At 47.3% G+C, this 71751-nt stretch overlaps 1 protein-coding gene across 1 annotated transcript; it reads right to left on the bottom strand.

The window, feature by feature from the left end:
* Nucleotides 1-34369: 34369 nt before the first annotated feature.
* Nucleotides 34370-45630, bottom strand: TFAP2C (transcription factor AP-2 gamma). Its single transcript, XM_003419909.4, has 7 exons — nt 45452-45630; nt 43431-43916; nt 43255-43306; nt 41865-42081; nt 41191-41309; nt 39063-39207; nt 34370-37891 (listed from the first exon to the last, which is right to left on the bottom strand). The coding sequence occupies exons 1-7, from the start codon at nt 45497-45499 to the stop codon at nt 37606-37608; spliced, it is 1353 nt and encodes a 450-aa protein (XP_003419957.1). The 5' UTR covers nt 45500-45630; the 3' UTR covers nt 34370-37605.
* Nucleotides 45631-71751: the final 26121 nt, after the last annotated feature.

Genomic DNA, 71751 nt, shown 5'->3' with positions numbered 1-71751 from the left:
CACGTGTTCGCACATGCCTGTATGTACTTACAAGAAGCCCTGGTGGCACAGTGGTTAAGAGCTCAGCTGCTAACTAAAAGGTCGGTGGTCTGAATCCACCAGCCGCTCCGCAGGACAAAGACGTAGCAGTCTGCTCCAGGAAAGATGACAGCCTTGGAAACCCTACGGGGCAGTCCTACTCTGCCCTATAGGGTTGCTGAGTCAGAATCGACTCGATGGCAACAAGTTTGCTTTGGTTATATGTACTTATGGGGAGTGCTTGTATGTGCAAATGTGCATGAAACGAAACATGTACTTGTGTGTGCATGTTCACACGTGTGTGCAACTATGGGGGCAGGGCTGCCTGTCAATAAGCCCTCGGAGGACACTCAAGGCCTGACAAGGGTTCCAACTCACCTGGACCCTTCCCTGCTGAGCCACCTGCTGCCACGCCCACCGCATCTGTGGAGGTGATGACGCCATTTCCCTTTCCAAGCTTTTGCCTCTCCAATCTTTCCGTCTCCACTGGGCTTCCCAACATGCCTAAGGTAGGCGGAGGCAGCATGGGGGCCATTATCCCCATCTGTGAGGTAAAGAAATGAAGGCAAGGAGAGTGTAATTGAGGGCCCCACAAGGATTCCACCGGCTATTGGTCCCGGTTGACCAGACCATTGTCTCCCGACTCCTGGCCCAAGATCTTTCCACCAGAAAGGAAGTTCTCAGATGTGTTCGGATCATGAAGCCACTGGTTCACCACCCCCTTCACTCCACAGACATTCCTAGGTGCTGCTGGAGCCAGGACAGGGCCAGGGCTTCACTCCAACGCCGCAAATCCTCCCAACAGCCTATTTGCTCCATTTTGTGCAACGGCAGCTCAGAGAGGGTAGAGGGTGCTCAGGGCCCCACAGCTGCTGCTATGGACCCTGTGGCCTGCCACCCAGGTCTGCCTCCATCCTCCCAGCTGCCGAGAGGGGTGATGCTGACACAGGGCAGATTACCCAGTAAACAAAGTAAGCACAGGCTTATTTGTGCTTATTAATCTGTAGAAACCCATGTGAAATCGGGAGAGATAGATGTCAGCCATACCCAGAAGCAGGACCTTTCATGTACTGAAAAAATGTGAAATCTGGTAAGCAAGGTAAACGCCCTGCTTACCTTGCCTATTGGATAATCCGCCCCTGCACTCACAGCTGATTTAGTCCTGGAGCGGCCCTTGGCTACAGAGAGCTGCCTCAGTGAGGCTCTGGCCCTTGCCTGGGGGCAACTTGCATCCAACAGGTGGGTACAGGGGACCAAGGCACTCCCTGGCCTTGACTTGGGACATATCTGAGGGCCCACCAGTTTAGAGTGCCCATGGGTAGTAGGCTGAGGCCTCACTGCGCCTGCACTGCCACCCAGTGTCCCCTCTGCCCAGCTCTGTTGCCGGCCCTCCTACCCTCCCAGGTCTGGGTCCTGCACAGAAACCTCACGCTCACTGTTTGCTGAGGACCCGCCGAGAGGTGACCAGTGCAGGGCTGACCCCGAGGCTGGTCGCCCCAAAGTCCAGGGCTTTCTTCCCCTTGCCATGAGTTGTCCACCTGGGACCTGACCTACAACCTCTGCAGGCGAGTGGATGCCCCCACCTCCACCAAAGTTGGGGACAGCCTACCTCTGGGAGGAGTGTTTGTCTTGGAATGTGGAGAAGCCTCAAATTCTGCCAAAAGAGCTCTTTGTTTTCCTGTCATCTTGGTTCACCGCCCCTTTCGAACCCATCAGGCCTCCTCCTCCCCCAGGGCCCCTTCCCCTGCACCCACTCTCAAGCTCTCCATGCCGCAGTCCAGGGGGTCCCCCCACAGGGCCCTCACACTGCTGCTCCCCACCTGCAGCGCCCTTCAAGTCCTTCTACACAGGTGGCTCCTCCTTCACCCTAACAGTTTCCCTGGGGAGCTTCCTGACCTTCCCCCGTGACCAGGCCAGGCCCCCTTGTGCTCCTGCAGCCCTGATCCCTCCTTGCCAACACCTCTATCCAGGCCACCTGCAGTGCTTGTCTCAGCCAAGGCAGGGCCGTGCCCCCTCTGTCCACTGCTGGACAGTTGTGCCTAGCACAGCACACACTGTTGTTGGGGGCTGTCAAGTCGATTCCAACTCATAGCGACCCCAAGTAACGGAGTAGAACTGCCCCATAGGGTTTTCTAGGCTGTACTCTTTACAGAAAGGAGCCCTGATGGTGCAGTGGTTAAGCACTCGGCTATTAGGCCAACGGTGGGCAAGTCCAACCCACCAGCTGCTCCACAGAAGAATAACCACTTCCAAAATGTAACAAAAATGAAAACCCTTGCATCCTCTCTCCCAAAGGTGAAACACTAGAGCACCAGCTTACTACCTGATGCTGGAAGTGTAAGCGGCTGGGGCAGCTCTTCAGACAGAGTCTCCCTCACAGCTTTGTTTACCTCAGCGGTTCTCAGCACGGACTGTGCTTTAGAAAGATCTGAGGCACCTTTTTAAATTTTTAAAAATATTTTCTTTATTTTTGGTGGCAATATATACAACCACACATGTGCCATTCACAATTTCTACAAGAACAGCTCGGTGACATCGCTGACATACTTCACATGGTGTCACCGTTCTCATTATCTCTGCCCAATTGTGTCATCGCCATTAATTTAGGCTCTCTGCCCTTCAAGTTCTCATCTGCGCTTCAGGTTAACTGTTGTCTGATTAATCTCATATAAACCAACCAAAACCAAACCCGTTGCCATCAAGTCGGTTCCGACTCATATTGACCCTACAGGACAGAGTAGAACTGTCCCCTAGGGTTTCCAAAGAGTGGCAGGTGGATTCGAACTGCCTACCTTTTGGTTAGTAGCCAAGCTCTTAGCCGCTGGACCACCAGGGCTCCTAAACTCATATAGATAACTCTTCAAAGGAGTGTTATGCTCAAAGCAAACATTCTTTATTAATTGGGTTAAACTGTTGTTTAGTTTAACAGTGGCTCCTTGGGATAGCTTCCAGATCAAGGTTTAAAGGTTATTTGCAGGCGTTAGACCTGGAGGTTCCCCCAGGCTCCATCGATTCAGTAAATCTGGCTTCCAAGTAAGTTCGAAGTCCTGTTCTACGTTTTTGCTACTTTTGATCAGGCTCCATCTGTAGAGTTCTTGGTCAAAACGTTCAATAATCCTAGCCAATCACCATGCATTTCTTCTGGTCTCACGGTCACGGAGGTAGTAGTGAGCCTGACCCAAGCCATGGTGTTTTCAATTGCCTCATACGCATGAGAAAGCTGGACAACGAATAAGGAAGATGAAAGAAGAATTGATGCCTTTGAATTATGATGTTGGTGAAGAACATTGAATATACCATGAACTGCCAGGAGAATAAACAAATTCATCTTGGAAGAACTACAGCCTGAATGCTCATTAGAAGCAAGGATGGCGAGACTTTGTCTCACATACTTGGAGGTGTTATCAGGAAGGACCATTTCCCGGAGAAGGACATCATGCTTGGTAAAATAGAGGGCCAGTGAAAAAGAGGAAGACACTCAATGAGATGGATTGACACAGTGGCTGCAAAGATGGACTCTAGCATAGCAACAATTGTGAGGATGGTGCAGGACCCGGCAGTCTTTCATTCCATTATATAGGGTCACTATAAGTTGGAACCAACTTGATGGCACCCAAGAACAACAGTATCTAAAATCCCAGGGCTCAGGCTGCCCCCCAGGGTGATGATATCAAAATCACTTAGGGGAAGACACACAGGTGTTGGGATTTCATTAAATCCCCTAGGTCAGGGGGCAGCAAACTTTTTCTGTAAAGGACCAGGTACTAAATAGCTTAGGCTTGGTGAGCCATCTAGTCTCTGACGCAGCTACTGAACTCTGCTGCTGTAGAGGGAAAACAGCCATAGACAATTTGTAAATGAATGAGTGCGGCTGTGTGCCAATAAAACTTTATTTACAAAAACAGGCTGCAGCTGGATTTGGCCCATGGGCTGTGGCGTGCCAACCCCTGCCTCAGATGATTCTCATGTACAGCCAAACTTGAACTACTGTTGTAAGGCAAGCTAAAAATGGACAAATACTGGTACCATTTGCCGCTACTAAATTTGTGAGTCAGAATTTCTCCCTTGTTTTCATCATCAGAACAAATTCAGAAATTAATGTGACGCTAACCTTGATTGGGAGCCCCAGTGTGGTTCACTTGGCTGCTAATCAAAAGGCTGGAGGTTTGAGTCTATTCAGAGGCACCTTAGAAGAAAGGCCTGGCAATTTATTTCTGAAAAATCAGACATGGAAAACCCTATGGAGCACAGTTCTACTCCGACACACGCAGGGTCACTATGAGTCAGAAATGACTTGAGGGCAACTTTTTTTTTTTTTTCACATATAGGCAGTCCCCAGGTTACGAATGAGATCCGTTCCTAATTTTGTCTTTGAGTTTGTAGGTTAGTCAGAACAGGTATGTACAGTGCTTATTTAGTGTCAGTTAATCAAATATTTGTCTTAGTGTATAGTATATATTTTACCTCTCTATGCACGTAAAACTCTTAAACACTTCCAAACCACGCAATGATTTCATGAGCGTCACAAAGTAGTGTGTGCTTTCATTATTACAAACCATTGTACTTAACTCAAATTTTTGATATAATAGGCTTTATGGCAGTCCGTTCTTAAGTATGAGTTGTCCGTAAGACCACTGCCCCACCCAGAGCTGTTGGATGTGGGAAGCAGATTAAGATACAAAGGAACACGGACCGTGGGTGGCTCCACAAAGCCAAGAAGAGAGGGCACTAGCGAGGAGCAGAACCGAGCATGGACCCGTGGCACCCACATCAGAAGCAGAGCCAACTGGCTCCGTCCACTGCCAGCCGAGAGGGCAGTCGGACCCAAGCCAGACTTGCATGGAGCCTCTTGGACAGGCCTCTGGCTCCCTGGGGCACAAGGAGGCTGCAGCTGCCAGGGTCGTTTGGCAAAGACCCTGGGTCACTTGGCAGAGGGGAGGGCCCTTCCTCCAAGCTGCTCTGGGTCAGCAGGATGAGGGCCCACGGGTCCTTTGAGAAGGAAACACTTTCAGACCAGCACTAGTATCCTGGGGTCCTTTGGATTGATAGAGGATTAGCTCAGAAGCCAGAGACGGGAAGGATGAGGGGCTCCATTTGAACCAAAAACTGGGGGCCAGCGGGAGGTGGGACGAAGATCTTGGGGGGACAAATATCAGAGAAAAGGAACTCTGAGGAGGAGGGGCAATGCATAGCACAGAGGAGATCAGAGACCAGTCCCCGCAGTTACTGACCCACTCCTGCTGGCTCCCCTCAACTCCCCGTCCCCGACTTCTGATCTAGCCTTCTATCTGTCCAAGGAGCCCCCTGCTAGGCTGCTTTGAGCTGCTGCATTCTCTCAGGACCCATGGGTTCACCTGGGAGGCTGCCCTCAAATGTTGGGAAACTTGGCTGCTTGTCTGCTTGTGAAGGTGGGGCTCTAAGCGCTGATTGGAAGGAAGCTCTGGGCTGGGCTTATCTCTTCATGGGCCTCACTGTAGGGCCCAAGGGACCAAGGGACCAAGGGGCCAAGTCATTCAACTGGGGGATGGAGCCAATGTTGACGCCTCTAGGGTTTTTCTCTTGGGCCTGTTATTTCTAGCGTTGCCAAATTTCGCCAATAAAAAACCTGCAATTTTTTTTTAATTAAAGCAGTTGATTTGTTTTTCCTTAGATATCGCATTAAGTTTTTCCAGATTGAAAGTAACATGGATATGAACCCTAAGTTGAAAACCTATGAGGCACAAGAGGAATTCACATTTGATCAAAGTCTGTCCTTATTCAGATTTCTAACCCAAGGTGTTTTGGTTTAGGCATCATCACAGAAAATGATTCAGTTGAAAAGATACAACTGTCTTACTCTTTGGAGTCCCTGGGTGGTACAAGTGATTAAAGCACTCAGCTGCTAACCAAAAGGTTGGAAGTTCGAGTCCACCCAGAGGTGCCTTGGAAGAAAGGCCTGGTGATCTACTTGTGAAAAACTAGCCACTGAAAACTCTGTGGAGCACAGTTGTACTCTGACACATACGGGGTCGCCATGAGTTGGGATCAACTCAGTGGCAACTGTCTTTGTTTTGTTTTGTTTTGTTCTTTTCCTTGCTCCTTGGATGGCCAAAGTGAGCCCCCTCCGAGCTTTTAAAAAAGCAAGACTTTTGGGGAACTCAGCCAGCCTGACAACCAACTCTGCTTTAGAATAAAACTAAAGTGGAATGTGATGTAAATAATGGAATTGACAGAGAGGCTTCGTGATCTCAAGGGTAATCTAAGGGACCAAACTGCAAAATGAGGGCAACAATAGCTTCTACCTGATACGACTGCAGTGAGGATTCAATGAGATAATTGTGGAAGGTGCTTAGCATTGTGCCTGGAACGGAGCAAGACCTCAATATAGGTCAGCTATGATAATAACCACTTATCTAAGTATTTTTGTTTGTTTTAAAGAACAGAAATTTATTGTCTTACAGTTCTGGAGGCTGGAAGTCCAAATTCAGGGCCATGCTGTCTTTGTCTGCTCTAGGGGAGGGTGTTCTTTGTCTCTTTCAGTTCCTGGTAGCCCTGGGCGTTTCGTGGTGTCCGTCAGGTTTTTAGATACATAGTCACATGGTGTCTGCCTTCCCTGTGTGTAACTCTGTCTTCCTGTCTGTTGGCACCTTCTTCTTTCTTCTTCTTCGTCTTTTTATTAAATATTTTATTGCATTTTTAGTGAAAGTTTACATAGAAAATTAGGTTCTCGTTTAACAATTTCTATACATTTTGTTCAGTGACGTTGGTTACATTCTTCACAATATATCAGCATCCTCCTTATTTCCATTTAGGCTGTTCTGTTTCCCTTCATCTAGCTTCCCTGTCCCCCCAGCCCCTTGCCTTCTCATCTTTGGTCTAGGGTAAATGCAAACCATTTGGTTTCATCTAGATGATTATTTTGAGGAGCACCATGCTCATGGGTGGTACTATTTATTGTATGAGCCAATCTGTCATTTGGCTCAAAGGTGACCTCTGGGAGTAGTTTGTGTTCAAAGTTGAAAGAGTATATCTCAGGATGAGAGTCTCAGGGGTTCATTTAGTCTCTACTGGTCCAGAAAGTCTGGCTTTTTTTTTTTTTTTGGAATTTGAGTTTGGTTCTACATTTTTCTCTCATTCTGTCTGGAATCATCTACTGAGTCACTGGTCAGATCGGTTGGTAGTGGTAGCCGGGCAATATCTAGTTCTTCTGGTCTCAAGGTAGGTGATGTTGAAAAACCTGCAATACTTGACTGTCCACATCTCAGCCCCGTTCTCACCTCTTTCCAGTCCCCACAAATGTCTATCGTTTCTGAATTCCCACTGTAACGGGATCACTATTTTCTACACCTGGTCAATCACCAAGTCAGCCAATCCTACCTCCCAAAGAGGAGTAGTTTATGAGAGTGTCCACATCTCCCCATTCCATGCTCATTACCCTCACCCGGCCCCTATCACCTCTTTCCCAAATGACTGCAAGAGCCCCTTGACTGGTTTTCCTTCTCCAATCTTGTTCTCCTACAATCCATTCTACAAAGGCAGCTATGGCAGTGTTCTGGAAACACAAATCTGATCGTCCGATCATTTGCTTAAAACCCTTTCCCTAGCTACCCACTGCCTACAGGAAAAAGAGCCAACCCCATAATGACCTTCTCCGGTGTCGTTGCTCACCAACTCTCCCAGCCGTCTACCTTCAGAAAACATAGGCTTGTTTATAATTCCCCTACCTCCCACCAACACACACACAATTTCTTGCCCATGACACTCTGCTTATGTAAGCCACTCTCCTGAAACTTCCTTTACCTCCACCCCTTCCTTCAAGACTCATCGCCATGTTCCCTCCCCCCGCAAAAGTCTCCTGACTTAAACAAACTCAGCCTGTGGGACTTTGTCTTTGCTCCCATATTACTGTGGGCTTCTGTCTATCACTACACTAACACTCCTAAGCAAACTGGTATAATCCAAAGTAGTATGACAGACGGAGGCCTAGCGGTGCAATGTTTAAGAGTTTGGCTGCTAACCAAAAGGTCGGCAGTTTGAATCTACCAGCTGCTCCTTGAAAACCTTATGGGGCAGTTCTATTCTGTTCTATGGGGTCACTATCAGTCAGAATTGCCTTGATGGAATGGGTTAGTGTGACAAACTGTTAATCTTCTTAATATATAAAAAGCTCTTACAAATCAATATGAAAAAGGGCAAATGATCCAACAGATAAAAAGAACAGAGAACATGAGCAGCTCACATAAAAATGAAAACAAACATGAAAAATTCTCAACCTCATAATGAAAGAGATGTCAATGTAAACAAGGAGATGCCATTTTTTGTCTATCATGTTTGAGAATATTAAAAAGTTTGGTAACGCACAGTGTTTATAAGGATATGGGGAGTCATGCTCATGGTGTTGGCAACAATGAACACTGGTGCAATACCTTAGGAGGGCAATTTGGCGATAACTACAATAAATTTAAGTACACATGCCCTTTATTCCAAATTTTACTTCTATGTAATATGCGTAGATATGTAACGTTGCTAGGTGCCCGCTGAGTCAATTTTGACTCATAGCAACCCTTGTCTGACATAGTGAAGCTGTCCGATGGGCTAGCCAAAAGACCTGAAGCAGGCACTCAAACAGACACTTGCACGAGAATGTTCACAGCGACATTATTCACCGTAACCAAAAGGTAGAAATGACCTAAGTATTCAACAACAGATGAATGGATAAACACAATGCAGTATATACATAAATGGAATACAATTCAGGCATAAAGAGGAATGACGTTCTGATGCATGATATAACATGGATGAACTTACAGAACATTATGTTAAGTGAAATTAGCTAGACAGAACAAGACAAATATCGCTTGATTCCACTCATGCAAAAGGTCTAGCACACGCAAATTCACAAACACAGGAAGGAGATGGGAGGTTGCCAGTGCTGAGGGAGGGAGAGGAGGAGTCGTTGCTTAATGGGGACAGAATTTCTGCTTGGGATGGTGAAAGGCTTTGGAAATAGACAGTGATGATGATCGACAACATTGTGAATGTAGCTAAAGTCATTGACTTGTACACTTAAAAATGATTAAAATGGCAAATACTATGTTGTATATATTTTACTACAATATAAATACTATGTTGTATATATTTACTACCATAAATAAATACATGAAAAAAAAAAAAAAAAACTGCCCAATAGGGTTTTCTAGGCTGTAGTATCTATGGGAGCAGATTGCCAGGTCTTTCTCCCATAGAGCCAGCGGGGGGCTTTGAACCACCAGCCTTTCAGTTAGCAGCCAAGTGTTTAACCATTGCGCCACCAGGGCTCCTTAGATATATAAAGGAATGTACAAATATTTCCTGCTTATTCAAAAAGATGACTATCCAGGTAGGTTCACTGCAGCATGATTTTTGTTAGCAAAAGAAAAAAGCCAGCTCCAGTGTTAAACGTTCGATGAATTATGCTGCATACACACAGTGGAATAGTGTACACCCAGGAAAGTGATGCCATTGATCTGTAAGTGCTATTATTTTAAATAAAGGAAAAAGACAAGGTGTAGAAAGCTGTGTAAAATGTGTTCCCATTTGTAGGAAAAAGGAAGGAGGGCTATTCCACACACTAGTATTTCTATACCCTTTCCAGAAGGAGGAAACCTTGTTGGTGTGGAAACCCTGGTGGCATAGTGGTTAAGAGCTACAGCTACTAACCAAAATGTCAGCAGTTCAAATCCACCAGGCGCTCCTTGGAAACTCTATGGGGCAGTTCTACTCTGTCCTCTAGGGCCACTATGGGATTACTCGAGACTGTGAGTCGGAATCAACTTGAGAGCAAAGGGTTTGTTTTTTTTTGTTTTCTACAAGGAAAACTTTAACAGCTGTTAACAGTGGCTGCCTCTGGAGAGAGAGAGAGGGTTCAGAGGGACAACAAAACTTCCTTTTCAGCAAATATGTCCTTTTTGTTCTGTTGAAACTTTTTTACCATGTTAATTTAAAATATATGTTTTATGTGAAAAATGGTAGAATGAATATTTTAGAAGAGGATAGCAATATGGTGGCGCAACATGAAAACTGTAATCAGTGTGGTTGAGTCGTCAGTGTGGAAGCTTTAGTGTTGGCAAACGTTTTGGCGTGTATATTTTCACCACAATAACATACATATTTTATGTACATATGTTGTTGTTGAGCTAGTTCCGACTCATAGCAACCCGACAGGACAGATTAGAACTGCCCCATAGGGTTTCCAAGGCTCGGCTGGTGAATGTGAACTGCCAACATTTTCGTTAACCACCATAGCTCTTAACCACTGTGCCACCAGGGCTCTGATGTATATATACATATGTAAATAAAGTATATATTATATTATACATAGAAAATTACATATTTTTATAATATATAATTACATATAAAGTACATATTTAAAATACATATAAATTAAATTTATGTATAAATTTGCACATTAAATAAATTTGTATATAATAAGTGTAATAAATTAACATTTTAATATCTATAAATCATATATTTTTACAGGACCCCTGGTGGCTCAGTGGCTAAAGCTCTCCAGCGGTAACTGAAAAGGTCGGCGGTTTGAACCCACCAGCCCCTCCGCGGGAGAAAGATGTGGCAGTCTGCTTCGGTAAAGATTACAGCCTTGGAATCCCTGTGGGGCACACAACAGCAACAACAGCATAGCCCCAAACGACGGCACCCACCGGACTACACTCCAGCACCAGGGGCTTTGTCTGAGCTCTTGCCTGACTCTCGATGCCTTCCTTCCCCTTCAGGCTCAGGGAAGTCAGGCAAGCCCTGGAATCAGACCAAGCCGGCCCAGAAGCAGGGCTCACCTTCCACCACTTCCTGGCCGCGCGCAGGTAGGAACGCTAGTGATTTGACGACTACACAGTGAGTATAAATCATGCCTCCAGCCTAGTGCTGAGCGACCATGACAGGCCAGGCATTGCTCCAGGCACAGTCCAGGAAACATTCGTGTGCACGAGTGTCCAGTCTAGTGTGGAGGGTCATAGCTCTGGTCTCCTAGGTTTGTGGGGAGGATTAAATACAAAAATGCCTGTGAAGGGCTCAGCACCACGCCTGGCACATAGTGAGTCCACCGCCAAGCAGCCGTCCTCAGCAGCATCACCACCATCCTCTTCATCATCACATCCGCCCCTCCTCCACTGCACCCCCATAGCTCAGCGGCGCGCAGTCTGTCTTCCCTTCTCCAGCTCCTGTGGCCACAGTGCAGTGCAGGAAACTCGGCAGCCCAGCAATTCTCCCTGTCCTCCTTGAGAATACCTGACATGCCACTGAGTCCCATTAATCAGGAAACCTGAAAAGGGACATTTTTGACATTTAGTTGGTTTTGTAACCACCGTTGCTGGGTGTCAATAATAACACACAAAAAACAAACCTGTTGCCCTCAAGTTGATTTCAACTCATGGCGACCCAGGTATCACAGAGTAGAACGGCTCCATACAGCTTTCTTGACAGTGATCTTTATGGAAGCAGGTCACCAGGCCTTTCTTCCGAAGCACTGCTAGGTGAGTTCAAACCTCCAGCCTTTAGGTTAGTTGTTGTTGCATGCTCTTGAGTCAATTCTGACTCATAGGGACTCTATAGGACACAGTAGAACTGCTCCATAGGGTTCTCTAGGCTGTAATAGTTACAGGAGCAGATCACCAGGTTTTTTCTCCCTTGAAGCAACTGATGGGTTCAAACTGCAGCAAGAGCTTAATTATCGCACCACCAGGGCTCCTTTTAGGTTTGTAGCTGAGTGAAGATCGTTTGCACTCCCAGGGACATGGAGTAAGTGATAATTCCACAACAACTAGCCAAGCCTGCAACTCCAATTTGTAATGGATCAGCTTCAGTCTTTACTAAGTGCCTAGTGTGTACCTGGAGCCCTGGTGGTGCAGTGGTTAAGGGCTTGGCTGCTAACCCAAACGTCAGCAGTTCTACTCCACCAGCCGCTCCTTGGAAACACATGGGGCTGTTCTACTCTGTCCTATAGGGCCAGTACAAGTCAGAATCGACTTGGTGGCAGCAGGTTTGGTTTTTTGGTTTAGTGTGTGCCTTGGCTGCACACAGTGGTGGGTACAGAAGTGGCTCACATTGCCCCAGCAATCTGGTGACACCAGCCCCATTGGCCACCTTCTTCCCACCTCCTTGGGGAGCCGAGCCTGCCACACAGGAAGCAATTAGCAAACTATGCCCAGCGTGCCTGGCCTCAGAACCCTGCTATAAGCTCAGAGAAGCCAAGGGCAGTGGGGGCGGGGGGAGCCAGGACCCCTCTTTCCTAGCGGTTTGTGATGTTCTTTATTTGTTTATCTATTTGGTCTCTTCCCACAAGAATGGAAGCTCTCAAGGTCAGGGACCCGTCTGTATTTTGTTCTGTTGACTACCTGTCATTTAGAAGGCCAAGTGCTTAAAAGGAGACCTGGTGGTGCAGTGGTTTAAAAGCACAGCTGCTAACCAAAAGGTCCACAGTTCAAATCTACTAGCCACTTCTTGGAAACCCTATGGGCAGTTCTACTCTGTCCTATATGGTCACTATCGTAGTTATCTAGGGCTGCTATAACAGAAATGCCATACGTGGGTGGTTTTAACAAAGACAAATTAATTTTTTCACAGTCTAGGAGGCTAGAAGTCAGAATTCAGGGTGCCAGCTCCGGGGGAAGACTTTCCCTCTCTGTCGGCTCTGAAGGAAGGTCTTTGTCATCAATCTTCCCCAGTTGAGGAGCTTCTCAGCACAAGGACCCCGGGTCCTCCCTGTGCCGCTTTCTTGGTGGGATGAAGTCCCCCTATCTCTTTTCTCAATTCTCTCTTTTATGTCTCAAAAGAGATTGGCTGAAAACACAACCTAATCATGTAGATTGAGCCCTACCTCATTAACATAACTGCTGCTAATCCCACCTCCTTAATATCATAGAGGTAGGATTTGCAACACAGGAAAATCACATCAGATGACAAAGTGGTGGACAATCACACAATGCTGGGAATCATGGACTAGCCAAGTTGACACACATTATTTTGGGGAGACACAATTCAGTCCATAACTGTTGCTATGGTCAGAATCGACTTGATGGCAATGAGTTTTTGGGTTGGTACATAAATGGCGTAGAATGAGCACGTGCTAGGTGAGCCCATGAGTGGAATGAACACCTACTACATGCCAGGCACAATGAAAGGTGCTTGACAGGCATAATCTTGTTACTCCTCGACATAATCCTTTCACGTGGGCACTGCCATTACTGTTGTTGTTGTTGTTAGGTGCCGTCGAGTCGGTTCCAACTCATAGCGACCCTATGCACAACAGAATGAAACACTGCCCGGTTCTGAGCCATCCTAACAATCCTTGTCATGCTTGAGCTAATTGTTGCAGCCACTGTGTCAATCCACCTCGTTGAGGGTCTTGCTCTTTTCCGCTGACCCTGTACTCTGCCAAGCATGATGTCCTTCTCCAGGGACTGATCCCTCCTGACAACTTGTCCAAAGTATGTAAGACGCAGTCTTGCCGCCCTTGCTTCCAAGGAGCATTCTGGTTGTGCTTTTTTCAAGACAGATTTGTTCGTTCTTTTGGCAGGCCATGGTATACTAAATAATCTTGGCCAATACCACAATTCAAAGGCGTCAATTCTTCTTCGGTCTTCCTTATTCATTGCCCAGCTTTCACATGCATATGATGGGATTGAAAATCCCATGGCTCGGGTCAGGCACACCTTAGTCTTCAAGGTGACGTCTTTGCTCTTCAACACTTCAAAGAGGTCCTTTGCAGCAGATTTACCCAATGCAATGTGTCTTTTGATTTCTTGACTGCTGCTTCCATGGCTGTTTGCTGATTGTGGATCCAAGTAAAATGAAATCCTTGACAACTTCAATCTTTTCTCCGTTTATCATGATGTGGCTCATTGGTCCAGTTGTGAGGATTTTTGTTTTCTTTATGTTGAGGTGCAATCCATACTGAAGGCTGTGGTCTCTGATCTTCATTAGTAAGTGCTTCAAGTCCTCTTCACTTTCAGCAAGCAAGGTTGTGTCATTGTATAACGCAGGTTGTTAATGAGTCTTCCTCCAATCCTGATGCCCCGTTCTTCTTCATATAGTCCAGCTTCTCATATTATTTGCTCAGCATACAGATTGAATAGATATCGTGAACTGAGTAGGTATGGTGAAAGAATACAACCCTGACGCACATCTTTTCTGACTTTAAACCAATCAGATGGAGTCCGAATCTACTCCATGAAAACTGGGTGTTTTTTGTTTTCGTTTTGTTTTTTTAATGGATGAGGAAATGGAGGCAAGAGAGGTTAAGTGGCTTGCCCAGGGGTGCACAGCTGGTAAGTAGTGGAGCTGGGACCCAAATTCCTGCCCCAGAACATTGCCACCCTACCACTCTGTCTGCTAGGCGCTGGGCTGAACCCAAGGGATCTGAAGATGGATAAAACGCGACCTCTGTCTCCTGAGACCTCCAGTCCCGTCGCAGAGATGAGTGTGCAAACAATCCATCACGTGGCATCTTGCTGGTGCCCCTATTTCAGCTCCAGCAAAGGTGTGAGCCCTGGTGGCACAGTGGTTAAGAAATCAGCTGCTGACCAGAAGGTCAGCAGTTTGAATCCACCAGCTGCTGCTCGGTGCGGTTCTACTGCGTCCTATAGGGTCACTGTCATGAATTGAATTGTGTCCTCAAAAAATATGTGTATCAATTTGGCTAGGCCATGATTCCCAGTATTGCATGGTTATGTCCTCCATTTCGTGATTGATGAAACTTCCTTATATGTTGAAAATCCTAATCTCTGCCTGTGGTTAATGAGGCAGGATTGGGTTATGCTGAAGAGGATTAGGGTGGACTGTAACTCCCTTTCTCAGGTAACAGCCCTGATCCTACTTAAGGGGAGTTTCCCTGGGGTGTGGCCTGTACCACCTTTTATCTTACAAGAGATCAAAGGAGAGAGAAGTGAGCAGAGAATGGGGGACCTCATACCACCAAGAAAGCAGCACGGGGGGTCCCTGCACTGAGAAGCTCCTAGTCCAAGGGAAGATTGATGACAAGTATCTTTCTCCAGAGCTGACAGAGAAAGCCTTCCTCTGGAGCTGACGCCCTGAATTTGGACTTCTAGCCTCCTAGACTGTGAGAAAATAAACTTCATTTGTTGAAACCATCCACTTGTATTTCTGTTGTAGCAGCACCATGTAACCAAGACAGTCTCTATGAGTTGGAATTGACTTGATGGCAATGGACTTTTCTGAGGCCCCTCTGAGTGGACTCTAACTTCCAACTTCTTGGTTAGTGTTAACACCACGGGCACCACCCAGAGATTCCTGCGAGGCCCGCAGGGATTTCAAAATCTCAGGTGGATTAGGCGAGCCAGTGAGCACTTTGTCACAGAGAACACTGCAGAGGGACGGTGGGAGGGGAGAGGCTGGTAGAGGATGTGGTCACCCCCATGGACTCTAAATGCCACAGAGGTTGGAGGTTTGAAAGATTGACTCGGCTCCACTGCATCCCCTGGGCCTCCACTGGGCTGCACATAGTAGGTGCTCCCAGGCACTCACAGAGTGAATTAATTAGAGGGAGGAGGGAAGGAGAGAGGAGAGGCTGAAGGAAGGGGAGAAGAGGGAAGGAAAGGGAAGGGAGGGAGAGGAGGAGGAGAGACAGGGAGGAGGAGGAAGAGAGAGGAGAGAAGGGTGAGAAAAATAAAGGGAGGAAACTGGGTGGGTTCAGGGGATTAGAAAGAGCAAAGCCTTTTCTTAAATCCCAGTCAGTACTTTTTAAGGAAAAGCTGCCAAAGGGCTTTGATATGAAGTTTCTACACAGTAGGGGGCCTCTCACATAAATTCTGGAACCCAAGTCCACTTTTAGATACGCTGGAAGCTGAAAGCCCAGGAGCAGTGGGCTCTGGTGAGGCTCTCCTTTGGATTTTAAACTCAGGTTTCACTCTAATCGGTAGGTAGGCCTGCAATTAAGGCCTTACTTCTCTTCAGGGACCATTTCCTGAAAGGCTCAATTAATGTAATTGTCGTTCATCAGTAACCACCACCGAGAGGGGATCCAACCACAGGTCACCAATCACGGAGCAAATAAGCTGCCAGTCAGGCTGCTGGGAGCTGGAGGATCATGCATTGTGAGGAGTGGGCCTTTGATCCCGGCGGGTGCTCCCACCTCCCCAGCACCAGGGCCTTCTCTTTTGCCTAAAGTGTTGCGGTATAATTTACACAGCATCAAGTTTACCTGTTGGAAGTGCACAATTTTTTGGCTTTTAATAAATCTTGGAGTTGTTCAGTTAGCACCACAGGCCGCTTCTGAAACACTTCCATCACCCCAAGAGGTTCCTTCGCATGTTGAGATTTTCTAAGTCATTCACGTTTACAATATGACTTCCAAAAATAAGCTTGGGAAGATCCCCCAGGTGAAAATGTTCTCATGAAGGACCTTAGTCAGACCCATTTTCTGTCCATGAGAGGGAGCTCTTTGGGCTAGGGGTGCTATTAAATTTTCATACTGGATGCTATTTAATTTGCATATGGTGCCCAGTGCCTCATGAGATGAATGAAGGGATAGAGGGACAGGTGGAGGGATGATGGAAAGATGGAGAGACCAATGAGGGGATAGATAGGGGATGGATGGGGGGCTCTGGGGACCCCCAAGAGTGGGTAGTGATCCAGGGGAGACTATCATCTTCCAAGTGAGAACTGAAAAAAGCCTTGAGAGTCAAAAGAACAAGATGAAAGATACTACCTAAGAGATGGAGGGATTTCTCATTGAAAAAGTGACACAATCCTGTTTTTGTGATCTTTTCTCTGATTTCAGATGTGCCAGTCAAAGCCAGCATTTCTCAGACTATGAGGCTCCAGTCCTTTGAGATGCTGGCAGCAGTTGGGGTGGAGGAAAGGTTAAGTGATGCCCTCAACACATTTGGGCAATACTGGGTTAAACAAAAGTTTATGTACTGCAGAACTGCCTCTGACATGCCCAAAAGGGAGCCATTGGCCAGGTAAGCCCTTTTTCAAGACACCTGGAGCTGGTATCCACAGAACGAACACCTTCAGGCCTCAGATCTTGGGAACATGGTTATGTGAATAATGGGAGCAGAAGATGCCATATGTTGGGTGCCTACTTCAAAATGTTGTGCTTGGGGCTTTATGTTGGTTATCTGTTTAGATAACACAACAACCTCACTTCATAATGAGTAATATAGATTTGGAATTTTAAATCAGATTGGAAATGGGGACCCTCCCCATACCAATTATCTTCCTCAGGCAGTTATTCCTTTCAGGTGCAGGCACAGAGTAAGCACTCAAAAAATAATTACCGTGGAAGAACAAACTACTGTACACTGTTTCATTCATCTAATCATTTGGAAACATGTCCAATTCTGCTCAAATCAGATGGTCCATCCGTACAATGGACTACTATACAGCTAAAGAGTGAGGCGTTCCCTTGTGTATTGATGTGAAAAGGTCTTAAAGATATATCCTTAAGTAGAGAACAAACAAGGAGCACTGTTAGCACAATGGCTAAGGGTTCGGCTGCTAACCAAAAGGTTGGTGGTTAAATCCACCCAGCAGCTATGGAGGGGAAAGACCTGGCAATCTGCTCCCGTGAAGATTACAGCCTAAGAAACCCTATGGAGCAGTTCTACTCTGTCACGTGGGGTTACTATGAGTCAGAATGGATTCCATGACACCTAACAATGACAACAGAGAACAAGCAAACAATAAGGATCAAAAAGAATGTATAGACGGTTGGCTTCCACTTAGATGTCTGATAGGCACTGTCATGGATTGATTTGTGTCCCCAAAAATGTATGTATCAATTTGGCTAGTCCACGATTCCCAGTATTGTGTGATTGTCTGCCATTTTGGCATCTGATGTGATTTTCCTATGTGTTGTAAATCCTATCTCTGTGATGTTGATGAGATGGGATTAGTGGCAGTTATGTTAACAAGGCAGGACTCAATCTATAAGATAGGATTTTGTCTTGAGCCAATCTCTTTTGAAATACAAAAGAGAGAAGCGAGCAGAGAGACATGGGGACCTCACACCACCAAGAAACAAGAGCCACGAGAATAGTGCGTCCTTTGGACTCAGCATCCCTGTGCCGAGAAGCTCCTCGACCAAGGGAAGATTGATGACAACGTCCTTCAACAGAGAGAGGAAGTCCTCCCCTGAAACTGTCACCCTGAATTCAAACTTCTAGCCTACTAGGCTGTGAGAGAGTAAATATCTGTTTGTTAAAGCCATCCACATGTGGTATTTCTGTTACAGCAGCACTAGAAAACCAAGACAGACATCTTAAATGTCATATGTCCATCTGATCTACTAACACCTGCTTCTCCCACAACCTTCCCGAGTCTCAGTTATCCTTCCAGGTGCTCACACGAAGAATGTTGTAGCAGAACCAGCCTTGACCCCTCTTTTTCTCTCACACTCTGAGTCCATCCAATAGCAAATCCTCTTAGCTTTACCTTCAAAATACCCCCAGACTCTGATCTTCCCCACCTCCCTTACTCTCACACTGGCCCAAGCCACCATCATCTCTAGCTTGATGATAACTAACCAGTAACCAGCAGCTGTCGAGATGCCACTGACTCCTGGCAGCCCTTGTGTGCAGAGTAGAACTGTGCTCCCTAGGGCTTTCGATGACTGATTTTTCAGAAGGAGATCACCAGGCCATTCTTCCCAGGTGCCTATGGGTGGATTCAACGGCCAGTCTTGGTTAGTAGCTGTGCGTGTTAACCCTTCGCACTGCCCGGAGGCTCCTGGATGATTGCTGGCCTTCTAAATGTATCTGACCTTGACCCCTACAGTCTATTTAAAAGACAACAGCTTGCTGAAAATTAGTCAGGTCCCATCCCTCTTCAGTGTAAACTCTCAAAGCTCTCCACCCCACCCAGAGCAAAAAGTTACAAGATCCTACGAGGTCTGACCTCTGTCCCTACGCCTTCCCCAGCCACACCACTGTGGCCTCCTCTTCTTTGCTCTTTCTTCAACGTGTCGCCATGATCCCCCCTCCAGGCCGTTCACTTGTGGTGCCTCTTCCTAGAAGGGCCCTTTCCCACCCCATCCCCACGTTCACGAAGCTTGCTCCCTCACCTTCTCACTGAGACCTTCCCTTAGTGCCTATGACCCCAACCACAGAAATGCCTGTCTCTGGCCCTTTGTAATTTGTCTCCAAAGCACTTCTCACCATCGAGCATTCCATGATTTTATTCATCTATTCTGTTCACTAAGAAGCCCTGGTGGTACAGTGGTTAAAGCCCTAGGCTGCTAATCCAGAGGTCTGCGGTTTGAACCTACCAGCCACTCCTCAGGAGAAAGAAGTGGCAGTCTGCTTCTGTAAAGATTTACAGCCTTGGGAATCCTACGGGGCAGTTCTACTCTGTCCTGTAAGGTGGCTATGAGTCGGAATCGACTTGCCAGCAATGGGACTGGCAGTGGGTTATTGTGCTCACTGTCTGGGCCCACTGCACCTCACACAATCACATACTGCATGAGAGCAAATCTCTTTCTGTTTTCTTCACTGATGTATCCCCAGTATCTAGGACAATGCCCAGCATAGAACAGACACTCACTAAACATGTGCTCAGTGATAAATGAATAAAGTTTTGCTAAAAAAAAGTAAAAGAGGATAACCAGGCACCTGAAACCACACCATTTAAAGATAAAATTGGAGGAGGTTAGCATGGCTCATCCATAGTTAGTATGCTTTTTTTTTTTTTAAATGTATTCATTACCATAATATGATCATATTTTTTTGTCTCTCAGACTGGCAAAAATTAAGAAGATAGTATTCCAAGACAGTAGGAGACCAAGCCTTTGGACAGTGCTGGTGGGGGCTCAGTGTGTATCTCAGGTCATCCTCTTTGGGGCCAGAATGGGATGTGGAATCCTCAAATGCCTTACAAATGTGCATACCTCCTGGGCCAGCATTTGTCCTTCTCAAATCCTTGACTTTGTCTTTAGTCTGTCTTCACAACAATGACTCCCATTGGCAAAGTCTCAGCCTGGTCAACTGCAAAGTAGGAGATTAAGAAACACAAATGCCCTGGTTCATTTCAATTCTGCTTCCAGGAATTAGAGGGAGGCAGATGGGACTCTCACCTCAGCCCCCCTGAGCCTCAGTTAATGGTCAGATCACAATAGCACCTCCATGGAGAGTTGTTTGGAAGATTGAAGTGAAATGGATGAAAAACCTTTGGCCTAGACCATGGTGCATAATAAGAGCACGATAGACATTGTCTTTTGTTATTTCAATTATTTTAAATACCTATTTAAATGGCATGAAAGTAATTTAACATTTAAAGTTTTTTTTTTATTTCAACCTGATGACCTCCAAATTTCCTTCTAGTGTTGACAGTCAACAGAGTTCTAGAGAGCCCTGCCCTTGGGCGCACTCCTCCCCCACCTCTTCTGGTCATGGAAGTTCCAGGAATTTCCTTTAAATTCCAAAATGCACAGTGGCAGCCCCACCCAGCACACAGATCTTTCTATTCCTTGTCCTGGTGTTTCAGGGGCATTTGGAAGTATCAGGTATCGGAACCAATATGGAGCCCTTTGTAGGCCAGGATGACTGTCCGTGGAACTCCAGGACAGGCTGCCTCCAGAGACGTGCCAGCCACAAGGGTCCCTTAGGGACACCAAGGCCACTTCCTTCACTGACATCATGGTCTCAGCTAAAAGAAGCTAAGAGCAGCTTCCATGGGATTTTCTATCTCTGTGACTGGGTGTCACGGACCTTTTTAACTCATAGCTGGTATATTGCATCTTCCCCATCTCTGCAAATTTAGCTGAGGCCCAAAACCAGGGTCTTGACTATGATCCCTCCTCTTCCTCATCCCGCCCCAGGATCCATCCATCAGCAAGTTCAACCTTCACCATTTCCCAGACACCTCCAGCACACTCTGTCACAGCTCCTACCAGCTCCAGCCACCACCATCTCTGTGGTCTCCTACCTGGCTCCTGGCTTCCACCCCTCCCCACTGTGGCCCATTCTCCACATAAAGTGATTTTTTAAAATGTAAATCCAATTGTGTCTCTCCCTTTTTAAGACTCTGATAGTTTCCCATGCCACCAAGAGTGAAATCCCACATCCTCCCCCAAGGACTTTAAGGTCCATGGAATGGATTTGGCTCCTGCTCTCTCTCTCCAGCCTTGTCTTCATTCCTTGAACCTACCCTTGCTGTTACCTCTGCCCAGCCAGCTCCTTTCATCCATCTCCCCACATGTCACCTCCTCAGAGAGGACGCCCCAAACACTCCATGTAAAGCACTGTCCCCAAAAGGTCCATTCATAGAGACTGGAGTGAACGCTGGGGACGTCATGACAGATGGCAATGTGGCAGGGTCTACCAAAACTTAAAATGCGATACCATTTCTAGGAATCCACCTGGAAATACCCCTGCACAATGTGAAATGACCCACAAGCCAGCGGGCTCACTGCAGCCATTTATAACCTCAGGAGGCTGGAGACCACCTAACCTCCACCGAGAAAGAATCAATTATCAGTACATCAGAGTCCTGCCACACCCAGAGCTCCTTGTAACAGGGGGCGGCTCTACACGAGCTGGGAAGGAACCATCCAGGTGACAAAGCAAGTGCAAAGAGAAGGTGCCAGACTGTGTGGACGATATGCTGCCATTTCGGGTAACAAAGAAAATGCATGTAGTTTTGTGTATGTGCCTAAAATATCTCTTTATGCACACAAAACTGGTCATGAGGCTTGTCACTGGCCAGAGGAGCTGGGTGGTTGGGAGATGGGAGCGGAAGGGAGACCCTTGTCTCTAGATACCATTGTCAACTGGAATTGCCACTGCGGCCCCCACTTACACACAAGAGTAACAACAACAGTACTGTTTTAAATAATAAACGCCCACTTTCCAGACGTGACCTGACTTGTTTATCTGAGCACAGGGAGCTTGCTCTCTTTGATTCACCCTGGTAGCCCCAGCCCAGAGCCTGCCCCATCGCAGGGGTCAGTAAATGTTTGCTGGAGAAAGGAATTTGTGAGGATATATTGGTATCCCATCACACGTTTCCTTTTGCTAGGGTTGCTGTAAGGAGCCCTGGTGACACAATGTTTAAATGTTTGGCTGCTAACCAAAACATCGGTGGTTCAAACCCACCAGTGGCTCCTCAGGAGAAAAGACCTGGTGTTGATCTGCTCCCGTAAAGATACTCTGTCCTATAGGGTCAACATGAGCTGGAATTGACTTGATGGCACACAACAATGATAATAGGGTAGGTGTGATACATGGGGGTCAGCTTTGAGAAGTTTCTAGAACTCTCAACTGCAGCCAAGGCTCAACCACAGCCAGTCAGGGACCAGTTCCACAGGAGATCCAGAGCAGGAGTGCCCACAGCCAGCTGCAGGCGAAGGTGGGCCTGGGGCCACCTGGGAGACATAACAGAAGCCCCCTGAGACTCGCTACAGAGCCCCTCCCTCTCTCTCTCATGTCCCCTCCACCACAACCACCGGCAGGTAGACCTTCAGTGTCCCCCATGGCAGGCGAGGAAACCGTGGCCCTGAGAGTCCTGCCCAAGGAAAGCTCCCTGTTTCTCTCTAATGTCCTTCCCAAACCCCTTTGAGCATTAATTTTCCTGTTTGAGCCAGACATACACAACCAAAACACCAACTCAGTCCCCATCGAGTCAACTCCAACTCATGACAACCCCATGCATGCAGGGTAGAACTGCTTCATAGGGTGTTCATGGCTATGACTTTTCAGAAGGAGATTGCCAGGCCTTTCTTCTTAAGCTCCTTTGGGTGGACTTAAACCACCAATCTTTCAGTAAGTAGCCAAATGCTTAACCATTTACACCACCCTGGGACCCTTGTATACATAAAAAATAAAAAACAAAACAAAACCCATTGCCGTTGAGTGGATTCCAACCCTGTAGGACAGAGTAGAACTGCCCTATAGGGTTTCCAAGGAGCAGCTGATGGATTCGAACTGCCAACCTTTTGTTTAGAGCTGGGCTTTTAGCCACTGTGCCACCAGGGCTCCCAAGGTATACACAATAGCATACAAAACACAGCCCCAGCCCTCAAGATGCCCAGGTCAGTTAAACCCCACAGTGCAGCAGGCACCTGCCAAGGGTAACTGTAAGCACAGGGCATTATGGGAGCACAGGCGAAGAACTCCTGAGTCTGCCTGGGTAAGGGAGGGCTGGGTTGTGCCTTGAAGGATGTAACTTCAAGCTGAATCGCCATGACTTCATGGGTTCTGAACATATCCATAGGGGCACCAGCCAAAAAAGAAAATAGAAAAGCATCTCCCCTGCCTGCTGATTAATGCTGAGACTATCAACAGCTTTTCTATTGAGAAACCTGCTGGAATGGCAATATTTCTGTCAGTTCCACATTATTTCCTTCTATGGGGTACCCCATTTGTTGTTATATATGTGTGTGGTTGTTGGATCAATGTCAGGCTCCCCTAACAGGCTGTGACTCCATGAGGGCAGCCCAGGGCAGCTTATCCAGGGACACCTCCGTGGGTGAAAGGAGGGACAGAACACACTCTGACTACTCAATAATGTAAGTTCTTATCATTACAGTACAGGGGTTGAGAGCATAGCACCTGGAGGCAACCAGACCTGCTCTCCACCCTGGCTGTGCCACTTAGGAGCTGGGTGAGCATGACCAACTTGCTTACCTCTGTCCGAACCGCCAGTGCCCCATCTGTAAAATGGGCTAGAATTGGGCTGTTGGGGGAATTAAATAACATAAAGCAAGCGTGTTTTCTGTTATTTCGTGGATTGTTTCTTTTACAATAACCACTGGTTTTAATTTTTCTAATGTTGTTACTAACCATGTTTTCCTAGGCCTGAGAGCAAGTTTTGTTTCGTTTTGACCATACACAGGTTTCAACATCCAAATGGGACAAAATGTCTCCCTGACACCCTAGACCTTCAGCCCCTAGGGCTTCAGCCCCCAAGCTCTTTCCCCAGTGGGAGCCACTTATACCAGGTCCTTCTCTCTCCTTCTGAAGATACCCTAAGTGTGCACAGGCAAATAATGTGTATCTCTTTTGTCAGAAAATAAAAAAGAAATCGTGACGTTTTAATTCATTCTGTCATCAGCTAGAACTAGTTAGCAGTAGCGATAGTGAAAACAACAGTTAGAGGGAAAAAGAGAAAGAAAAATTCTGTCTTCCTGAAGAGTTTCTTATATGGCTGGTGCCTCTTCCTCCTGAATTTTTTTCTGCCTTGTGAGAATATAACATTAAGGGATGCTGGCAGTGGAATAACGTCTCCTGCACGCACAAAATCGGTATCCCTGGGCCAAGGCAGTAAAGAGATGGGAGGCCATGAAGTCTCTATCCCTGGTGTGGGGGAAGAGGGTGCTATGGTGTAGGGGTGACCTCTGCAGCCCTGCCCTGGAGTCTGTGACCCTGTCCTCCCCCACCTCCACTGTGGGACCTGGGACAGGAGCAAGATGGCAATGAGTACTGGATTCGGAGTCTATTACCACACCTGTGTTTCTTCTCACTAGTCCCCTTCTCTCTATTGCCCAGTTGGGAAAATAATGACAAGAAACGAAGAGACTTCACGTATTGCGTACAGTATACACCACTATATATATGTAAACAGTATATATCACAATCAGATACACAATATATATCACTATTATATGTATAGTATATCACTACATGAGGAGTCCTGGTGGCACACTGGTTAAGTGCTCGGCTGATAACCTAAAGGTCAGCAGTTTGAACCCACCAGCTACACCATGGGAGAAAGATGTGGCAATCTGCTTCCATAAAGATTAAAAACCAAACCAAACCCAGTGCCCTCGAGTCGATTCCGACTCATAGGGACCCCATATGACAGCGTAGAACTGCCCCATAGAGTTTCCAAGGAGCGCTTGGCGGATTCGAACTGCCGACCCTTTGGTTAGCAGTCATAGCACTTAACCACTACGCCCACCAGGGTTTCCCCATAAAGATTACAGCCTTGGAAATTCTATGGGGCTGTTCTGCTGTGTCCTATGGGGTTGCTATGAGTCAGAATTGACTCGACAGCAATGGCAGCATATCACTATATATTATTACAGCCTGCACCACTATATACGTATATGCAGTAGGCATTACTACCATACATGATATGCATAGTACATACCACTATATCCTATTATGGTATATCGCTATGTAGTACTATCACTATACACATATATACAGCCTACATCACTGTCATACACTGTATATACGCTGTATGTCATACATACTATATATCCCTACATATCATGCATAGTATAATTCTATATAGTATATATTGCTATATGCATATAAAGAGATTTTATTGCTGTCATATAAGAATTGGTCGCTGTTCAATTATTTCAAGAGGTAGCATATGATCAAGAACTGATGGAATTGAAGGAATAAATCCAAGCTGCACTCAAGGCATTGGCGAAAAACAAGACTCCAGGAACTGATGGAATACTGATTGAGATGTTTCAACAAACGGATACAAAACTGAAAGCAGTCACTTGTCTATGCCAAGAAATTTGAAAGACAACTACCTGGCCAACTGACTGGAAGAGATCCACATTTGTGCCCATTCCAAAGAAAAGTGAGCCAACAGGATGCGAAATTATCAAATGATGTAATTAATATCACATGCAAATAATTTTTTTTTATTGAACTTTAGATAAAGGTTTACAGAACAAACTAGTTTCTCATCAAACATTTAGTACACATTGTCCTATGACATTGGTTAACAACCCCACGACATGTCAACACTCTCCCTTCTCAACCTTGGGTTCCCTATTACCAGCTTTCCTGTTCCCTCCTACCTTCCAGTCCCTGCCCCAGGGCTGGTGCACCCCTTTAGTCTTGTTTTGTCCCACGGGCCTGTTCAATCTTTGGCTGAAGGGTTTACCTCCGGAGTGATCTCATTATTGAGCTGAAAGGGTGTCCGGGAGCCATACTCTCAGGGTTTCTCCAGTCTCTGTCAGGCCAGCAAGTCTGGTCTTTCTCTTTGAATTACTATTTCATTCTACATTTCTCTCCAGCTCTGTCCAGGAACCTCTATTGTGATCCCTGTCAGAGCAGTCAGTGGTGGTAGCTGGACACAATCTAGCTGTACTGGACTCAGTCTGGTGGCGGCCATGGTAGATGTGGTCCATTAGTCCTTTGGGCTAATCTTTCCCTTGTGTCTTTAGTTTTCTTCATTCTCCCTTGCTCCCGAAGGGCTGAGATGAGTGGAGTATCTTAGATGGCCGCTCACAGGCTTTTAAGACCCTAGACACTACTTACCAAAGTAGAATGTGGAACATTTTCTTTATAAACTATGTTAAGCCAGTTTAGCTAGATGTTCCCTGAGACCATGGTCCCCACAGCCCTCAGCCCATCAATTCGGTCCCTCAGGGAGTTTGGATATGTCTATGGAGCTACCATGACCTTGCCTTGTACAGGATATGCTGGCTTTCCCAGTATTGTGTACTGTCTTACCCTTCACCAAAGTTACTGCTTATCTATTGCCTATTAAAGTGTTTTTCCATCCCCACCCCTCCCCTCCCTCGTAACCATCAGATATTCTTTTTTGTATGTAAACCTTTTCATGAGTTTTTATAGTAGCGGTCTCATACAATATTTGTCCTTTTGTGATTGACTTATTTCACTCAGCATAATGCCCTCCAGATGCATCCGTGTTATGAAATGCTTCACAGATTCACTGTTGTTCTTTATTGTTGTGTGAGTCCATTGTGTGTATGTGCCACAATTTGTTTATCCGTTCATTTGTTGATGGGCATCTAGTTTGTTTCCATCTTTTTCTTATTGTGAACAATGCTGCAATGAACATGGGGGTACATATGTCTATTCGTGAGATGACTCTTATTTCTCTAGGATATATTCCTAGGAGTGGGATTTTTTTTTTTTTTTATATTCCTAGGAGTGGGATTGCTGTATCATACAGCAGCAAATAAAATTTTGCTGAAGATCATTCCAAAACGGCTGCAGTAAGTAGTACACCAACAGGGAACTGCCAGAAATTCAAGCTGGATTCAGAAGAGGACGTGGAAGAAGGGATATCATTGCTGATGTCAGATGGATTTTGGCTGAAAACAGAGAATATCAGAAAGATGTTTACCTATGTTTTATTGACTATGCAAAGGCATTTGACTCTGTGGACCATAACAAATTATGGATAATATCGGGAAGAATAAGAATTTGAGAACACTCAATTGTGCTCATAAGGAACCTGTACATAGATCAAGGGGCAGTGGATTGAAAAGAATAAAGGAATACTGGGTAGTTTAAAGTCAGGAAAGATGTGTGTCAGGGTTGTGTCTTTTCACTATACTAATTAATCTGTATGCTGAGCAAATAATCTGAGAAACTCGGCTGTACAAAGAAGAACATGGCAGCAGGATTGGTGTAAGACTAATTAACAACTGTAATACGCAGATGACACAACCTTGCTTGCTGAAAGTGAAAAGGGCTTGAAGCACTTACTGATGAAGATCAAAGACCACAGCCTTCAGTATGGATTACACCTCAACATAAAGAAAACAAAAATCCTCACAACTGGACCAATAAGCAGTATCATGACAAATGGAGAAAAGATTGAAGTTGTCAAGGATTTCATTTTACTTGGATCTATAATCAACACCCATGGAAGCAGCAGTCAAGAAATCAAATGATGTTATCGCATTGGGCAAATCTGCTACAAAAATCCTTGTTAAAGTGTTAAAAAGCAAAGATGTCGCCTTGAGGACTAAAGTGCTCCTGACCTAAACCATGGTATTTTAAATTGCCTCACATGCATGGGAAAGCTGGACAATGAAGACCAAAGATGAATTGGTGTCTTAGAATTACGACGTTGGTGCAAAAATATTGAATATACCATGGACTGCCCGAAGAATGGACAAATCTATCTCAGAAGAAGTACAGCTGCAGTGCTTCTTAGAAGTGAAGATGGCAAGACTTCATCTCATCTCACATACTTTGGACATGTTATCAGGAGGGACCAGTCCCTGAAGGAGGACATCATGCTTAGTAGAGGGTCAGTGAAAAAGAGAAAGATCCTCAATGAGATGGATTGACACAGTGGCAGCAACAACGGGCTCAAGGATAGCAGTGATCGTGAGGATGGCACAGGACCAAACAGTGTTTCGTTCTATTGTACATGGGGTCACTATGAGTTGGGACTGACTCAATGGCACCTAACAACAACAAGAACATCGCTATATATTATATATATCGCTACTTTGTGTCCAGCACAATGCCTGATCCACAGTAAATACTCAATAAATAAAGCCAATTGTTGTTGGGGGTGATTTTGTTATTTTTAAAGCTTCTAGAATGATTTCAAGAATATACCCTTAAATTAAAAAGCAAGGTGCAAAATACATATAATATGCTCCCATGGGGTAAAAAACAGGAAAAGTACATAAGTATTCACTTGTATTTACATAAAGTCTCTGACAGGAGACACAAGAAACATTGTTTGCCACTGAAGAGTGGGCTGGGAGGCTGAGGCTGGGCGGGAGGAAGTCTTCTCACTGATTCCTTTTGAATTGGAACCCTGAAAATGCACTTCCAGCTCAAAAAAATAAATTAAAAAAACAAACAAACAAAAAAACTCAGGACAGAGTAAGCCCTCTGCTAATGGAGGTTGTCGTATATTATTAGGATGAGGAACTGTGTTATCATCATTGTTGTTGCTGCTATTGGTTGCTGTCGTGTTGGTTCCGACTAATAGCAACCCTATGTACAACAGAACAAAACACTGCCCGGTCCTGCACCATCCTTACAATCATTTTTATGCTTAAGCCCATTGTTACAACCACTGTGTCAATCTATCCCATTGAGGGTCTTCCTCTTTTCCGCTGACCCTGTACTCTGCCAAGCATGATGTCTTTCTCCAGGGACTGATCCCTCCTGACAACATGTCCAAAGTATGTAAGATGCAGTCTCGCCATCCTTGCTTTTAAGGAGCATTCTGGTTACACTCCTTCTAAGACAGATTTGTTCATTCTTTTGGCAGTCCATGGTATATTCAATGTTCTTCGCCAACACCACAATTCAAAGGCGTCAATTCTTCTTCGGTCTTCCTTATTCATTGTCCAGCTTTCACATGCATATGATGTGATTGAAAATACCATGGCTCGGGTGAGGCCCACCTTAGTCTTCGAGATGACATCTTTGCTTTTCAACACTTGAAAGAGGTCCTTTGCTGCAGATTTTCCCAATGCAATGCGTCTTTTGGTTTCTTGACTGCTGCTTCCATGGCTGTTGATTGTGGATCCAAGTAAAATAAAATCCTTGACAACTACAATCTTTTCTCCATTTATCATGACGTTGCTTATTGGTCTAGTTGTGAGGATGTTTGTTTTCTTTATGCTGAGGTGTAATCCATACTGAAGGCTGTGGTCTTTGATCTTCATCAGTAAGTGCTTCAAGTCCTCTTCACTTTCAGAAAGCAAGCTTGTGTCATCTACATAATGCAGGTTGTTAATGAGCCTTGCTCCAATCCTGATGCCCTGTTCTTCTTCATATAGCCCAGCTTCTCAGATTATTTGCTCGGCCTACAGATTGAATAGCTATGGTGAAAGGATACAACCCTGACACACATCTTTCCTGACTTTTTATCATGATTAGTGTATCACATTCTAATCTTCCCCAGGATGCTGCTGCCTCGTGGCTTGCTTAAGCAGTAGCCAGCCGCATCAGTGGCCTTGGGCAGCTCGTCACATCATACACTGAGTGCAGACAGGTCTCTTGGACAGAACCACCCAGGACTCAATGCTGGAGGAGAATGGTAACTGTCGTCTCTTTGCCCCGGCAGCGAGAGACACCAGGAGGAGGGACCCTCACCTCTTCCTTTTTTTTTTTTTCTACAAAAAGCATTCAGCACCTACGTGGTTCTTTTATTTCTTGCCACTGGCCTGGGCAGGATTTAACATATGCATTCTTGCAACCGGTTTAATAAATGCCTTGAGGTGTCAGAGCCCAGGTACCGCATGGCCTCAATTCCCTGTGCCCTTCCCGGCACCAGCACTTCTTGGGAAGAGGAAGCAAACCCGTGGACTGGACCATTCCACCAGGAATGCTGAGAAAACCCTTGGGGTTTTGATATACGACCTTTATATGTCAACGGGAACTCGGCTGCATAACCAGCTCTTCCCCATCAGTCAAAGTTCCACTCAAATATCACCTCCTCCAGGAAGCTCCCCTGACTGTGCCTGTCTGAAGTGACCTTCCCTGGTCATGCCCAGCTTTATTTTCTTCCTCACTCACTTCTATCTGAAATATCCTTCCTTGTTTATCGTCTAGCTCCCCTACCAGCCTGGAAGTTCCAAGACACAAGGCCATCATCTCTTTTGTTCATGACTATGCCCCGGTGGCTAGGATGTAGCCTGGCTCCAAGGAGATATTCAGTAAACATTGGTGAACAAATGGAAACAGAACCAGTTTGCCTGCACCCCCTACCTGGCCCTCCACAATGAAGAAATACAGAAAAAGGATGGGTGCAGCATAGGGGAGAAATGGACAGAATTAGAACCACGCACGCACACACACACATACACAGAAGCACTTTACTGCTCATCAATGAAGGCGTTTTTCAAAATGTCAGGAAACTTCTGCAGCCCAAACATCAGCTCTGCCTGTGTCACTGGGAGTGATATACAGAATCCTACTCGCCTCCTGCTCCTTACTTCCTACCCCATTCCATTCCAGCCACACAGACCTCTCTGCTTCTCCTGGAACATGCCAGGCCTGCCCCACCACAGGGCCTTTGCAAGTGCTGTTCTCATCCCCTCCAGATATCTGCATAGTTTGCATTTTTTCCATTTCCATTTGGAACATTAATTATTTTTCTTTTCTCCAACCACTTGTTAGGAGGGCCAGACTGTGAAACCAAGGTGCATAGAGACTAGATGAAAGAACCAGAGACAACAAGCTTGGGAAACAGGAAATTTTGAAGGAAGCATGATGATTGTCTGAAAACACTTGAAGAGGGTCTTTTGGAAGAGGGACTGATTTTTTCTGTGACAGACACTACAGGGGCAGAATGGATTCCAGGAGTTCTGGGAAGCCCAGTTTTGACTTTGAGAGTTCTACTCACCTTTAGAACCATTCAGAAGTGACTGGTTTGACAACCCTAAACCAAAAAAAAAAAAAAAACAAAACCCATTGCCGTTGAGTTGATTCTGACTCAGTGACCCTGTAGGATAGAGTAGAACTGCTCCATAGGGTTTCCAAGGTAATAATCTTTACAGGGAAACCCTGGTGGTGTAGTGGTTAAATGGTTGGCAGTTCAAATCCACCAGGTGCTCCCTGGAAACTCTATGGGGCTGTTCTACTCTGTCCTATACGGTCACTATGAGTCGGAATCAACTCCACGGCAAGTAATCTTTACAGAAGCTGACTGCCACATCTTTCTCCCACAGAGTGGCTGGTGGATTCGAACTGCCTTTTTGTTAGCAGCCAAGCACTTTAACCACTGTGCCACCAAGGCTCCTTCTGATGACCATACTCAGCTTGAAAGCACCACCCCCTTCCTACAGCACTCCCAGCTCATCTCCCCCTTTCTTTTTTTCCACCACGCTTTCCACCACTCAACAAACCGCTACTTTCTTGTTCTCTGGCACCTAAACCTGTACCTGGCCCATCATAGGTGCTCAACAATGATACCTTCCAAGAATGACTCCAGCTCTCCTGATAGGGCACAGAACCTCAAGACTGTTCCCTCCTGGTACAGTGAAGCTAATAACAGCCTAGCCCCCTCTAAGGGCCCATGTAGAATAAAATGTCATGGGCCGTGGGACCTCAGGGAAGTTCCTTCCTCCTCTAGGCCTCAGTTTCTCCATCTGTAAAGGGATGTGGTTAGACCAGTTTGCCTCTGTGGTCCGATATTTTAGTTTGATTACATAGGTAGGAGGAGGTGCTGCCCACTTGATCCTCAATAACACCATCCCTGAGGAACTCCTCCTCATGCACGATGAGGACCTCACAGAGCAGCCAGCAGATGACATCCCTCCTGGTGGTGGCTCTGGATGCCCATGTGGACCTGGACAGTGGAGAGGCTCCAGGGAAGGGCTGTTTGCAGGGACCACCATCGAGACCCCACTCAGCCCAGCTTGATCCCAGAACTCACACCAACTCATTGAGCATCACCTTGCGTCAGGCATTGAGGTAGTTTGTTCATGACAAGACCCTGGTCAGCAAGAGATGTGTCCCCATTCTCACGAGCTTAGCATCTACTGGAGAAGGCAGACATTGAACCACAGTCCCAAAAGCTTTGTGATCTTCGGGTGTGGTAGGAGCCCATCAGCAGGAGCTCATTACCTGGAAAGGATGCTGGGAACACAGAGCAAATCATATCCCCTCATGGGAAGAAGTGTGACTAAATCAAATTCTAGAACTAGAAGATCCTTGAAGGCAGTGGTTTCTAAACTCAGCTCACCATCAAGACCACCAGAAATTTGTTTTTAATAAAATACAGATTCCTGGATCCTACACCCGGAGTCTCTGATTCAGTAGGCCAAAGGCAATGGAAGGGCAGTATTTATTTTCATCCTTCCAAGTGCCTCTGATGGTCTATCTCTCAGGCTTAGCAGCCACTGCTCAGAGGGGTCAGTGTTGAACACCCAAGGTAGCCACTTAAAACAAGCAGAATTGCAGTGTGGAATAGACCTCAGAGAGTGTAGGATTTGCTTTGGATGGAGACACTGGGGTGACTTCTAAGGAGCTGACTTCCTCTGGAAAGGCCTGGTCACTGGGTGATGTGGTTGCCAGCAAGTAATGGTGCCTGTTCACCAACATATTTAAGAAGGGAGACAGGAAAATCATACTTTCGTGTCACTGTGTGAAGAGCCTCCATGCTGTTAGATGCCCTGACCTGGGTGGTTGGATCAAAGAGGAAGCTTTCTCATTCTTCGTGCAGCAATGACAGCCCACATTTACAAAGAAACTCACCGAAAGATCATCAGAAGATCAAAAGAAAAAGTCCCAAGGGCCTTCAAGTCTCAGCAAAAGTGAGACAGCAAGATGCCCTCTTCAATCCACCCAACACTCACATTCTCCCTTGTGAGAGTCCTTCCTTAAGACCAGGTTCTCTCCTTGAAAAATGTTGGGCAAGTGCTGTGACACATGTCATGAAAACACACCAAGATCTGACCTTGGAAACATTCTAAACAAAGCTAGCCCTTGGACAGGCCCCTGGAATTATGCCTTTCAACTATTCTCCGTTTTCACTCTTTTCTTCTACCCACCTACCCCATCAAGATGTTATCTAAAGGAAGCAGGGAAATTAGTGTTTATCATGATGCCAAAAAATAAGTGAACCTTCCATGAAACTCTGGGCTCTAATGTAATAGGAATTTTTAAAAATACAAGGTCAAGTTTGTTCTTGCAGAAGATTATATTCCATGGTCTAGCAAAGACTTCCAAGGTGTGGCCCACTTTGCAGCAGTATGGGGCTTGGGCATGGTACCAGTGTAGGTGACAAGACCAGGAAGAGGTCAGGCTTTGGTGGTTCCAAGTGTCACCAACCCTCCCAGGGGGTGGCCTGTTGGTCTCAGAGAAGCAAATGAAGCCTGATTACTGGAAGAGAAATTCAAGGTACAGCAACTATATCATCAAGGAGCAACAGCTACAGTGCTCCTGGAAAGAGCACAACCATGTACTACAGCCTGGAAATGTCGAAAGCAAACCTTCCTTATCTCCAACTGAGGAGAAAATCCTCACCGCCCACTGTGCTCAGCTGACACAAGAAGACATTTGCTAAGGGTCACTGCCATGCCAAGAGCAACTGAAAGCTCCATGGCCTGTAAAACACACTTCAAGGGACCCCAGGCTGTTCTCCCCAGGCCTGTGTTGGCTACTGCAAACCATCTGCACCTACTTGGAAAGGAAGGCAAATTAAGCAGCCACCCCTGCACATACCAGCAAAAGGAAAGACAGGAGGAAGCCTCCCAGCCCTTGGAACTTACAGCAGTGTCTACAGGGATTCACAACAGCTGGGAACCAAAAAGTAGAGCCAGTGGGGCTCCAGAATCTCAGCCGCTGCTCGAGCCTGAAGAGTTTTTGTCTTCTCACCCGTCCATGACCCGCTACCTCTTTTTTTTTTTTTTTAACTTTCAGACACAGGAACTTTAGGTCTCAGAGCTTACCCTGACACTAGACAGCGCCTCCTCGTAAGACAAGAATGACGACCGTTGTTTTGGAATCATTTCAAATAAGAAACAGACTCATCTCACCCCTTTCCTTCCCCACAACTTAAATTGGGTGCACATGGAAGGTAAGACAGCCATGAAGTACTACGGTCACCTGGACAACGGCTTAAGGGTGCTGTCTGTGGGGCAGGAGGAGCCAGGCACCCACAGGCAACTCTCCAATCCACACACTGCCATCCTGCTGCCGAGTCTCTTACATAAGTGGACTCAAGACGGCACTGCCTTCAGACAATTGATGGGTTTTCTTTCAGTGCAACCAGAAAAAAAAAGAAAAAAATGCAGCTGTTTCTCCCAGAGGGCAAAGACTTTGGAGCAAGTCCCGTGTGTTAATAAGAACCAAGCTCAGTTTGTCTAACAGCTCACGTGCAACCTGGGGCAGGCAGGAGGGTCCGGTTCAGGTGGCAGGATGAGATGCCCACTGATGTGGGGGCTTGCAACATAACCATCCATGTCCATGAGAAGCACCGGCCTATCAGCCTCAGAGTCCCTCCTCCATCCAGCAGCCAGGGGCTGGAAGTGCTCAAAGGACAGGGTACCCTTCTCACAAATAAACAAGAGCTGAACTGAAAACGAGAGGCTCGGTGTTTTCGTAGGGCCCTCTCAAGGATGCTTGGGGAGAGCTGTTTTGGGTGGCATCAAGTCAGAGGCATTAGGAAATACCAGTTACTGTGTACCGGGCCCAGCAAATCCGTGGACTTCCGGGGGAAGGAGGATCATGGCGAGCTGAGCAAGGATCCAGGCAACAGGCCCCGCTTATGACTCACTTCAATCCTTGGTTGACTTTGGGGTGCTTCCAGCACATTGCACTACAATTCGGCACAGCTCCTAAAAGCGACTGTAGTCCAAAAGCAAGTTAAGATGCTGATAATATAGTTCTTTCTCCTTCAGGCCTTTGCTCCCATAACTTCCTTTTAACACCTCATGTCTCAAGTCTTGATTGAGAAATAACTGCCAACCTAAGACCTCTTTTCACTGCTCTAAAACAAGGCAATTGTGATCTTGACATATCCACCAGATAAATCCAACTTAATGGGAATGTTCAGTGGCCAAGGACAAGCTGCCAAGAGCAAAGTATTAGGTCGGCAGAGTTTAAATTACTTAATAACACTCAATGCCAACACGAAGTCAGGAATTGCTGAGCACTGGGGAGAATTATGAATTAAGGATTATGAGACTGTAGTTGAAGCCACAGCCTTATCCAAAGTGGAAAATCCGTTTGCTCCCACTTCCCTTTGAAGCCCGGCCACTCAAGCCAATCTATAAACATATCATTTCCTGGAGGGTGTGCCAGGCCACTTCAGCCTGAAATCAAGTATCTGCAGCATGCATCCAAGATCTTTACAAACATCCAGAGAGAACAGAACCCCTGCCAGACTCCTCTCCTCTGGAAGTCGACTACAAGGACCCATATCTGATTGACCCAAAGATGATTAGCGTGCCCTGGACATATGCACGCTCTCATGCTTCCAAAGATGGAGTTTCGATTAATTGGAAACACCCATACCCTCCACCTTCATTGTTCACATCTCATTGAATGCCATGTCTTCCTAAAGAGTCTTCCCAAACAGTATCTAAAATCGCTCTTCCATTTCCATTCTCAAAATTTTCAGGTGTCAACTTGACCATAATCACAGAGTGATATTTCTCCATAGGGTCACCTTACATGTGAGAGTTTATCCCAAAAAGTTTGGTCCTTCTCAGTGTCCATAAACTGCCCTCCCCACATTCCCCAACACTCCCAGGGGTGGGGAAAATTGTACTAAATGTAACTGAGAGCCACTGATGATCATCTAGGGATCTGGGACAAGAGAGCGGTCTCGACAGGCAAAGAAAATGAAACTTCAAATTTCCTGCAGTGCCCAGCTTCGCTGCTCAATCCTATTAACTACGTCACAACCATAATCCATAAATCAGGTCTGTCACGATTCCACTCATTTTAGAGACTTAAAAAAAATTAAGTTATAGCCAGATTTTCACAGATTCTATCGAGAATACTTTTATTATACAGATTACCATATACACAGCAGAATTATTTGGGAACATTTACAGCCAAAGAGTGCAGTTCCAAAACCTGTTTCATCCACACTCGCGCCGTACCACACACTCATTTCAGGGTTCAGCCCCAACAGGAAGCAGACACAAAGTTACTGCTTTGTGAACAGCTTCAATTAAATAGAATCTTCCGTGTCTAGAGCAGAGCTCGATACCCTCTTAATTCTTAATACCCTGTGTACACACGAAGAAAACCTGAAGATGTGCTACAGAATACCCCGACACCTTTAAAAGGGAATATTAAAATCGAATCCCATTTCTCAAAAAAGTCATAAGAAGTTCACCAGTATTTACAAGACCCCATTAAATTATGCATAAATAAAATCTGTACAGCCATCGCAGTTTCTCAACATACCGAGTCACCACGGGGACTTGGGGACAAAACAGGCAACAACAAAATGCCAAGTTTACTCTAAAAACCAAGATCTGAAATAAATAGGCAAATAAAGCTTCAGTACCTGAAAGGAACATGTCATTTCAAAGAAGTCTCCCATTTAAAGAGTTAACTTTACAGAGCTCAAAAAAATAAAAACAAAAAAAAAGAGAAACAGAAAAAACACCATCTTCAGCAGGCTGTTTCTATAAGTTTTCTAAAACACGAAGGCCCCCTTTGAACAAGAAGTGGAAAGTGTCAAATACCACCGACTAACTAGTTGCTAAGAAGAGAAGGACATCTTGCCTGATAAAGTAGAGGGTCAGGGAAAAAGAGGAAGGCCCTCAACGAGATGGACTGACACAGTGGCCGCAACAACGGGCTCACGCAGAGCAACACCTGGGAGGTTGGCACAGGACCGGGCAGTGTTTCATGCTGTTGTCCACGGGGTGTTACGAGTCTCGAATTGACTCAACAACACCTAATAACAAGAAGACAGGGCTTTTGCCTCTTAGTGCAGGATTTGACATCTGAAGAAGTAAACTTCTAAGATAAATATTGAGTGAGCTCCAAAAGCAGCCATTGCCTTAAAAGGCATAAAAAAAAAAAAAAAGTTATTGTTGATCTAACTCACATCGATTTGGCATTTCAACAGTTAAGTCTGTGGTTCTTGTTAACCGAGGGAATTAATTTAAAGGATTTATCTAAAACTGTAGCACCACTTTCAAAGAATGGAAGAATAGGGTTCAAAACACATAAAAAATAAAAGCTTAACAGAAGTAAGGAACGGTACTTGGTCACCTTCTGTAACTTGTCCCAAACTGGAAGACTTCTGCGCTAGAGAAACAATGAAAAAAATCCGGTGGGCATGTAAAAAAAAAAAAAAAAAATCACTGCCAATCCAGAAATCAACAGTAAGGTCGGTAACAAACTGTCCCCCAAGGCAAGAGGGATTCCTGGTCCGACGACCGATGTCACTGTCCTTTTCTTTTCTTGGTCTCTTTGTTCAAGGCCCATTTCATTTCCTGTGCTTCTCCATTTTCTCCAGGGTTTTGTTGGAGTCGGCTGGGCTCTGGTCTCCGGGGTTCATGTAAGATTTGTCTATTACAATCAGAGCTTCTTTGATGTAATTCTGTGCAGCAGACATGGCGGCGCATATGGCCTGGCTGCCAAAACCGTGGGTAATCAAGCTGAAATGAGACAGGCAGTTCTGTATGTTCGTCTCTAAGACCGGGGTGGGCCGGCTGTTCCCGTTGGGCGTTCGGTCTTGAGTGAGAAGGTCTGTGAATTCTTTACACACTTGTCTGTGAAGGGTCAAAAGACAGGTGAGCTGCAACTAGCAAGGGTACAGAGCAAGGTACCCCAAAATAACCCCTAAGAGACAGTCGGGGTTTTTGGACTGAGCCAATAAAGTGGAACTTAAACCTAACAGTAATAAGCTACAAGGAGCCCTGGTAGTGCAATGGTTAAGCACTCGACTGCTGACAGAAAGGTTGGCAACTGAACCCACCCAGCAGCTCTGCAGCTAAAAGACCTGGCAATGTGCTCTTGTAAAGACCACAGCCTAGAAAACCCTATGGGGCAGTTCCACTCCGTTACATGGGGTTACTAGGAGTTGAAAACGACTCCAGGGCATCCAACAAAAAATAAGCTAACTGTTGGACTTAACTGCTATTACATGCTAGGTACTGAGCTAAGCTCTTTTCCAGCACTATCTTATTTAATCCTCACTACAATTAGAACAGATAAAAAGATTAACCCCAGTCAACTGGTCAATGTCACCAGGAATGGAAGCGATGGGGGTTAGGATTTGAACTCCAGAAGTTAAGGGAAACCAAGGGATAGTCGCTTACTTTGGTACAAGTTGGCTCCAATAAATAAACTCAGCCAAGAACTGGCTGGAAGAGTCTGGAGAATCCCACATTCCCCTGAGACCCACTCTCTTTAGAAAGGTGGGTTCACTGGGCTTCCTTTTGCCCATTTCATGACTTGGCCAGTTCTGCCTTGTTTCCCATCCTTTTAAAATCCATCTAGTGTCGGTCTCCAAGAGAAACTCCGCAGCTCTCAGTAGCTGTGGAGACGTTGAAGTTGTCTACATGCCACCTATAAACCCATTCGAGGTCATTACATTTAAAAACCAAAGTTTCATTACCCAGAAACAAAAGGCATGCAATCTTTCTTTACTGAGCGTTACAAAACAAATCATTTCCAACACATTTTTGTGTTGAAAGGGTAAAAACTCTTTTGAGCTGAAGAGCTAAGCAGCTCAGACAACGTTCATCACAGAGCAACGCACACACAACTCTGCATATTAGACGTATTTGAATTTTTAAAAGAAGTCCTTTGCAATGTTTTGCTTGCCATCCTAATTTCACAACTATTTCTTTTTTTGAGTACCAGGGACTGGGCTGATCCTTGAACTCCAAGGTCTGGGGCATTAAGAAGAAGCCATCAAATTGAAGTTGGGAGACTTACTGGGCCGCCAGCAGCATGTTCTTCCGAGTTGCCATCTCGTTTCGCCCTCCTAGATGCGGTCGGGTTAAGTATTCGGCCACTGGTTTACTAGGAAACTCGGCTTCGCAGACATACGCAAAGTCTCGGGCCAAATGAACGGCTTCACCTAAAATAATCAGCAGTGGCAAAGGGGTTTAGAATAGCTGTGGTCACCACCCACCAAATTCTTTTTCCTCTTTTCCTCCTAATTGTCTACCACTCACACTTTGCATTCAAAAATGAAATCACATACTGGACTAACCATTCAGCTAGTCGATAGAACTTCCTGGGTGTTGAATGGGACAGTTATACAGGAGAAAGACCCCGAAAACTTTTAACTCTAGTTGAACAATTCTAACCATTCGCCTGTCCATACAGATGACCCCGAGGCAAACCCAGGTTTTCTTGCAATAAAATATTATCGGTGTGGGAAATTCCCAGGAGATGAGCATGTTGGACAAAAAGCAAACTGGTCACTATTAGAAAAAAAAAATCTTTGATAATAGGAAAGTGTTTTACACAGTGCTTTCTTTTTCGAACTGGCAAAAAGGCTTCTAGGTGCTCTATACCGAAGGGAACCAGGTCTCCAGTGTTTATGAAAGCCAGGAAAAAGGTAGTTTCATACCAGAAATGTTAAGAGCCCCAATCACCAACTTGGGCTGCCCATCCAAAAGTCCATGAGTTCGAGCAAACTCATCCTCTACCAGAAGTATCCTTCCCTGGCTCCAGCACTGCGAGACTGGTAGAGCTTTCCAAAAAGCCCGACAGTGAGGGCCCCAGACTTTCTGAATGAGAATCTGAGGGCCATTGTTGCCGCACACTTTCTTATTCAAGCACTCCTGAGCCACATTTATGCAGCCGGGCACAGAACCCACCATTCTCCATGCAGGACAGCTGTTCTCTAACAGGCACCTCCTTTCTCCTCGCCCTGACCTCCAGAGACACTCGTAAAAAGGTAGGCAGGGACCTTGCCAAGTTTTTTAGCACAGCAGTCACGCCATCAGCCCAGGAAAGAAAGTGTTCAAAAGAAAAGATTGCGTGGCTACCCGAGACCACTTCTCATTGGCTCTCCCGCCCACAGCAAGAGCCCAGCGATGAGCTGATTGGGCCAGGTGCTTAGAGATTGCTCAAGGTTTTAGAAGTTTCTGTTGGACTCCATCTTCCTGTGTACACTAACGAGGCACTTTGCTTACCTTTTTTAAAAAAATTTGTTTTCCTTTTCCCTGACCCCCTCTTTTCAAAGTTGTATTGCCAGCATCAAGATTACATTGGAGGTTGTGGGGGGCAGTGTGCCTCCATTCCAGAAATATCCTGCAATCCTTAAACTCATGGCTGTTGAGTCGATTCCAACTCATAGCAGGGCCAGAGTTCCATTAGCTTTTCTTTCTTTAATGGAGGGAAAGGAAACCCTGGTGGAGCAGTGGTTAAGAGCTACAGCTGCGAACCAAAAGCGGTCAGCAGTTTAAATCTACCAGGCACTAGTTGGGAACTGTACAGAGCAGTTTTACTCTGTCCTGTAGGGTCGCTATGAGTCGGAATTGACTTGATGGCAATGGGTTTGGTTTTTTTCTCTTAACTGACCACTCTCCCAATATTCAAAGGACCCCTGGTGGTACAATGGTTAAGCACTCGGCTGCTGACTGAAAGGCTGGTGGTTTGAACCCACCCAGCAGTTCTGCGGAAGAAAGACCTAGAGATCTGCTTCCATAAAGGTTACAGCCTGAAAACTGTAGGGGGGCAGTTCTACTCTGTCACATGGGGTTGCTAGGAGTCGGAATCGACTTGTGGACACACCCAACAACATCCCAATATCCTACCAAGCACTGCCATTCAACAGGAAACGTCTTAACACCTCTATCGGCACTGAAGTTAGGGAAACCAGCGTTCTTTTCACACTGACTTTCTGGGGAACCCAGGATACTCAAGTAGTCAGATGTTAAACTGCTAGCTTATTCGATAAAGTTCTTGTGATTTCTTGTAATGAATTTATTAAGAATTCAATCGCGTTTGGCTGTTTCAAGGGTTCTTTTAGCTTTTTTTAATAAAGGTATTAAAAACACAGCACAAATTAAAAACAAGACCAAACAAACAAAAATAAAACCCCACTGACCTTCTACTAGGGAAGTCAGGAGGGTCACGTGAGCAGCTTTCCGTCGGCCGGCTGGAAGATTTAACCCAATCTTGTCCAACTTCTCCCGCAATGATCGGCCCCCATTCTTGGATTTGGCTCTGGGGAACAGAAAGTAGACTCTGGTTGCTTTCTCTAGAAACCACACTTGGAAACTAAATTCCCAAAGTGCCACTGTCGAAACGGAAATTAATGAGACAACTACATTACGTGGATCGAATGATACAAGGGTCCTTTTTCAAGGTATCCCTGTAAAATTAAAAACCCCTTCCTAGCCTCCACATTTTTTTTAATTCACAGAACTTTGCAAGCTGTGCGGCAGTAGGTACATTTTCACTCACAGAAACTGTGGCAACCCTTCCCCTCCCCCCAAAAAAACTCCCTCGGGGGACAAAATACACCCAGATCCCCCTTCCCTTAACACAGAAGCCGCCACTGCACACTTGGATCCAAACTAACCAAATGATAATTTCTCAGTGCTGTGTTAACACTTCTTTCTACATTTGGCACTTTCTAAAGGAGAAGAAAAGTACTAAAACTCTGAGCCTATTAGCATTCAGCGTTAGGTGCAAAAGTTACATAAATGTTAAAAATACCTCCCCAGGCCACTTATACATTGGCCTTCAGGCACCCAACCATTCTATCCCACAACGTACCTCCTGAGAACACCTCCCAGTAATGAGGCGTTCAAGCATTCAGGCGGGGACAGGCGCCGCTGGACTTCAGCAACGGTCACTTTGTATTTCGACGTGGAGCTGAGAAGAGACAGTCTCCCTGGGACGGAGCAGAAGACTTCGCTGGGGTTCATCACCGCCCCCACCAGCTCCTTCTGGCAGGGGAGACCCAGGGGGTTCTTGGTCATTGAAATAGGACCTAGCAATGAAGACCAGAACAAGTAGTCAGGAGAACCGCAGCCAAGGCAGGAAGAGACCTTTTCAAAACCACTAACCAAAGCCAAAAGATCTTGAACAATAAATAATGTTGGACACTGGACTGTAAATTGCAAGCAGATTTTAAACTGTAGGCTTCAAAGATAATCTAATCTGAAATTCACAGTTTAACACCTTGAGAAGTTAATTAATCAAGATCCCTAGCACTGTAGGTTTTCAGCTCCTAGCTGCTGTGAAGAGCTGTTTAATTAGAACCTGTGTCTCAGAAGACTGCTTCAGTACTAAATAAAATGGTGGTTTTTTTCCCTCCTCACACAGTGAACAACCAAAATCCTGAGGTACTTTCAGATCCCTTGCCAAAACCTTTCAGTGCAACTGATCACAGTGAATTTACAAAAACAAGCAAACCCGTATTGTTGAAAATTTACTGGGAAGTTAGTTTATTTTGCTGAGGTTTTCCTCCCCCCCCAAAAGCTGTCTTTCCCCCATCAATTCGAGCAGTTCAAATTCGAAATAACAGACCGTAACTACCTTTACTCCATCTCCTCAAACGGCCAGACTGGTAATCCCATCAGTACCTAACTTAATTTCACCAGCCACTCACTCACCAAGTAATCCAATTTTCCAAATCCCTTGCCTGATCCGGCATAAGCCCAACCTTTCCCTGATCACTCCACCCCACCGATTTCGCTCTCAGGGATGTCTATTTGCTAGGCCAATCGGCTTCAAAACTTTTCTTGCAGATCAGAATTGAGGACTCTTCCCCCAAGTCCCATCAGCCCATTCAGAACCACTCAACTGAAGATTTTAAAATAAAACCTCCGAGACTTATCTCTAAGATTGCAAAAGCACCCTCTAGGAGGTGAGAGAAAACTATGAAGTGACAAATACAGAGAGAAAAATATTCTCCTTTAATTCCAAAACCCCTTGTAAGAGAACCAACCAGCATCCTTTTCCCTCTAGATTGGGAAATCTCTCTTTTCTCAACTTCTAAAACCTACTTTTCTTGACGTCCCTCTCACCATTCCCTTCCCTCACAAATGTTCCAAGCCCACCACCAAGTTCCCTTATCTTTCCAACAAGCTAATGACTTCAGAGCAGTCAAGTACAAGTTGTGGCCCAAGGTGGGGGAGGGGGTGGAAGCGGAACTACTCACCTTTGCGAATGACCGTTTGATCGTGCAAAAGCAGATGCTGGTCGTCGACACTCTGGGGGAGAAACGACAAAGTTTCTGCTAGGTGTGGGGAGTCTGGCCAGGTGTTGGGTGGAGGTGGGGAGGGGCAGGGGGCAAACACTCCCAGCAGGAGGGGCCAGGAGCCAAGGCGCGCTCACCTGCACCTCCTCCATCTGGTGCGCCATGTCGTGGAGCCCCAGGTTCTCTGCCAGGCCCGCGGCGTCCAGGGCGTGCGCGTGCGGCAGCAGCAGGTCGGAGCGGCGGTAGGCCTCTCTGCGGGTGCCCACGGCGCCGCCCTCCAGCCCTGAGAGGTGGGGCAGCAGGCCCGCTGGGCGCCCGTGGTGCGAGGGCAGGCCGGCGCCCTCCTGGCCCTGGCGACCCGGCCAGGCCTGCTGCTGGCTGCCGGTGGGCGCCGGCTGGTGCAGCGGGTTGATCGCGGCGGCGTACGCTTCTCCGAGGTGCGAGTAGGGGTCGGCCGACTGCGAGTAAGCCAGCTGCTGGTAGGGAGGTGGGAAGTACGGGGGAGGCTGGTATTCGGCGACTCCGGTATGGGAGAGGGGTGGTGCGGGGCTGTAGAGGTGCTGCCCGGCCGAGGAGAGGGGCGGGAGGCGCGGGTTCCCATTGCTGCTCGCATCGTGGCGATCCTGGGGGAGAAACAGACGACCCGGTTAGTACGAACCCCGGCTACTGTGAACGAGCAGCCGCCGCGCGAAGCCGTGCGATCCCGACCCCGGGGCACATGGCCCCGGGGAGTTCGTTGAAACCACGCGTCCGCGGCGGAAGGGAAGGCTGCTGAGACCTGCAGGAAGGAGTCCTCAAAGCTCGGCGCCGACGGTCTGGGCTCTCGGACCCCCGGGGCGCTCGGAGGAGCCAGGTCCGCGGCCCAGGCCTTCGGCTCGACGAGCCGGAGAGCCGAGGAAGAAGGCGGTCCGCGGCGCACCTGAGGCAGCGCGTGCTCGCTCACCAGCCCACACATGTCGGTGCAGCGCGAAAGGAAGCTGTGGCCGGGAATAATGCGTGCCGCGCGGGACATGCGCGCTTCCCCGCCCCAGGGACCCTCCCTTCCACACCCCCAGGACAAAGACCTCCGGGAGGGCGACGCGCCCAGATACAGCCTACCACCCAGCACCGCCCGTGGGACTTGGGTGGGACCGCGCCGCAGCCAGGGCTGCACTCCCTGCGACCCTTGCTAGGGCCAAGTGAGGGTCTGGAGCGAGACCGCCCTGCCCGGCTCCGGCCAGTGTCCTCGCACATCGGGGTGCAGCGGGAGAATCGAGGACCCTCAAAATTGGGAAACCTTGCCTGTGCACGTCCCCTCGCCCAACGGCTGTCCGGCTTAGTTCCTAAAGGATGTCTGTCCATCTGTCCCCGGGGTCACAAGGGTGGTGGGGACCCAGGAGAAACATGGCACCGTCGCCCCCTAGCGGAAGCGTCCGGGCCTACAAGCGGGGCAGCCCTTCTAGGCCCTGGGGGTGCCTTGCGCTCTTGCGGCCGGAGCTGGGCTCCCTCTCACTGCGCCCTGGCGCTCGCCGCACGCTGTCTGCGTCTTCTTCCTCTTCCCGCTCGCCGCCTCCCTCCCTCCCTCCCTCCCTCCCACTCTCCGAAACTCTAGCTCAACCTGTCGGACAGGCTGGAGCACTCGCGAGCGCACGGCCCCATCTGGCCTCAGTCCCCCCCAGCACTTCCCAGCCCCCACTTCTCTTGAAAGTCAAACTTCTGTTGTTTTCTTCTTTCCCCGAGGAGGTAGAGGGGCAGGTGACAAGCCCGCCTTGGAAGAAGACTCCGCAGGTGTCGCCAGGTCACCTCGTTTGACCCCTTTGGACGGAGATTTCATGCGTAAAAGCCACGTCTAAGGGTTGCACACGGGGCGCTCTTCCGAGAAAACGGGAAGGGCTGTTTTACTTCTCAGGAAAGCTACCGGTAAACTTTGGGAGTGGGACCTGCCATTCTCTTTCCAGCCCCTTTCCGATGGCTGGATATTTAGGAAAAGACCCGAAGCAAGAAGGGGCGCCGGAGACGTGGGCGGAGGGGTGTCCGGAAGGGTAGACCCCCCCCGTCCCACCGAGAGGTGGCGGCCGGCGCCTCCTTGCTGCTCCTACGCCCTTGGCCCAGACCTCGGTGCAGTGGCTCTGCCACCCGACTGTGTCGGGCCGAGCTGCGCCCCTGCACCCCTGCTCACCTCGCAGTCCTCTTCATACTTGACATTATCTGTTATTTTCCACAACATGGCGTCCGGCGTCCCCCAAAACAGTCGCCAGTTAAATCCAGGTTCCCCCCACCCCCCGACCGGTAAATCCAATATCGGGGTCACGTTGGCCAGGCGTCTGCCACCGCCCCCGCAGCGCTCGGGCCTCGCTGTCCCGGTCACTGAACGCTCATCGGCGGCTCCGCGAGCGTAGATGCTGCCGCCGCGAGTGTAGACCCTGCTGCCGTGGACCGTGAAGGCCGGGCCTGTGCGGTCTGTCCCGGCGATAGCCGGGGGACACGGGCGCCTTAATGAGAAGGAAATTATCATAACTCCTCCCTGGGGGCCGGCGCAAGGTCCGGGCGCAGGGCGGGGCAGCCCCCAACCAGTCGCAGGCTAGCTCCGCCTCGTATCCCCGGCTGGCGCCGCGCCGAGCCCCACACTGCGTGGGGTCTGGGGGGGTTGGAGAGGCTGCACCTAGGTGAAAGCCTACTAGGCCGGGGCCCCCCCGACGCGCCTTCCATCTCTCACCCCCCATCCTATACGCACCTGAGATTGGCAAACTGGCGACCCGACTCCTAATACCTTCGAGCCCCTCTTCGCCTAAAGCGCCTTCTCCCACTCTCCAAAAGAAGGATTTGACCTGGGGTTATAGACCCGGCGTTCGGGGGAGGGTGTCTCAACAACTGGGGTCCCCATAGCTCCCCCAACGCATCCCACCCCATCTGTCCCATGGAGACGTAGGTTTGGGATAGGGATAGGGCAGCCAGAGCCCCAACCCGCCCAGTGGCGCCCCCTTTCGACCGCGCCCCCCGCGAACGCAGCCCTCCGCCAGGGTGGGGGCGGGAGACCTAGGGTGTCTGCCACAAGCGCCTCAAGCCAGTTGGCCGCGGGACCCGCCCCAAAGTCAAAGTCGGCTGCGTTTGCTGTTTCCCGCAGCTGCGTCTCCGGCGGCTGCTTGCGCCGGGCGTGAGGGGCAGGGGTGCCCGCGCGCCCTCGCTAGCTCTGCCCTGCCCAGCCCGGCCCAGCTCGGGTCGGTAGCTGCTCCGGTGGGCAGGCACTGGAAGCTCCGCTCGCCGAGGAAAAGAGGTGCGGGGCAGCGCAAACCCCGAGCGCCACTAGCGGAGGGGGGCCTGGGGAGAGGTCCCCAAGCTGGCGAGGTAGGCACGCCCGTTCCAGAGGTGGAGGCAGAAAACGAAACTTCCTCTCCCATAAATGCTGTCTCCCACAATATGTACTTTCCACTCACACTTGAAAACAACGCTCAGTGTTGATTTTTAAAAGTTTCAGAAACGAAATCCATTGACCCGAATATTATAATTGATTTTTTTCATTGCAAGAGCAAAGTCGCTAATTCTCGAGGGCGAATTTTGTTGGGGCGTCCCAACTGGTCCCCGGAGCTGGATTTAAACAAATGAGGGGAGCAGAAGAGGAACTGTTTCGATTTGATTCCGAATCCGATGTTGCAATAAGCAATACCTCTGCACGGAGCTTCCGGCCTGGAGTGGACGCACCTCTCGCTCCCCACTCACAGATGATGGCAGCCACCTCCCCCCACCTCCTCCGCGGGTTTCTGCTTGAACTTTATAGCATTTCTTTAGTCTCAGAGGGGCCTCAAATAAAAGAACTAAAATTAAAATAGGCGTCCTCCAAGAGCAGCGTCCTCCCTGCTCGTAGCAGCCAAGATCCAAGATGACAATTCCGGCCACATACATGGGAGAGCAAGCCCTGGAAGGGAAACCATCTGGGGGCTTTTCGGGCCAAGAACGTCTGCAGAGATTTGCACTAAGTACGAAGGGCAGTCTATTTAAAAGACGCGCACAGGACCCCTGACGCCTAGCTTCCAAGTCACCCGGGCCTGGAGGCAAAATAAACAACCGCAGAAGCGGCGCTACTGGTTTGGGGGGCTGGCTCCGAAGGGAAGGGGAAGGCGCTGTGCAATGAGAGAATTAGACCCCGCTGCCGCAGGCACGCTCGCACCCCAGACTTGTAAGACTGGGGCCCCTGCTCTCCTCAAGAGGCTGTGAGGCCGCCTTTGGGTGCCCCAGATCCCCGGACCCCGGCGCGGAGCTTCTCTCCACGTTGGGCCCTCTCGCCCCAGGTTGGAAGCCAGTCTGGGGTGCGGCTGGACAAGTAGACTCCTCCGTGCCAACACTCTCCCCCAGGCAGGAGCGTGCCACCCCCACCCCAGGCCCTGGCTGTTCTTCCTTCCTTCCCGCAGCTGCGTTCGCCGGAGCCACCCGCAGGGATGGAGATTCTCCTCGCCCGGGGGCGTCCAAGGCGGAAGGGTGCTGATGGGCCCGGAGGGTCTGCATGCCTCGGATCGGGGAGGCCCAGGAGCCTAGAGGCTTCAGAATCGCTGGTCAAAGTCCATTCATTCCTAAGGCGGCGTCTTGGGCCACAGAGCTGCCTCCTCTCCACTGGCCACGCGCCGGGTGGAGGGCGACCTCTGCTCTCTCGATGGGGTGCTTGCCCCGCGCGAGAACGCTGCACCAGAGAGGTAGCGCTGCATGCGTACGAGGAACCCAGGCAAGCGCGTCCTGTTGGGGGTTCTGGAAGCCTCTGTCAAGCTTTCAGCTCAGTTTCTCGCTCAGCCGGGTGCAGGGGGCCTACGGACTAGGGTACCTTAGACAGACCCCAAATCCCCCGCCCCTCGCCCGCCGGAAAACCGCGTGGGACTGCTTGGCGGCGCCCTTAGGCAACCAGCGCCAGGGGAAGGGTGCCCCCTCTGGACCCTGGAGGCCTCGCAGCTGCCTGACTAACTGCAAGCAGGACTTAGGGGTCCCGGGGTAGCCTCCCTCCACTCCTCGGAAGCTCGCCTCTGCCGCCCCCTAGGGAGCCTGACAGCGCGCGCGCCGGCCCGGGACCCACGCCCGCAGCCCGCACCTGAGCCCCAGGATGGCCCCAGACGCCAGACAGGAGGCGACAAGGCGTCTGCAAAGGCAGCAGCGCCCGGACTGTGCGCCACCTCCAAGGAAGCGCGAGGTCGGGTACCTCTGGAAACACTACTGGTTGCCCCAGGCGGAGTCCGCCGCCGCTCCCACCCCCACCCCAGGCCAGGAAGGCGGCCGGGCGGGTAGAGCGGGATTGTGCCTGGCCCGCGGCTCTTCGTCAGCCCCAGGGAGGGGCGCCCGAGCAGCAGGTGGAGGCCCCCGAGCGCCCTCGCCGAGGCCGCGCCCGCGCTGGCTGTCGCTCCTGCCCTCTGAGCGGCGCGAGCTCGGGTAGGGCCGGCTGTAAGTGGTGGGCTCCCGAGGGCCGTGCAGGGCTGAGAAGGCCAAGGCCTGTAACAGTGCGGTGGGGAGAGGGGTACGTTCACACGCCCCACCCTCCACCCCACGCCCTCCCTTCACGCACTAGCACCCACTGGGCAGACATTTGCGTCAAAAATCACCTAGAACGGTCTAAGCCCGCCAAGGCGCACATCCTGGGGCGCCATGCACCAGTCCACAGCCAATCTACAATAATAATAACAGTTTTAAACGGTACGCAAGGCCGCCACAGCGCAAGTAGACGCCTCCGGCCCAAGCCTAGAACTCAACACCAACTCGTTACTGCTGGCTTCTCTTCGCGCCGCGCTGCGCCCGGCACTGTGCGTGAACCGGCTTTTAGTTCTTCGTCGCAAACATCTGCCTTTTCCAAATGGGCAAAAGAGAGGCGCGGAACGGAGGGCGGCCTGTGGATTCCCAAGCTGCCGAACGAGGCCTGGGCTCGATCTCCGGCCGTGGTCTACTCCTGGTGCCCATTTGCAGAGAGTTCGCCTAGCGCAGATGCCCGGGTTTTGTCTCTAACTTTGCACCCGCCGGCCGCATTGCATAGCGCACAGCCACAGAGTTGCCTAGCACGCAGGGCCACCTTCCTAGCGGCCCTCGGGGACCCGTTAGAGACATGCCTGACTTTCCTTCCTCTGCCCTGGAGGACCCTCGCTCGCCAGAGGCCACACTTCGCTGCGGGAAGATAGATGCCTGCAGAACGCCTGTCACCTTTCCACCAACATCCCCGAGCCCATCCATAGGCAGCCTAAGCGCTCCGAGCGCAGGTGGGAGACCAGCGTCCCCCGAGGCTTCTCTGCTCGGTGTCCTACACAACCATGCACCCCCGGGCTGGCCAAGCCCGGCAGCTTTGACTCATTTATCTGGTCGCCGTCAGGCGAGGCGGAGGCCCACTGTGGCAGGTCCTTGGCTACTCCGACTCTCCTGCCCCAGAACTGAGAAAGAGGCCAGAACTGCGTCCCGGAGCCACCCTGCACCCCGCACCGGCGCCATCCCACCCAGGGGGCACCAGCCTTCCCGCCCGCCTTACCGCCCTCCCAGTCGCTGGGATCGCATCGGCCCTCCACCCCAATGCCTGTCTTCTCACCCTTAGGTGCTGGAGATTCATGTTGCCAGCTCGCCAAACGTTTAAGGTAGGAGCAACGCAGGGATTGCTCTTACTTGAAGGAACTCCCCCCAAGGGCCGCGCCGCGTGCGGTGAAATGCTTGGAGCGCTTATTTCATGTAAACGGGAGGGGGGAGGGGCGACTACTCACAGCCTTAACCAGCTATCGCGTTTGGAAGACTTACCTGCAAGGTCCTGGCCACCCTCTTCTCCTCCCCTCTGAAAACCAGTGGAAAGGGGTCTTCCCCTTTTAGGTGTGTGCAAAACGCAAGGAGTACTTAGGGCTCCTTTCTTCACGGAATTATTTTAATTGTAGGCTACGTCTTGCTGAGAAAGGATATTTTTAAGTACTTAGTCTCCCGACTAGGCGGCACTGGGTTGGGGTAGTCTCCAAAACCAGATTTATTACCGTTTCCGTGAATTCTCGCAGCCATTTCTACCTTCGATCTGACTTCTCGCACCTGCAAGTGTGGAGGCCCAGGGAAAGGTGGATCAGGAGCAGCAAATACCAGGGGGGTGGGGAGGAGGAGTGGGGTGGTTGGGAGTCTTGTTGAGCGCCAGAGATTTGTTTGCACCTTGGCTATTTAATTTAAGCCAAGAGGCAAAGTACCTGAGTTAATTATATATATATACACACACACACACTCCGCTGAGAGCCCCGTAAGATACAGTGTCCTTAGGAAGACTAAACACAGACTGTCCTACCAGTTTAAATATCATGGAACCCAACTGTGACCAGCCGGCCAGGCAGGAGAAATCAGACTTGTACTAAAACTGCCGCTTATGACATGGGTACTTGATGGTTTTTCACAAAACCAGCCAGGCAGCCCCAAAGCCTCTTTCCGAGGAAAGTGAGTTGGAAGCTGACCCAAGACTTCTGGCATAGACGTTAGCAAAAGAAAAAAATAAGAAGTGGGAAGAAAACGGTATGTTTCCACTCCCACCTACTGGTAAACTCTCCCCGAGTTCCTCAGATCCCCAGCCAACTTCAAAGGCACGGTTTTTAAAATGGACCCAGAGATTTTTACACAGAAGTGGAGATTTTTACAGTACTCAAAACACAACTTCAAAAAAAAATGATTTAAGCACAGCCACACTTTAGCATTAAGGGGTGGAGTAAACAGTCACTCCTGGGCACATGTCTGGGCAAAGAATAGGACAAATATAAAAATGCGGGGAAAATCTGTCCTAGCTGAAGATGTCACTAGGATTTTGATCATTCATATTTTTCTATTCTCAGAGCAACAGTACATGCCATGCAGAATCATCCTGCTGTGTAAATAGCTAAGAGGACCCAGGCCAGATTTTAACAGTAGCTTTTTTTTTTTTTTTTTATGTCCAGGCAATAGGGAGCTGGCTACCCGCTCCGCTGCTAAATGAAAGGTGGGCGCTTAGAAGCCAGTGGTTCGAACCCACCAGCAGCTCTGCGGGAGGAAAATGTGGCAGTCCGCTTCCTTAAAGATCGCAGCCTTGGAAACCCTATGGGGCAGTTTCACGTTGTCCTGTAGGGTCGCTCCGAGCCTGAATCCGCCCCATGGCAATGGTTGTTTTGTTTTGTTTTTTATGCCCAGGCAATAGGATGGGGTGGGGAGGCGATGTGTGGAGAGAAACCTGACTTTTCACTTCCTTAGGGGTTGGGGGTTTTGTTCTGAGGTTTTTTTTTTTTTTTTGAGGGGGGTGGGGTGCAATTAACATTTTTTTCAAATGAACACACTAATTACTGTTAGCACTTTGATTTTAATGCAAAATTTAATCCAAAAAGATTTTTTTATTTCTATTGTTATATGTCTCTTGGCCTGTGTTGCTGCTGCTGCGATTGCATCTTCTATAATTTAAAAAAAAGAAAAAAAAGGAATAACCTCCGTTAACGTCAAAATGTGTTATTTTTACTTAAAAAGTGGAGTGCCGTGTACTGCCGCAATACAAGAGTATGGAAAGTTGGTGCCTGGGCAAGATCACCCCTTCCCCAATGTGCCTTTTGGAGGCAGTCTCGGTGAACCAGGCACCCCTGTGGAGAACTCTCAGCTCGAGGCTAGCTGCTTAGTCCCATTCTCCTCGGCCCACTTTTTAGAGTCCTACCAGTCAGTCAGTCAGTCTGCAATATCTTCGTTTGCTTGGCATCCTCCTTGCGTGGCTCACCAGCCTTGGCTTCCCAGACCCCGTGCCAAGCTCCTGAGTTCGGCATGTAAGAACTCATGTCAGTGGGGCTCTGGCCCAAAAATGACAACAGAGAGGCCAGAGTGTCACCATGGCAACCCCGGGATCCAGAGGGCAATCCTAACCAGCAAAAATCAACACCAAATTTAAAACCAAAACCAAAAAGAAAAATATATTATTCTTTCCAAACTGTCTTTAACAGCAGACACAGTGACCAGAGATAAGAGAGTAGAACTCATAGTGACCCTATAGGATAGAGTAGAACTGTCCCATAGGGTTTCCTAGACTGTAATCCTCACAGGAGAAGATTCCTAGGTATTTTCTCCCATGGAGTAGCTGGTGGTGGGGTCAAACAGATGACCTTTCGGATAGCAGCTAAGTGCTTAATCATTGCACCACCAGGGTTCCATATGTATGTCCCTGGGTGACACCAATGATTAACATGCTTGACTGCTAACCAAAAAGCTGGAGGTTCGAGTCCACCCCGAGGCATCTTGGAAGAAAGGCCTGGTGATCTACTTCTGAAAATCAGCCTCTGAAAACCCTGTGGAGCAGTGTTCTACTCTGACACACATGGGGTCGCATGAGTCAGGGATGCCGTGAGTTGGAATCAAGTCCACAACAGCTGGTTTTATATACATATGAAATGAGTATCAGTTTCCAACTCTCTTTAGTACCAGGCACAGCAAGAGAAAAATTTTAGAAAATAGTCTTTTATAAAATTTTTCTGTTGCTGATACCGTTTTTTCTAAAATTTTTCTGTTGCTGATACTCAGTCTTCTCTAAAATTTTTCTGTGGCTGTACCTGGTGTTAAAGAGAGCTGGAAATCGATATCCATTTCATAGGGTTTTCAGAGGCTGATTTTCAGAAGTAGATCACCAGGCCTTTCTTCCAAGATGCCTCGGGGTGGACTCGAACCTCCAGCCTTTTGGTTAGCAGTCAAGCATGTTAATGATTGGTGTCACCCAGGGACATATAATGGAGCCCTGGTGGTGCAATGATTAAGCACTTAGCTGCTATCTGAAAGGTCATCTGTTTGACCCAACCACCAGCTAGCTACTCCATGGGAGAAAATACCTAGGAATCTTCTCCTGTAAAGATTACAGGCTAGGAAACCCTATGGGACAGTTCTCTATCCTATAGGGTTGCTGTGAGTTTTATTCTGTCATCTATGGTTGCTATAAGTCAGAATCAACTCAGCGGCACCCAACAATTTATGTATATATAATATCCCATCCCCCCACACAAAATTTTTAGTCTCTAATACCAAGAATTGGAAATTTCTTGTACCAATACTTCCTTTTCAAAAGAAACTTAGATATGTTCAAAGAAGATGCAGAACACTTCTCTAACTTATCCAATGATGGGTTGTTATCCATTACAATCCCGGACGTAGAATAAAACAGTGGTTCCCAAAATGAGGTCCCAGGACTAGCATCATCAGCATCACCTGACAACTTGTTAGGTAGCCTTCAAACTCTTAGGCCTCATCCCAGACCCACTGGATCAGAAACTCTGGGAATGGAGCCACGATCTGTGTTTTTAACTAGCCCGCCAGGTGATTCTGGGGCACGATGGAGTTTGAAAACCACTGCATAAATTATTACTATAAACACAAGTGTGAAATTATGGATTCCCTTGTTCCTATGTAAGACTCTGAAGCTGTGTATGTTGTTGTTTTTGTTGTTCTTCAGTGCTATTGAGTTGATTTTTGACTCTCAGTGACCTCACGTGACAGAGTAGAACTGCCCCATAGGGTTTCCTCGGCTGTAAACTTTCCAGGAGCAGATAGCCAGGTCTTTTCTTCCGAGGAGCCACTGGTGGGTTTGAACTGCCAACTGTTTAGGTAGAAACTGTATATAGTGCCTGAAATCTGCATGATTCAAAACATAACTGCATAAATGAAGGGATTCTGTTTTTATTGTCTAGGTCTAGTAAACCTTTTTGTATTGGAAAGACTTGCTTTTCATCTTATCACAAACTGGTCTTTTAAATGACCAACCTGCTCTACTCAGAACTGCTCACTCATTTAGACCTTTGCCTTGTTTTCTTTTAAAGAAAGAATTTTTCATTCATGTAAACAACATGCTATAAAAATCCTATAATTTATATGGGTTTGGGAAAAAGGAGAAGAGGAGGCAAGGAAGTTTATCTTGTTAACTCAAGCATTCTTTCTTTCTTTTTTTTTTTTTTAAGAACTCTTAAGAATTTGATTGGTTTTTCCTGTCTGTCTCCCTCCTTCCTCCACCCATCTCCCTTCCTCCCCCAAAGGATTAGATTATAAATCTCATTTTAACCCTTTCATGGGTGAACTTTTTTTTTTTTTTTAATTCTTTGGTGATGCCATGTTTTTTCTCTAATGGAATGGCTGCTGAATCATTGTTGGTAGTTTTGGTACCATGTCCTATGAAGTACATGGCAAACGTGGTCCATATCGGTACCAGGGCCCAGGAGGTACATCACGCTTCCTGGTTACACTTGAGCCATAAACTATTTTACTGAGCTTTCCAAAAATACACATGGAATACGAAACAAACATTGCACTTGCTGCACATAAAATTGTTATTGGTTTGATTTAGAGTGGGCCGTATCTGTTCCATGTTCCATGAAGGGCATCACAGTACACAGTACTTATCAGTACCACAGCTCAGAAAGTGCAGAAAATGTGAGTAGTAGGTTTATCTACCAGTAACCATTCAAGGGTGAAATTTTACTCAGGAACAAGAGGTCATTACCAGAAATTAGGGCTTCCCCAGCCCCATCCATCCAAACAAGCGGGACACCTATTTCTTGTCTCGGCTGCCCTGGACCACCTGTGCGCCCCATGTGACTTTTGATGAACGCCAGGAGAAAGAACAGCCTCAAAGACGACAAGGGGGTAACTTAACTGCCAGGACTGGGATTCCAGTGAGAGTGCAAAATTTACAAGGGCACCAAAAACTCAGTAATCAAGACAATGTTTTAATGCAATGTGTCTTAAAAATTAAATTAATGCAAAAGAAATCCAGGATAAACAAAATATCAAAACTTTAAGGAAAGACAGTCCATAGTGTGTTTCACGCCCCTGTGTTAATTCCAATCACCCAAAGTCCCGAGCCCCCCTCTCCTTCCATGACACCTGGGGTTTTTTGAGGGCTGACAGTGATGTGTGAACAGACCGGGCAATAAGGGGCTTGATACAGAGTTAAGTGTGTTGATTGCAGAGCAGCTTCTACTAACTTTTTCCACTTGGGAGGATGTTTCCACACGTGTACTCAATGCATGTTTTTTCTTTGCCTTGAGCTCCAATATGGCTGGCAAGGCACTGGGAGCTACAGCCTATTCTAGAGAGAGGCACCAGGCAGGGGGCAGAACAGAACACCAGACACTAAGCCCAAACCCAAACCCGTTGCCGTGGAGTTGATTCCAACTCATAATGACCCTATAAGACAGAGTAGAACTGCCCCATAAGGTTTCCAAGCCCTGGTGGTGCGGTGATTAAGGTCAGTTGCTAACCAAAAAGTTGGCAGTTCAAATCCACCACCCGCTCCTTGGAAACCCTATGGGGCAGTTCTACTCTATAGGGTCGTTATGAGTTGGAATCGACTTGACTGCAATGGATTTGGCTGGAATCTTTACAGAAGCGGACTGCCACATCTTTCTTCCGTGGAGCCGTTGGTGGATTCGAGCCTGACCTTTCAGTTAGCAACTAAGTGCCAGACACTAGAAGAGCCAAATGCCCTAAATGTCCTGTTAGAGTTGCCCTTGAAGCTGGAAGGCTTTCCTAGGATGCACCACGTTCCCTTCTCCTACTCGTGTGGTTAAGGGCAGGGGATCAGGGGCCAGACAGTCCTGTCTAAATCCCGACTCCGCAGCTACATTACGGAAGTGCCAAGAGTTTTCACCTGCAAAATGGAGATAACAATAGGGCCTATCTCATACCAAAAAAAAAAAAAAAAAAGACCCATTGTTGAGTCGATTCCAACTCATGGCGACCCTATGTGTTACAGAGTCAAACTTCTCCACGGAGCTTTCTTGGCTGTAATCTTTATGGGAGCAGATCACCAGGCCTTTCTTCCACAGCACCTGCGGATGTTTGAACCACCGACTTTTAGCATTTGTACTACCCAGGGACCTGCCTATTTCTTAGGATTGAGAATTAAATGAGATAATGTTATGAAGTGTTTAAAACAGTGCCTGGTAAATATAAATGTTACAAAAGTATTAATTAATATTATTATTGTTATTTTCTTTACAAAGTAGCTTAGGCTGCTGTCTCTGTCCGAGGCTGAATCCTATTTCTCAGGCCCACCGAGTGTCTCACGAGCCATGAGCAAGCCCCCACACTCCTAGGGTTAGGCGCTCCCATGCCAAGCTCAGCTACATTCCTGCCTCTCTCATCAGCCCTTGTTGACTCTTAGGCCTCTTGGCCAAGTCAGGAGCTCACAGGTTAATTAGCTCACAGGTTAATCAGCAAATGAGAAGAGACCGAAGTCGTCCTTACATTCATTCATTTAATCCAGTGAAATCTGTAAGAGCTGGAGCTCCACGGGACTCCCTTGTCTTTCCAGGTCTGGAAAGTTTTCTGCCTCTGACAGGGTGCAGTGTTACCACTTTTCTATCGCTCAGTTTAGTAGAAAATATTTGAGTTTTCCTTCTCTGGCAGGTTTCCGGCTTACACAGGTTCCGGCTTTCGCAAGTTTCACTGTAGGTTTTGGAAGACAGCGGCTTAGTAACTTGCCCTTCAGGGCCAGGCAGGGAGCAAAAATGGGCAAGTGAGACGCTAGGCACTGACCTGCCTGTCTGAGGCTAAACCCACACCCTGACAAGTTGCATTGTCTTTTAAAATAGCCTGTGGCCCAAAGGAAACATGTTCACAGGCTGTGTAGGGCCTGGGGCTGCCGGGGTGAGGCTATAGGAGATGTTATGAGGCCTGCAGAAACACGGGTGAACCTATGCCTATTAACCTGTTACTGTTGAGAGGATTCCAATTCATGGCAACCCCATGTGACAGCGTAGAACTGCCCCATAGGGTTTTCTTGACTGTAATTTCTTTTTTTCGATCTTTATGGAAGCAGATTGCCGATCTTTCTCCTGAGGAGCAGCTGGGTGGGTTCGAACTGCCAACCTTTTGGTTAGCAGCCGAGTGCTTAACATCCTACCATGCACGGGACAGCCCCCACCACAGAGAATTATCTGGTCCAAAATGTCAACAATGCAGAGGTGGAGATAGACCCTGGGTTAACAAGTCAAAATCTACAAGGGTGGCCCGGAGGATGGCCACAAGGGCATAGAGTCCTCAAGTGACTCAGCTCTAGCCCTGGCCTAGGGCTTCTTCCGCAGCACACAGCTCAAGGCGAGGGTTGGGCAGCGCCCAGGCTCCCAGCCCTGAGGTGAGGTTGAACAGACACTGAGGGTCAGGTGCAGTCTCTCGTCAGGTACAAGTGGCTTGAATCAGTCCATCTCTCCTCTTAGGTGTCCTTCCTAAGGGTAAGGATCACAATGGTTTCCAAACATTACCAAAACTCCAGACCTGTTTCCATGGAGTTGATTCTGACTCATAGCGAACCCTACAGGACAAAGTGAAACAGCCCCATAGGGTTTCCAAGGAGCAGCTGGTGGATTCAAATTGCTTACCTTTTGGTTAGCAGCTGAGCTCTTAATCACTGCGCCACCAGGGCTCCTTCCAAATATTAGCCCTTACCATATATACTTTTTCTTTTATTAACTTTTAAAATCATGTTTACTGAAGTCAATTTATATCCAATAAAATACGCAATTAAGTGTACAGCTTGAAGAATTTTGACAAATGTACATACCTGCTTGGGAGTCCCTGGGTGGTGTAAATGGTTAACGTGCTTGGCTGCTAACTAAAAGGTTAGAGGTTCACCATATCTACCACGGCCTCCACCAGACGGAGTCCAGTACAATGAGATGGTGCCCGGCTACCACCACTGATTGCTCTGACAGGGATCACAATGGAGGATCCTGGACAGAGCTGGAGAGAAATGTAGAACAAAATTCTAACTCAAAAAGAAAAACCAGCCTTGCTGGCCTGACAGAGACTGGAGAAACCCTGAGAGTATGAACCCCCGGACACGCTTTCAGCTCAGTAATGAGGTCACTCCTGAGGTTCAGCCAAAGATTGAACAGGCCCATGGACTTAAACAAGACTAACGGGGCGCACCAGCCCAAGGGCAGGGACTGGAAGGCAGGAGGGAACAGGAAAGCTGGTTTGAGGAGAAACTAGTTTGTTCTGTAAACCTTCATCTAAAGTACAATAAAGAAATAAAAGGTTAGAGGTTCGAGTTCAACCAGGGGCAACTTGGAAGAAAGGCCTGGCGACCACCTTCTGACAAATCCCAATCCTCAGGGGCTTACCCTCACCAGTGGGAGACCACGCTCGGCACACACACTAATGCAGTCATCACAGGCGATGCATGTATGGAGACGCAGAGCTGCCACCAGGAGGTACAGGCAGCCTGGCCAAGTCCGGGGGGTGCAGGAGACCAAAATCCCTGGGGTGGAGGCTTACCCTCACCAGTGGGAGACAACCGCTGGTAAACACACTAATGCCATCTTTTTTTTTTAATTGTATTTTAGATGAAGTTTTACAGAACAAACTAGTTTCTCATCAAACAGTACACACATTGTTCCATGACATTCATTAACAACCCCATGACATGTCAACACTCTCCCTTCTCAACCCTGGGCTCCCTATTACCAGCTTTCCTGATCCCTCCTGCCCTCAAGTCCCTGCCCACGGGCTGGTGCCCCGCTTTAGTCTTGTTTTGTTCCATGGGCCTGTTCAATCTTTGGCTGAAGGGTGAACCTCAGGAGTGACCTCATTACTGAGCTGAAAGGGTGTCTGGGGGTTCATACTCTCAGGGTGTCTCCAGTCTCTGTCAGGCCAGTAAGTCTGATCTTTCTTTTTGAGTTAGAATTTTGTTCTACATTTTTTTTCCAGCTCTGTCCGAGACCCTCTGTTGTGATCCCTGTCAGGGTAGTCAGTGGTGGTAGCTGGGCACCATCTCATTGTACTGGGCTCAGTCTGGTGGAGGCCATGGTAGATGTGGTCCATTAGTCCTTTGGACTAATCTTTCCCTTGTATCTTTAGTTTTCTTCATTCTTTCTTGCTCCCAAAGAGGTGAGACCAGTGGAGTATCCTAGATGGCCGTTTACAGGCTTTTAAGACCCCAGATGCTACTCACCAAAGTAGAATGTAGAACATATTCTTTATAAACTATGTTATGTCAGTTGAGCTAGATGTTCCCTGAGACCATGGTCCCCATAGCCCTCAGCCCAGCAATTCAGTCCCTCAGGGAGTTTGGCTGTGTCTATGGAGCTACCATGGCCTTGCCTTATACAAGTTGTGCTGGCTTCCCTGGTGTTGTGTACTGTCTTACCCTTCTCCAAAGTTACCACTTATCTATTGTCTACTAAGTGTTTTTCCATCCCACCTCCCCTCCTCCTAAGGATCAAAGATTGTTTCTTTTTGTATATAAACCTTTTCATGAGTATTACAGTAGTGTTCTCATACAATATTTGTCCTTTTGTGATTGACTTACTTCACTCAGCGTAATGTTCTGCAGATTCATCCATGTTATGAGATGCTCCGCAGATTCACCATTGCTCTTTATTGTTGTGTAATACTCCATTGTGTGTATGTACCAAAGTTGCATAATACCATCTTCTTTTTTTTGATACATTTTTTAATAGCAGGGTTTGATTGTCTCTAAATGCAATATGCTACGGTTCTTGCGGAGTTGTTTGCTTGTCTATCGTTTCTTTCTATGTTGTTGTTGGGTACCCTTGAGTCGATTTCAACTCATAGTGAGCCCATGTGACGGAGTAGAACTGTCCCACAGGGTTTCCTAGGCTGTCATCATTACGAAAGGAGCCCTGGTGGCTCAGTGGTTAAGTGCTCAGCTGGTAACCGAAAGATCAGCAGTTTGAACCCACCACCTGCTCCAAGAGAAAGATGTGGCAATCTGCTTCTGTAAAGATGACAGCCTTGGAAACCTTTTGGGGCAATCCTACTCTGCCCTATAGGGTCGTTATGAGTCGGAATTGACTCGATGGCAATGGGATGGAATCTTTATGGGAGCAGATCGCCAGGTCTTTCTCCCGCAGAGCGACTGGGTAGGTAGGTTCAAACCGCCAACCTTTCCGTTAGCAGCTGAACACTTAACAGCTGGACCACCAGGGCTCCTTAATACATTTTTTAAATTGTGGTAAATACATAGGTAGCAAAACATCTGCCATTGCAACAACCTTGACACATGTAGCTCAGTGACATTAAATATGTTTATCTTGTTGTTCAATGACCATAAAACCCTCATTACAGAGGTCAGGAATGCTACAGAAACAGAGGGAGCCAAGGTCTGGGGTGCGAAGGCTTGCTGGAGGAGAGAGGCAGAATCCTAAGGGTCTGAAGGACAGAGAATAGATGGTAGAGGCAGCAGGGGGCTGGGGAGGGGAAGGGGTGCAAAGCCATGGGGGACCAGGAGCCACTCCTGGGGTGGAGCTCCCAGGTGGGGTCCAGAGCCTAGTCCTTCAGTCCACAAACCTATCCTGCAGTAGTAGGTCCCCCTCTCCCTGCTCACCTTTCTCCTTTTTATCTCTTGTAAGATAAAAGGTGATGCAGGCCACACCCCAGGGAAACCCCCCTTACATCAGATCAGGGCTGTGACCTGATGTATCAGAGAGCATTTGGACCCAGTGGGTGTTTGGTAAACAAGGTGCTTTTCTGGAGCTACCTGGGTGGTGGAAGCTACAGAGTCAGCCTGAGCCCCAGTTGGGCTCCAGGTCTGGCTGGGGACACAGGGAAACAGAAGTGACAAAGGCTCTGCTCTCACAGGGCCTGGATGAACAGCCCCAAATGAATACCTAGGGCCCCACAGGTATTGCTACAAAGGAAAGGAAAGGGGTAGGACAGAAGGGGATGTGGTGTTCTAGGGTGTCCACCCTAGAGGTGCTGGCAGTCCTCTCTGTCTGTAGAGGTGACTTCCCCAAGGCACTCGAGGGTCCCTGGCACAAAGATGTTCATTGACTTGTCCTTCAGGACCAGGCAGGTAGCTCAGGTGAGAATCCAGCACCGGGTGCTGAACTGCCTGTTTAACACTAAACCATTACCCTGCCTAGTTGAGTTACTTTTTAGTATATAGCCTGTGGCCCAAGCAAAACCCAGGACAGTGTTAAGCACCCCAGCCGAAAGGTTGGCAGCTCGAACCTGCCCAGAGTTGCCTTGGAAGAAAGGCCTGGCAAAGACCTTCCAAATTGTCACATAGCCTTGAAGACTATGGAGCACAATTCTACTCTGTAATGCATGGAGTCACTATGAGCAGGAATCGACTTGACAGCAACAGGTTTGGTTCTTTCTCTTTTTTAATCTTCTATTAAAAATGAGCCCTGGTGGCACAAACAGTTAAGTGCTCGGCTGCTAACTGAAAGGTTGGCAGTTCAAATCCACCCACTGGCTCTGCGAGAGAAAGACCTGGTGATCTGCTTCTGCAAAGATTATAGCCAAGAAATCTCTTTAGGGAAGTTCTACTGTGTAACACGGGGTCACCTTGAGTTGGAATTAACGACAACAACCAATCTATAGGTTGGCAGCTTGAACCCACCTAGCAGCTCTGTGGGAGAAAGGCCCGGTGACCTAATTTCATAAGATTACAGCCAAGAAAACCCTATGGAGCCGTTTACTTTGTGACACACAGGGTCGCCATGAGTTGGAATCAACTCAGTGGCAAAGGGTTTGCTTCTCTGGTTTTTTGATACTATGGAATCTCCTGGATCAACCCTCTAAGGAATCTGTAGGACTTAACAGAAACATGCAGGTATGTGGTGTAGGGTAAAGCCGGAAGTGAAGGTGTCGAAGGGTATGTAGCTAATGCTACATTGAGCTTCTAAAATGTTCTGACCAATGTAATTAGATTCCCCCCCACCACACACACACACACACACATACACACACACACACACACAGTGCAAAGGAGGGCCCCTGTCCTCCCTGGCAGGACAGTGAATGTTGGCCCTCAGACATCTATGCCCATCTGATGATGGAAATAGGATGGTGATTGACAGCTTGTATTTATTTATTTTTATTGTGCTTTAAGTGAAAGTTTACAAATCAAGCCAGTGTCTCATACAAAAAGTTATACACACCTCGCTATGGACTCCTAGTTGCTTTCCCACTGAGACAGCACACTCCTCCTCTCTACCCTGTATTCCCCATGACTATTCAGCCAGCTCCTGTCCCCTTCTGCCTTCTCATCTCGCCTCTAGACAGGAGCTGCCCACCTAGTCTCATGTGTCTACTTGAGCCAAGAAGCTCGCTCCTCACCAGTATCATTTTCTGTCTTACAGTCCAGTCCAATCCCTGTCTGAAGAGTTGGCTTCAGGAATGGTTCCAAATCTTGGGCTAACAGAAGGTCTGGGGACCATAACCTCCAGAGTCCCTCTAGTCTCAGTCAAACCATTAAGTCTAGTCTTTTTCCAAGAATTTGAGGTCTGCAACCCATTGTTCTCCTGCTCCCTCAGGGTTTCTCTGTTGTGTTCCCTGTCAGGGCAGTCAGTAGTAGGCAGGCACCATCTAGTTCTTCTGGTCTCAGGCTGATGTAGTCTGATTTATGTGCCCCTTTCTGTCTCTTGGGCTCATAATTTCCTTGACAGCTTGTATTTCTTGAATGCTTGTATTTCTTCTCCCATGAAGTACCCGTTCATGCTATTTGCCCAGGAGGCGTTTCCTTGCGTTTATCTTTTCACCTCTATTGTTTCAAGCTTTCTCATTTGCTTGTGAGGTTTGGGCCTTTAGCATATATGGAAGTGTGAGGTGTGTGTTTGTGTTTGAGGTTGAGAGGGAAGCCTATGGCCCCAAAAGAGTTGATGTGAAAATCCCTCTAATTTGAAATGACACTTTATCATTTCCTAACTCCCCTTCTAGGACGGGCCTGTGGCTAGACCTTGTCCTCTTTCTCGGTCAAACAGTCATTCCTATGCCCAAACCGAGCTGGACAATTCAAGCTCTCAGCCTTGTTTCCATACCTGCCTCATCTCGCTGCTGTTACTTCCAGAAGAGTTTTAGAAGTTCTTTGTTTTTCTCCAACCCCCAACCCTCCACCACTCTCAATTTGCCCCCAAAAATCCTTTTTTATTTATTTTGTTGTTGTTGTTGAGAATATACACAGCAAAACATACACACCCAATTCGACCGTATCCACATATACAGTTCAGTGACATTGATGACATTCTCTGAGTTGGGCACCATTCTCTCCTGCCTTTTCCAAGTTGTTCCTCCCCCATTAACATAAACCCGCTGCCGCCTAAAGTTCCTATCTAATCTTTCGAGTTGTTGTCCATTTGATCCCACACAGATAGGTCTTAAAAGAGAATAATGCTCAAGGTTGATATTTTTCACTAGTTAAGCTAAACTGTTGTTTGGTTTTCAGAAGACTTTGGGGGATATTTTTGGTTTAAGGTTTAATGATTATCTTATGGCAATAGTTTCAGGGGTTCATCCAGCCTTCATGGTTTCAGAAACTCTTCCCCCCCACCTCAATCTTATTTCAGTTTTGAGTGGGATTACTCCAAGTGTAGAGATGCGTGCTGGGAAACTGTAGGTCTGTATACTAAAGACACTGAGGATGAGAACACTTTTCGGTCTAGAAGGGACAGACAAAGCCACGCCCACCTGCTGAGCCCTTGGGTTAAGAAAATGGAAATCCAGAGAGTGACCCAGAGGATGGCCACAAGGGCATAGAGTCAGGTGATTCACCCGTGGCTCTGGCCCAGGGCTCCTTCCGCTTTTTCTGAAAGACAGAGTGTGGTAGCTTAGGCTCCCAGCCCGAAGGGCAGGCTGAGGCACCAGTCAAGGGTCAGGTGAATTATATTCTCAGTTAATGGGTTATTTGTAACAGCCTCTTTCCTCTTAGGTACTCTCCCTTTGGTAGGAATCACATAGTTTAAAGAATACATAGCTGACTCACATACACATAGTACGTATTAGGTGTGCTCATTGAAACACTAGAGTAGACTTTCATTCAACAAATATTTATTATATGCCTACTATGCTCTGGGTAGGAGCCCTGGTAGCAAGACAGTTAAGTGCTCGATTACTAGCCAAAAGGCTGGCAATTCAAACCCACCCAGGGGTGCCTCGGAAGACAGGACTGGCGATCTGCTTCCAAAAGGTCACAGCCTTGAAAACCCTATGGAGCAGTTCTACTCTACACACATGAGTTGGAATCAACACCAACATGCGCTAGGTGGTGCAAACAGCTAATGTGCTCAGGTCGAAGGTTCGAGTCTACCCAGAGGTGCTTCAGAAGAAAGGCCTGGCGATCTACTTTTGAAAAATCAGTCATTGAAAACCCTGTGGAGCACAGTTCTACTCTGACACACGTGGGGTCGCCATGAGTCGAAGCTGACTCGACAGCAACTGGTTTTGGTTTACTGAGCATGGGATATAAAAAAAAAACAAACCCATTGCCGTCGAGTCGATTCCGACTCGTAGTAACCCTATAGGACAGGGTAGAACTGCCCCACAGTTTCCAAGGAGCACCGGGCGGATTTGAACTGCCGGCCTGTAGGTTAGCAGCCGTAGCACTTAACCACTACACCACCAGGGTTTCCCGAGCATGGGATATAGCAGTGGGCAAAACAGGCAAGGGTCCCTGTGCCCATGGAGCTCATGTCCTAGCTGGGACCTGGCTTAGCATCTGGGCACCAGGACTACCTGGAGAAGCACAGCGAGAAGCGGGAGGTGTGGCCCTGGGGAGCCAGGGAAGGAAGTGTCAGGAGCTGGTGCCATTTAACTAAGGTGGTCAGGGAAGGACTCACTTTGACCTCAATCAGGACTTGCAATTATTTTGTTTCTAGGACATACAGAAGTATACAGGTACACTCTTCAGTGCAGGTACATAAGTACACTGTATTTACTTGTTTATTTTCTGTCTCGCCAACTAGAACGGGAGCCTCAGAACAGCAGCCACCTTGTCTGGCCCCAAGGGCCTCAGGCTACTGGGTGGTGGGATCTCTGTTTCTGGAAGGACCTGAAGACGAAACCCGTACCAGCCAGGAAGATCTAGATTTCAAGAGGAAGCAAGCCGGCTCGAGTGGGCACATCCAGAGTGGACTGACCATTACATTCTACGAAGTCTAGGTGGTGAGCCTCAAACTTCCACCCAACCAAGATCACCCAAAGCCAAACCCGTTGCCATCGAGTCAATTCCAACACATAGCCACCCAATAGGACAGAGTAGAAGTGCCCCATAACATTTCCAAGTCTGTAAATCTTTATGGAAGCAAATCACCACATCTTTCTCCCGCGGAATAGGTGGTGGGTTCAAACCGCTACACTTTTGGTTAGGAGCCCAGTGCTTAACCACTGTCTCACAAGGGCTCCTTCACCTAAAATCACCTGGGGTTTTTAGTAGCTGGCAATTCCATTTCTAGATGGGGCCTGAGATTCTGCATTTTGAACAAGCCCTCAGGTGATGCCTAGCTGTGTTCCAGGGACTACCTTTGAGGAACAGGGCCCTGGGAAGACATTTATTTAAATATCTTACCGTGCTTGCCAAGTTTTCAGTTTAACTTTTCAGGTCTTTCTCTGGCCGGATACAAAAAGGAAAAGAGACAGGGCAGTAGATGTTGGTGTTGGGGTTAGCTGGTTAGAGTAACATGCAAACAAACAAGTCTTTACCCGTTAGAGGCAAACGTGGAAGTATCTATGGGTGAAATGATGTGAAGTTTGGAGTTTGTTTTCACATACTCAGGGTGAAGGGGGGATGGAAGAGAAAGACGGGTGACTGTTGAAACGGTGATGGGTGCCAGGTAAAGGGTGGGTCATAGGGCCATCTCTACTTTTGTAGATGTTTGAAAATTTCTCTAATAATAAAAAGAAATAAAATGGAAACAGGATGTAAGCCCAATTTTCAAAAGTGAGGTGACTGTTTAGCTAGCATTTCAACACTGTCTGGCACACAATAGCTGCTAAGTATTGTTCTAATTAACGTCATTGTTTTGGCCATTGCTGTGCTTTGCATTTTCTTGGGAAGAAGGGTCACACCTTGTGTTGAATTCAGAAAGATGTGTTCATTTTTGTAGGCTGCTCTTCCTCCCTCCCTCCGTCTGTCTGTCTCTCCCTCTTTTTCTTTCATGGGAGGGGTGATTTTATTCCTTTTCACTCCTGCTGCCCCGCCTAACACTTAACCATCAACTTTACTGCCTAAGACCCTGTGCTATTAACATTTTTCTCTTAACAACAATATTTATTGGAAAAGAAGCAATTACAGATCTAAGGAACCGCTGTTTATGGTGGCTACCTACAAGAACTGATGGTACTGAAGGAGGAAGTCCAAGCTGCACTGAAGACATTGGCGAAAAACAAGGCTTCAGGAACTGAAGGAATATGAATTGAGATGTTTCAGCAAATGGATGCAGTGCTGGAAGTGCTCACTTGTCTATGTCAAGAAATTTGGAAGACAGCTACCTGGACAATCAACTTGAAGAGATCCATATTTGTGCCCACTCCAGAGAAAGGTGATCCAGTAGAATGCAGAAATCATTGAAAAATATCATTAATATCACACGCAAGTAATATTTTGCTGAAGATCATTCAAAAGCAGTTGTAGCAGTACATTGACAGGGAACTGCCAGAAACTCAAGCTAGATTCAGAAGAGGACACGGAATGAAGGCTATCATTGCTCATGTCAGGTTATTACCTGGTGGAAACTCCAGGTTCTTGCTCAGCATGATTTGTATTGGCCAATAAACAAGAGACCAAGGTGGGAGAACAGAAAAGTCACCTTTATTTCATAGTACAAGGAAAAGGAGTCAGTTGGAGCTGCTGCTGCTAAGACTGCTCTCCAAGGGCAGGCAGGACAGTTACTTTTAAAGGGGTTTACAAGTAGGGAGTTCATTACAAGTTACATCAGCAACATTCTTAACCATGCTATGTAGGCACAACGGGGTCTAAGTAAAAGCAGAGTTCAAATGCAAAGCTGGAGGGGAGGAAGCCAAGCAAAGATAGATCTTGGCTGAAAGCAGAGAATACCAGAAAGACGTCTGCCTGTGTTTTATTGACTATGCAAAGGCATTCGACTGTGTGGATCATAACAAATTACCGATAACATTGCAAAGAATGGGAATCCCAGTACACTTAACTGTGCTTTTGAGTTTGTACGTAGATCAAGAGGCAGTGGTTCGAACAGAACAAGGGGACACTGATTGGTTTAAAGTCAGGAAAGGTGTGCATCAGGGTTGTATCATTTCACCATACCTATTCAATCTGTATGCCGAGCAAATAATCCAAGAAGCTGTACAATATGAAGAAGAATGTGGCATCAGTATTGGAGAAAGACTTATTAAAAACCTGCAATATGCTGATGACGCAACCTTACTTGCTGAAAGAGAACCTGATGAAGATCAAAGACTACAGCCTTCGGTATGGACTATACCTTAATATAAAGAAAACAAAAATCCTTACAACTGGACCAATAAGTAAGGGATAAATGGAAATAATAATTGAAGTTGTCAGTGATTTCATTTTACTTGGATCCACAATCAATACCCATGGAAGCAGCAGTCAAGAAACCAAACAACATATTGCATTGGGCAGATCTGCTGCAAAAGATTAAAGTGCTGAAAAGCAAAGATGTTACTTTGAGGACTAAGGTGCACCTGACCCAAGCTATGGTATTTTTTTAATTGCCTCATATGCAGGCAAAAGCTAGAGAATGAATAAGAAGACCAAAGGAGAATCAATACCTGTGAATTATGGTGTTGGCAAAGAATATTGAATATACCGTGGACTGCCAGAAGAACAACAAATCTATCTTGGAAGAAGTACAGCCGGAATATTCCTTAGAAGCCAGGATGATGAGACTTCATCTCACGTACTTTGGACATGTTATCAGGAGGGACCAGTTCCTGGAGAAGCACATGACATCATGCCTGGTAAAGCAGAGGGTCAGCGAAAAAGAGGAAGACACTCAGTGAGATGGATTGACACATTGGCTACAACAATGGGCTCAAACATAGCAATGACTGTGAGGGTGGTGCAGGACTGGGCAGTATTTCCTTCTGTTGTCAGCACATAGGGTCACTATGAGTCAGAACCAACTAGACGGCATCTAACAACAACCTGCAAAGGGAGGGTAGGTGAGTTGGTAGGGACTCGCGTTTTTCCCACTTCATAACTTTCTGTTGGTTTTTGGTCATAGTATTGTATTTTTTTAATCACCTGGTAATACATAATTATATCTTTGTTATAAAATATTCTTGAAATATGCATAAGCTTACAGCTATGGAACATAAAAATGTCCATCTATCTCCTAGCTTCTCCCTGGAAGTAACCATAATTAATTAGTTTGGTTAAGTATCATTGGAGTCCTTTTTCTGTACTGTATACTTAAGTACATATCTCTGCACATGACTTATAAAGATGATCTTTGCTGTTTTATTAGAATTTACCACCAATGTCATTCTTGCCCATTCTCTTGCACTATGATCTATAGTTATCTCTCATTTTTTAACATCTGCACAATAATGTACCTTATAGACTTTAATCAACTGATACAAACAATAATTTTTTCCTGGGGTAGAGGAGCCCTGGAGGGATGACCAGAAACTGAGAGAATATTCCGGAAGAATCTAGAACTTTTATCAGGTGGCAGTGGAGCACCCCTCCAGAGTGTGGTGATTAAGGGAAAGCCTTGTGATCCTAGTCTGGTGGGAGCAGGCCCCAGCCAGGAGACTGGCAACAAAACACTGGTGCACGAACTATATTCCAGAGAGCCCAGTTTGTGAGCACAGTTTCTCTCCACATCCTGGGTCTACCTGACGGTGGAAGGTGGATCCTTACTAAAGTCTGTTTAGATAAAAGCACCCAAAGTGGTGAATGCTCTCTGACTGATGGGCACAGGTCCTTGCAGCCATCCGCACAGATGACTGCAAACAGGCCTGTCTGTTACTGAAATGCACTAGGTTGCTGGAACTTTTAACACCCCTAGGAGACTCCATATGAGCCACCTGGAGACTATGATTGTCAGTAGATGTCTTAGGCTGGGTTCTGTAGAGAAGCAAAACCAGTAAAGTGGGCTGGAACGTCTCAAGTCCGTGGGTCAGGATAGAGGCTTCTCCTGAATCATGTAGCCTCAGAGGCTGACAAACCCAAGGTCAGCAGGCAGAGAGCAGGGCTTTTGCTAACAGGCTGCAAAGATCCACAAATCCCAAGATCGGCAGGCAAGACAAGGGGTAAGCTGCTAGCTCAAGTCCCAACAACTGGAGGTCAGATGAACAGGAACCAGCTGCAGGATCCAGAGCGAGCAAAAGCCCAGGAAACTTGTCAGAAAGTCTACCCATATGGATGCAGGCCACACCCCCCAGGAAACTCCCTTTCAACTGATTGGCTACTCACAGTAGATCCCATCATGAAGGTGATCATATTATATCAAATCTCATCATGAAGTGATCACATCATATGACTGCCAAATCACTGAGAATTATGGCCCAGCCAAGTTGACACACAAGCTTACCCACCACAGTAGATAAATGCCTTCTCGCATATAATTATTTGCATTTCTTAAGCCTTTCATAGGCACCACGCAATAGAAGCTTTTCTATGTCAATTCACAAATATCAGTTGAGTACCTACCTACTATGTGTCCCATTATTACAGGCACAAAGGAGTCCTAGTAACACAATGGTTAAATGCTTGGCTAACTGCAAGGTTGGTGGTTTGAACCCATCCACTTGGTGATCTGCTTCAGTAAAGATTATAGCCTAGGAAGCTCTATAGGGCAGTTCTATTCTGTAACATGTAGGGTTGCTATGGGCCAGATTGACTTAATGGCACCTAAAAATAACGTTATAGGCACTGGGACTAGAACCAAAAAAACCATACTCATTGCTGTCAAGTTGATTCCGACTCATAGCGACCCTATAGGAGAGAGTAGAACTGCCCCATAGGGTTTCCAAGGCTGTAATTTGTGTGTGTGTGTGTGTGTGTACTTTAGGCGAAAGTTTACAAAGTAAATTAGTGTGTTACAAATACACAAATTGTTTTGTGAGGTTGGTTGCCAACCCCACGATGTGTCAATACTCTCCCCTTCTCCACCCCAGGTTCCCCATTTCCATTCCTTCAGTTTTCCTGTTCCTTCCTGACTTCTTGTCTTTGCTTTTGAGCTGGTGTGCCATTCAGTCTGTATACATGTTAAACTACGGAAGCACATTCCTCACACGTTATTGTTTGTTTTATAGACCTGTCTAATCTTTGGCTGAGGGGTGAACTTCAGGAGTGACTTTGGTACTGAGTTAAAAGGGTATCTGAGGGCCATACTCCCGGGGTTTCTCCAGTTTCTGTCAGACCGGCAAGATTGGTCTTTTTTGTGTGAGTCTGAATTTTGTTCTACATTTTTCACCTGCTCTGTCCAGGCCCCTCTATTGTGATCCGTGTCAGAACAGTTGGTGGTGGTAACTGGGCACCATCTTGTTGCTCTGGGCTCAGTCTGGTAGAGGCTGTGGTATTTGTGGTCCTTTAGTCTTTCGGACTTTTTTTTTTAGTCTTTTGGACTAATCTTTCCCTGTGTCTTTGGTTTTCTTCATTCTCCTTTGCACCAGGTGAGGCGGGACCAGTGGATGTATCTTGGATGGCTGCTCCAGGCTTTTAAGACCCTAGACCCTACTCACCACAGCTGAATGTAGAACATTTTCTTTATAAACTACGTTATGCCTGTTGAGCTAGATGTCCTCTAAGACTATGGTCCTCAGCCCTCAGCCCGATAACTTGGTCCCTCAGGGAGTTTGGATGTGTCCCTGTAGCTTCTGTGACTTTGCCCTGGTCAAGTTGTGCTGACTTCCCCAGTGTCGTGTACTGCCTTGCCCTTCACCAAAGTTACCATTTATCTATTACCTAGCTAGTGTTTTTCCCTCTCCACCCCCTCCCTCCCAAGTAACCGTCAAAGATTGTTTTCTTCTGTGTGTAAACCTTTTCATGAGTTTTTATAATAGTGGTCTCGTACAGTATTTGTCCTTTTGTGATTGACTTATCTTACTCAGCATAGTGCCCTCCAGGTTCATTCATGTTGTGAGATGGTTCACAGATTAATCATTGTTCTTTATGGTTGCATAGTATTCCACTGTGTGTACCTACCATAGTTTTTCTGTTGATGGGCACTTAGGTTGTGTCCATCTTTTTGCTGTCGTGAATAATGCTGCAATGAACGTGGGTGTGCATATGTCTACTCATATGACAGCTCTTATTTCTCTAGGATATTTTCCTAGGAGTGGGATTGCTGGCTCTTACGTATTTCTATATCTAGCTTTTTAAGGAAGCCCCCACCAGCAGAGCATAAGAGTTCCAATCTCCATGTAGCCCCTCCAACATTTGTTATTTTCTTTTTAAATTCCTGCCAGTAATTTGATTTGCATTTCTCTAATGGTTAATGATCGCGAACATTTTCTCCTGTGTCTGTTAGCCGCTTGAATGTCTTCTTTGGTGAAGTGTTTGTTCATATCCTTTGCCCATTTTTTTAATTGGATTATTTGCCTTCTCGTTGTAGAGGTGTCGGATTTTATAGATTTAGAGATTAGACCTTTGTCGGATATGTCAGAGGCAAAAACTTTTTCCCAGTATATAGGTTCTCTTTTTACTCTTCTGGTGAAGTCTTTTGACAAGCGTGTTTAATTTTTAGAAGATCCCAGTTATCTAGTTTATCTTCTGATGTTTGTGTATTGTTAGTTATGGTTTGTATCCTATTTATGCTGTATATTAGAGCTCCT

This window comes from Loxodonta africana, chromosome 24, assembly GCF_030014295.1.
Source record: "Loxodonta africana isolate mLoxAfr1 chromosome 24, mLoxAfr1.hap2, whole genome shotgun sequence".
Lineage (NCBI taxonomy): Eukaryota > Metazoa > Chordata > Mammalia > Proboscidea > Elephantidae > Loxodonta > Loxodonta africana.
The sequence above is the reverse complement of the archived record's forward strand: the minus strand, read 5'-3'. Positions and strand labels throughout refer to the sequence as shown.

Bases quoted from the DNA above. Each gene is read 5' to 3' on its own strand.
- TFAP2C (XM_003419909.4), bottom strand. From the start codon at position 45,499: ATGTTGTGGAAAATAACAGATAATGTCAAGTATGAAGAGGACTGCGAG. The intron at 43,307-43,430 runs GTGAGCGCGCCT...TTTCTCCCCCAG, and splicing joins ACCAGATGGAGGAGGTGCAG to AGTGTCGACGACCAGCATCT. The intron at 41,310-41,864 runs GTACGTTGTGGG...TCTGTTCCCCAG, and splicing joins CTGGGAGGTGTTCTCAGGAG to AGCCAAATCCAAGAATGGGG.